The 64,051-nt window shown below is 53.8% G+C and overlaps 1 protein-coding gene across 1 annotated transcript; it reads right to left on the bottom strand.

Annotated features, from left to right (window-relative positions):
- Positions 1–10,745: 10,745 nt before the first annotated feature.
- Positions 10,746–51,590, bottom strand: PRDM15 (PR/SET domain 15; the record flags this gene model as incomplete). The annotated part of the gene is given in 25 exon segments (XM_082839639.1): positions 10,746–11,216; positions 12,030–12,239; positions 14,017–14,097; positions 18,110–18,285; positions 18,658–18,741; positions 20,299–20,430; positions 23,090–23,209; positions 23,464–23,543; positions 24,433–24,596; positions 25,321–25,455; positions 26,050–26,181; positions 28,488–28,585; positions 30,789–30,956; positions 34,996–35,027; positions 35,029–35,053; positions 35,872–35,959; positions 36,274–36,368; positions 36,488–36,669; positions 38,069–38,189; positions 39,666–39,890; positions 41,166–41,267; positions 46,858–47,110; positions 49,329–49,482; positions 50,933–51,026; positions 51,554–51,590. Coding segments are annotated over 25 exon segments (3,459 nt in total).
- Between the last annotated feature and the right edge of the window lie 12,461 nt (positions 51,591–64,051).

The raw sequence follows: 64,051 nt of genomic DNA, 5'->3' as shown, positions 1-64,051 counted from the left end.
AGGAGAGATCCCTGCCTTTCACGCCAAAGCCTTCTATAAGCTCTCCTGGAGATGCCTTTGTATCTATTACATAAAAAACTACCCATTTTTTTTTTAGGAGTCTGGGATTAACATATACATACTACTATCTATCAAATAGATAATCAACAAGGACCTACTGTAGAGCACAGGGAACTCTACTCAATATTCTATAATAACTTATATGGGGAAAGAATCTGGAAAAGAATGGATATATGTATAACTGAATCACTTAGCTGGACACCTGAAACTAACACAACATTGTAAATCAACTATACCCCAATATAAAATAAAAATTAAATTTAAGAAAGGTGTGGCATTTAAAATAAATCACCATTATGAATTTAATGGAGAAAATATTAAATTATATAGCCTTTTGTCTTTCTCTTTTCTGTTGGCTTTGTTCCATATTGGTGTAAAATGTTAAGCAAAAATTTGATATTTTATTAACTCAAATTCATATGATCATTTTTGTATTTTAAGATCGCATAACATAAATCAAATGCTTTTCAACCTCTCCATCATATCTGAAACTTGAAGTGCTGAAGATCATTCTTTCATTCATTCAATAAAGTCTTATTTAATTAAAAAAAAAGCAACTATCCCGTTTTACTTTTCTTCAAGCTGGTAAGAAGATTCGTGCCATAGTTAAGCATATGACACCTCCCAGGTGTACGTTTCCTGGCTTGCTACCAATGTTCCCTGCGGACAACCAACTTCAGTTACTTTCGTCCAGCTGTCTTCTTGAATTTGTCCAGTTGTCACAGCAACCACAGTTCCAGAGATATTTGTCTCAGAGAGGAGACATTTACACAAACCGCAGGGCGCAACAGACGGCTTGCGTAGCTACCGAAAAGGAAATCAGTAGAAACGCGGAAACAATCCGGTTTATCTGAGGCAAGATTTTACCTCTTCAATGTGCAAAACCAAACAAAAGGCTTTGCAAGCCACCGCCGTAATATTGGCATTACTTATTAAAAGGTAATTTAGTAGCAAAGATGTTTAAAGGAATGTCAACTGTCTTGAATAAACATACATTGTTTCCAACAAGCCCCAGCTATTTGCAGGGCGCTGTGGCATGTGTTAAAGCAGTGGTTTAAAATATTTTAACCTACAGCCCCAGTGGGCCCACACTTCCAGGACGGTCTCTACTTCAACGATGATGGGGGGTGGGCTCTGCGGGCCCCCTTCCTCCTCAGCCCGCCCCACCCCCATGCTGGCTTCCTATTCCCTTCGGTGCATTGACAAGGGAAGGTCAGACTGGGTGGTCCCTACTGACTGCCAGGGGCTCTCCCCGGCCACTCAAAGCTGCAGGGAGAAGGAAGCGCCCCCAACACTGCAAGCAACTGCAGATTGCCTTGGTCAGAGGCAGGAATTGAGAGAAAGAAATCGTAGTTGCTATGGAAACCATACATTTTTCTATGCTAAACGATTCGGCATCAAATCATGGGCCAGGTGCCAAAAAAATGAAAACCACCATTAAAAAAAACACCTCATTACCAGGAAATTCAAAATATAAAGAGTCCTTTTTTTTTTTTTTTAAGATGAATTTGTCATTTTCTCTAGGGATTCATCTCGGTCTTTCTTTCCTCAGCGTTGGTAGCCTCTAATTAATCAAATTCAGAAACTTGACTTATTCTTTACCCTTTTCAGAATAGACTAGCACATAGTTATAAAGTGACATATCTTTTCGAATGTAAGTTTAAAAATTTCCGTAAAGTGATCTGTGCCTTATCGGCAAAGTACAAAGCATTCTAACTCACCGGGAATTCTAATCTGTCTCCATAGAATTCTCTTATTGACAAAGTATTTGCTACAATACTGATAAATACATGCTCTAAAACTAAACATAAATGCACCAAAAACTGAAACATAAACTTGTTACTAAAGTATGGTTTAATAAAAGATTCTTTAAAAATATAAATCATATTTTTCCTGAAAATCTACATGAGGTAAAAGTACATACCAGTGAGGTCCACACAGAAAGCAGAGTTGAACACAGATAGAAATAATTAAAACAAAATAAAATTGCAATTACAACATTTTAAATATAAATTGTGATAATGGATCAGCAAATATAAGTATTTCAGAAGACACTTCTACCTACACTCCGATGTACTGTTAAACACTCATTTGCAAAAACACGCTAAATGAATATGAAGAGTAAAAACTTCTTCTAGGTTTTCCCTGATGGCGCAGTGGTTAAGAATCCGTCAGCTAATGCAGGGGACACGGGTTTGATCCCTGGTCCGGGAAGATCCCACATGCCATGGAGAAACTAAGCCCGTGTGCCACAACTACTGAGCCTGAGCTCTAGAGCCCGTGAGCCACAACTACTGAGCCCGTGCTCCGCAACAAGAGCAGCCACCGCAATGAGAAGCCCGCTCACCGCAACGGAGAGTAGCCCCCGCTCGCCGCAGCTAGAGAGAGCCCACGGGCAGCAGCAACGAAGACCCCACGCAGCCAAAAAAAAAAAAAAAAAGAAAGTGTATATGTGTATAACTGAGTCATTTTGCTGTACAACAGTAATTAAGACAAGATTGTAAATAAACTACACTTCAATTAAAAAAGAAAATTGAAACCCTTGAAGGTTCAGGGGGAAGTCCGAGAGGAGAAAACATGAAGAGAAAAGGCTGAAGGACTAGGGCAGGTTAAGAAGTGAGTTGGTGGGTTTAAGAAGTGAAAGGCTATTAGACAAAAGGCTATAACCCCTCTTCTTGATGTTTACCACAAACAGAACAGGGATGAATACCCTCAGTTATCCGACACGAAGATGTTTTTAGACAGAAACAATGACATTATGAAACCTCTTCCACTTGCCCCATTAACAATAAAGTACATCAGGTCTGGGGGAGTTTAGCCACGTTTCTGTTCTTGGTGTGAAGTCGGTTGCCGAATGGCAGCTCAGGGCTGTAAAACCTGCGTTGTTCCCAAGTTGAGGAAAAGACGCTCTTATGGGCTGTGAGTCACCGGAGCCAGGGATGAGCCCGGGATGAGCTGGTTCCCAGTAGGAGCTTTGATGGTAGGAGTGGTCGTAGATTTGCACAGCAAGCTAGAGGCGACGGTGAGCCCTGGAGAGTCAGAAGTCTGACTGCGGCTGGTGACTAGTCGCTTAGACTGTTTAGGCTTTGACTCCCTTGAAGGCAGATGGGGGGTGGGGTGAGGGTAATTACAGCCAGAGCGGGAAAGCTGAGCCACGGCTGACAGACAGTCAGATGGGAGCCAGTAAATTCATAATGTTTTGTTGCATTTGCAATTAAAAAGATGAAAAAAACAGCATGGAGGTTCCTCAAGAAGCTAAAAATAGAGTTGCCGTATGATCCAGCAATCCCACTCCTGGGCATGTATCTGGACAAAACTGTAATTTGAAAAGATGCACGCACCCCAATGTTCCTAGCAGCACTATTCACAATAGGCGAGACAGGGAAACAACCTGACTGTCCACGGACAGATGAATGGCTAAAGAAGACATGGTACATATATGCAACGGAATACGGCTCAGCCATAAAAAGAAACGAAATAATGCCATTTGCTGCAACATGGATGGACGTAGAGATGATCATACTGAGTGAAGTGAGTCAGACAGAAAAAGACAAACACCATACGACATCACTTATGTGTGGAATCTAAAATATGACACAAGTGAACCTATCTACGAAACAGCAACAGATTCACAGACATAGAGAACGGATTTGTGGTTGCCAAGGGGGAGGAGGGGTGGGGGAGGGAAGCATTGGGAGTTTGGGGTCAGCAGATGCCAACTATTCTATATAGAATGGATACACAACAAGGTCCTACTGCAGAGCACAGGGAACTATATCCTGTGAGAAACCATAATGGAAAAGAATATGAAAAAGAATATATATAGGTATAACTGAGTCACTTTGCTGTGCCGCAGAAATTAAACACAACCTTGTAAATCAACTATACTTCAATACAATTTTGTAAAAAATAAAAAGGAAAAAAATAGGCCTCTGTTTAAAAAAAAGTCTCTGTACTATTTGGTGCCACAATTCAGACGCTGGTTATTTTGGGAACATTCTGACGAACCCCTGGGGGATGCTCTTAGAAGCCTCAGAATGCCGGCTTGGTGTGGGCCAGCTACACTGGCGTCTTCTTTTCTTAAGAGGAACTGTTTGGCCCTTCAGGCAAAAACTCACAATGTCTCCAAAAGTACGGACACGGTTCTAAATATAAGCGAAGAAACCCAATTCCACACACATGACGTTACAGATCCATTAAGACAACGTTTTCTAACGCTATTTCACTGGCAGTGAAGTCTACCCTTTGCTTGAGAAACCCCGCGTCACGTCACAATGAGACGACAGCCACCTCAGGGGGCCGTTGGAGGGACTGGCTGAGCTGACGTTGGTGGAGCCCCAAGCAAGCAGGAGTTCGGGCTGTCACTCTTCTTATCTGAAATGGACATGCAGGGTGTTTAAATACGACTCCTTTCAGTTATCTTTTTGCTGATGCTTATGAGATGTATGCAAGCTGAAAATCTAGGGGCACGCACTTCAGCTCCGTTTCTAAAGAACTCGAAAAATCAATGTCCAACCTACCAAACAGATAACCAACCGCGTGAAAAGACCTTTGCTCAGGATCCTGAGATACTAAGAACACGAGGCACGGGTTTTTTTTTTTTTTTTTTTTCACTATAGCATTTATTAGAAATTTCCAGCGGGATGGCAGGGGATGGGAGGGAGGTCCAAGAGGGAGGGGATATATATATACGTAGAGCTGATTCACTTTGTCGTACAGCAGAAACTAACACAACATTGTAGAGCAACCATACTCCAAAAAAACAAAAACTTCCATTGTTCTATTCCATTCATCATGTGTGTCCCATAGACTGTTACAGCGAGGATGCTAGGAAGTGATGGAGGGATGATTGGCATGCATGGGGCCAGTCCAGGGAATATGAAAACCATAGGGTGCATGCTGACATGTACTTCAGGGTCTGCAAAAATGTACTACAATGTTGGACCTGAAACCTATATGGTTGTGTCGAATGAGTGTCTTCTTTACTGCCGCTTCCATTATGTGATCATTTAACATAAAAAAGAGCACTTGTTGTAAAGAAGGAACCATTTTCTGCTAAATGGTCCCCTGCCATTAATCACGAAGCAGGAAGAATCGAAAGGCTTGATTATGTTTTACTATTTGCTAACAAGGGGCAAAAATCATAACTTAATAAACAAAGTTGAAGAAGTAATTAATAATCTTATCAATAAAATCGAGTCATTGGAGATGAGGATTTCCAAGAGCCTCATGAAGACAGAAATTTCAAGTGATAATTCCAGCTGGATACAGCAAAGTTGGGTTTTGGCGGGGAGTGCTTCAAAGCGTTGGTGGCCACCCTTGGGAAAAACACTTGCCTATTAATCTCTGTGGCTCGGGCTTACTGTCGGGGGGTGGGGGGGCTCAGGGGAAATGACGAAATGATGAGAAGAAGCACAGTCTCCGCCCTTCCGGAACTTACTGAACAGCAGGGAGGCACAGATAGGAACAAATTCGTAGAATGAGTAAACAGCCAGCGTAATTGCCGACTGGAGCGCACTGTGCTTGCTTTGCTATCAGAGTGGGAAATGAGGGCTTCCGGGGGATTCCAGGAGGTTTCTCTGAGGAAGTGACGTTTGAGCCGCGATCTGAGGGCCAAGCAGCATTAACCAAGCGGGGGGGTCAGGGCGCTGGGCGTGCGGAGACCCTGGGAGAGAACGGGGAAGAAGGAGGCGGGGCAGCTCCTGCAGGCTCGAGGCCGCAGAAGGGATCGGCGTGTCCAGGGAGCACTTAGGATCCGTTGGAGGACGCTGACCTTGGTGCGTGGGTGACACACAGAATGACAGTTTTACAAGGGCCAACGAGGCCACCGTGTGGAGGACAGGCTCCTGGGGACGAGCGGGGGCCGGGTGGCCCCTTAGGGGCTGTCAGCTGGGAAGGTGGTCATGGGGATGGTGACACCCGGACAGACCCGAAGGCACAGGGGGTGTAAGCGTGGGATGGCTGTGGGCTCCTGCCCGTGTGACTAGGTGGAGGGCAGGGCTGTGGGCCGTGAGTGGGGACAGTCGGGGAGCGCCAGGTTGGGGGCCGGGGGTCATGAACTCCGGGGTCAGACGTGAGAGCTTGATGGTCCTTGGCGACATCCAGGGGATGAGTCCGTGTGCCTTCCCGGAACAGAGGATGGCGACGCACAGACGAAACGGCAGCCGCTCCTGACGGCAGCACCCTCACCCCCAGACCCGGATCATTCTGGACACTCCGGCAGGGCAGCTTTTGGATTTCTAGAGCATTTCCCGCAACACTGCGGCCATGCCTTCTCTTTCCTTTGTGACCTTGCTACCCTGTTTTGTGGCTAAAACTAGGAAGAGAGAATTCCTGGGGTTGAGGGCAAGCTGCAGATGGTCACGCGAGGGGGTGATGCACTGCGCCCAGGAGGAGCTGAAAGGCCCAAGTGGAACAGACAGTGAACAGCGGGCCCCAAGCCCCGGGTCCTGCACCCTCACTCTCCCCGGGAAGTATGCTGGGCCGGGCTCTCTGCAGACACTCAGGGTGGGTCTGTGTCCCATTGAAGGGACGCCTTCCCATGGAGAGGGGGGTCCGTCTCCCTCCTTAAGGAGCAAATGTGGGCAGACAGACCGGTCATCGAGGAAGAGCTGGAGGCTTGGTGCCAAGGCAGTCTGGATGTGGGGCGCCTGCCCTCAAGTGTTGTCTGGATGCCAGCAGCCTGCACCTGGGACTGCAGGACCCCGGGGAGCCACAGGTCCCGGCTCAGGGAGGAGAAGCCTCAGGTCCATGGGTACCAGGGCTTGGGGGGAGGGGTGGTCCCAGCCAGCTCGTTGTGCGGGTCACCCAGGTAATTCTGCTGCCTGCAGCACACGCAGGTCAGATCACTGGCTGTCATTCCAGGACTAGGACCTCCTGATGAGGGGGCACTCAAGCCAGGTGCAAACACCCACAAGGGGAAGCAGCCAGTGACCCAGCGGTCTCCCCCTTTCTACTGGAATTTGCTGCACATACAAGAACATGCTCACAATTGGTTGGACATTGAGGGGGTGAACCCTATTCACTGGCAGAAGAATTAGCTGCTACCAGCTGTTCTCTAAGATACAACTGAAGTACCTAAAACAAGGTTCTCGTAATTCAAATCCTTAGAAGATCGGATGACACTCCAGGTGTTTCATAACTTTAAGATGACTCTTCCTAACAAATCGGAACATATCATTATTTGATCAATAAAATGAGGGATTCTTCCAGACCACGTGCCCTAAGGAACGCCTTGCTTACTAAGTTCTCCCCTCTCTCTGGCTGCTCATCTTTTTTTGTGTCCGTTCTCTCCATCTAAGCTTTACAAAAAAATGCTACAACCACTGCTTTGTTGCTTTTTTTTTTTTTTTTTTTTGCGGTACGCGGGCCTCTCACAGCTGTGGCCTCTCGCGTTGCGGAGCACAGGCTCCGGACGCGCAGGCTCAGCGGCCACGGCTCACGGGCCCAGCCGCTCCGCGGCACGTGGGATCTTCCCGGACCGGGGCACGAACCCGTGTCCCCTGCATCGGCAGTAAGACTCTCAACCACTGCGCCACCAGGGAAGCCCTGCTTTGTTGCTTTTAAACAAACAAACAAACCCTTGTGAAAGCTTCTGATATCTCAGTATCTTGTTTATTTTCAATGTTTGGGTCATTTAAAATAATCCAAACATTTCACAGGGTCTGAACTGCACGGGAATTACAACCGTTCTCAAAATATACCGTGTGTCCACTACTGAGAACGGGCAGTCGGAGCAGAGGGCCAGCGATGGAAAAACACAGCTCATGGCAACTTTTATTTGTCGTTATACAAACTAACGGGACACGAAATACACGTGACCTCTCAGCCTTGATGCATTTCAAAATCCAACGGGAAAGTCACTGACACGGCCCTGAGCTGGGAGCCTCGAGCTCTGGCCACTGTGACTGTGAAGTCCGCGCACCTGCCTCCCGGGCCCCGAATCCCCCAAGGCAGGTCCCTGCCGGTCACAGTGGAGCGGCACCCGGCACAAGGAACACATCCCACTCGGGGCCCCCGTCCCCTCCTTGCCTCAGGGACACGCAATCCCGGGGGCCTGCTCTGCAAGGCTTACACCGTCAGGGGGCACAGAACGACACAACTTCACAAATTCACCGGCCAAAACCAAGCATCTTCTGTTTATTAATTTAGAATAACCCCGAGGGATTCACAGAGCTCAGTGGTCACAACGGCTCCATCCAATTTCCTCCTATGGATACAGCTGTGCACTGGGATCAGTTAAAAAAAAGTAAATCTTTTCCATCAGGAAACAGCGACAGAGCTGCGGAACAGTCTGCAGCTGGTAACTCTTTGGGCTGAGTCGTACTTTTTTTTTATTTTTTGCTTCCCAGTGTCTTATATGCAAATTCATAGCAACCGTTTTAAGACAACACGACCCTATTTTGCCTCCGATGGTGACCCTATTAGACCAAATATTTCTACAGAAAACTCACGAGTCAATCTGATTTTTACTTAGAGTCCTCACTTACTATAACAGGAAGTATGATTAAGCATCTGTGTAGTTAAATAAACGGCGGGAGGTACACTGGGGCCACACAACCTAAATCAGGTTCTTTAAAGACATCTGATGCGTTCTTACTCTAAGCATAAAACAACTTCTCTTAAAAAAATAAAATTGTGATTTAAAAGGCCTTTGTTTCATAGGGCAGAGGAATAAAAGATAAATGCTAGTGGGTGTTCAATCATGTTTGGATTTTGTACTTGGTCATTTCATCCCTTACATTCTGCAAATGCAAAAGGACGGTCAGCGATCTTTAAGAAAATACCTTAGGAACCTCGGCGCTTTTGATGATGCCACGGATACCTGGACCACTTACATTTGGAGAACAGAGACGATACTTAGAAAGTATATCACCCCCAGCCCAAGTTCATTTGATGAAACTATTAGGTATAAAGCAGTTAATTATATACATAAATAACATAAAAAATAATTATCATAAATTAAACGTCAAACAATCCCCCACTACCAATTCAGAGGTGCGAGTCGTCGGGAGTTACCGGTGAGCTGGGTGTGGAGGGCGAATCCTGAAGCCCCTTTCACATGCCGCGTGGGTGATGAACTTAGTTCACGAAAGCATGTATTGCACAAATCAAAGCCTAGCCCCCTCCTCAAAATCGTGCGATTTGGAATGAAGCGAAGTGCTGAGAACGTTGCATTTTGCATAACAGGTCGTCTGTAGCCTCACTAGCAGCGTAAGCTTATTCTGCCTCATTTATCCGCTACCGATGGTCTCCCAAACAATGCAGGATCGGGGACAAATACTGATCAGGACAAAGTAAGGCAAACAAACGTATCATTTCATTCTGGACAGCGTTAAAGCATCAGGAGGGTAGAAATCAAGCCTCTTTGCCCGCCTCTTTGTTTCCCTGGCTGCGCCGTGGGAGGGCTGGCTGCTGGCTGCCACCTTGGTGGTCCAGAGCCTCACCTGCCACTTCTGAAACGGGCGCACACGTGTGAAAGCGCGTCCCCCGGAGGGGCAGAGCTCCCGTCGCTCAGCACATTTATTCACTCATTCATTAGGGGCACTGACGCGTCTACTGCTCAGCTAATAGCCTTTCTGCTTTCATACTACTTGGCAGGAAATAGCACTGTCTTCATATTTCAAAACAACCTATACCTTTCTTGGGGAAAGAGCCAAGTTCATTCAACATTTTTATAGAAAACTGGTCTTGAAACACACCAACCTTTGGACTTAAAGTTTAAACAGAAAAAAGACATGAATTTCTCCCCTGTTCTCTAGTGCGGGGGATTCCGGCTACGCCTCAGCCCTAATAAATACGTTTGGTGGCAGGGAATCCTGAGACACAACCCCGAGGTGCCCCCAGAGGGGCCAGCATGAGGCTCACGGCCCCTGCATCGGGGCAGCCGCGTAGAGCTGGACGTGGACCCACAGTCCCACAGTGCAAACGACTTCTGTGTGTTAGAGGAAAATAGAGAACGACGTGGCCTCCGCAGTCTCGATCACACAAGGCGTGCTCGAGGTAAAGTTTAAAAAAAAAAAAAAAGGGAAGAGGCATACTGAGAATCGATTCACGAATTCTATCACTAAGGCGCCTTGGTGGGCAGCCCCACGCGACCCCTCGCCCGAGAGCAACTCGTGAAGGCCAGAGGAGGGGCGCCCGCCCCCACAGGGCATCCTCCCACATGGTTTCAGCCCAAAGGTGCAGAACGAATTCGACTCAACTCAGATTTCAGAGAGCCAGACTTGAACTCCTATCTGCTCATGAGCAAAAACGCGCAGGAGCCACAGGAGAAAGCCGGCTACATTTTCACACGGTAGCGGAGCCCTAAAGGGAAACATGAAACACGCCACTTGCATCCCTGGTGACATACGGGTCTTACCATGCTGCTCCTCCCTGGGTTTCCTTTTCCCAAACCCTGCGCCCATCCGCCTTCCGGGAGGGACGCCTGGGGGCCTGGCCTTGCCGGGCAGAGCACATGGGGCCTCAGGGGGACCTGCTCGGGGTCACTCGTGAGCTCAGCTGACAGACTGGGATGGCTGTTGGTGAATTTGGAGATGACGCTGCAAAAGCTACGTCAACCTTCCTGATGCTGCAACGTGCGGCGTTTGTTTTTTCGTTTGGTATCCAGCAAACAAATCTCAAATAAAAACAGAACCAGACCGCCTGCCCGTGGTTCTCCCCCCAGGTCCCCGCAGGGTGACTCAGTAGCTGTACATCTGCGGCTGCTGCTCGGCCGGCACCGGGGGCTGGGCGGCCTGCGGGGCGGGGGCCGGGGCCGGCAGCACGTCTGTCTGGGGCACCGCCCGCCAGGTGAGCGGAGGCTGCTCGCCGAGCTGGCTCCCCAGGGGCGTGATGGAGTTGACCAGGGTGGTCAGGTTGATGAAGTGGGCCACCGACTGCGGATTCGAGGCTTCCGGCTGGGGGTGGATCTGGAGGTCGTTCTGGCGGTTGTGCAGCATGGCAGAGCCGCTGACAGTGTCAAAGGTCACGGTCAGGATGGAGTTGTCCAGCTGCAGCTGGCGCTCCGGGGTGGTCAGGTGCCCGACGGCCACTGGCTGGAGGTTGGTAAACTGAGTCCCGGCCGCGGTGGTGATGGGGGTCACGGTGATGTTGGTCAGGCCGACGGAGCTCGACGGGGTGGTCACATTGGGGTCGCCCAGCGTCACCACCACCTGGAAGAGTCACGCACAACACGGGACCGTTAGTTCCTGCAGAATCGAGAACATGAGCAGCTTCCTGTGCTGTACTTTGTCACGGAGGCCATCTCGTGAGGCTGGAATCATCACACCCCTGGCCCAAAGGAAGGAGTTAAAACACCTGCTGCTGAGAGATTAAACCAAGTTCATTTTTCCTGGAAAAAGAATTCTAGTGAAAGAGAGAAACAAGACACAGACACCGTCAACGAGGCCATCAGCTGGAACTGAAAATCAAAGGGTTTCCGTAGCTAGGAAAAAAAACAGAAGAAAGTAATGAGAAAAACAGAGCACATTCTTCACTGTCTCTTAACTTCTGTGAAGTGATGATGGTAAATGGAAATCCCAACTGTAAAGGTCAGAAGGGCAGTGAACCAATGTGCAGTGCCAGAACTAATAAATGAAAAGGCAAGCCATGCTCCTCCCCACAGACAGGGCTGAAACGCAGGAACGTCTGCAACCAGGACGACCAGGGCCAGTCAGGGGAGGGGTGTGGCGTCCGACACACGCCGACCAGGAGCTGGGGGCCTCGAAACCCCAGCGGGGAAGCCTTGGTTAAAAGCAGCAGGCTGGCCAGCCACACGCCCTGGCATGCAGAGTCGGGCCCTGCCTGACTGGCCGGCATGCTCAGGCCATTGAGAACCTCCCCAAACCAGACGCAGTCCCGTTCCCAACCCGGGAGGATGGCGGTGACTTCTGGGTCTAAGCTGGGAAACAGGGCACGTGCTGGCCACGGCCAGAGTCCAGGCCCCCCACGCCCGGGGCCCCCAGCCCTGCACGGGGAGCGGCGACCTGCTGGATGCTCTGCACGGCGGAGCTGGTCTCGTCCCCGACGCCGCCCGAGAACGTGGCCTCCTTCTCTGAGAACTCGCTGAAGGTGGCCTCCTCGGGCCCCGCGGCCCCGGCCTCGTCCTCTGGCTTCTGCTTCCTCTTGTGAGTCCTCCTGGCGGCTTTCACGTGCTTCCCTTCCGCCAGATCCTCCTGCCCCAGGCTCAGCTCAGGCTGCAGGAAGAGAAGGCGCGACAACGGCGGGTCAACGGGCCATGGCCCCGAAGCGGCCAGCGCGGCCCGGCCCTGTTCCTGGACACCAGGTGACCAGGCTTGTCTGCTAACTTGCACTTCTAAGGACGGGGGCAAGTTCCTGTTGGTTTCAGTTGCTTTTCTTTCAGGTGAAGGATTTTAGATACCAGTCATATTTTTAAAAGCCACATTTTGTGCTGAAATAGAAACATCTCTGAAAGCAGATTTTTTGAGCCCCTGTTTCAGCCCTGTTGAGCTCAGCCTGAGACTGAAAAATGCTTTCACATCAGGACTCTCATCCCCTGGCTGAAACAGATTCACTGCAGACACAATCTTGGATCAAAATGAGGCTGACCGCAAGAACTGTACGGTCACCTCTTCTGGGGACAGCAAACAGGGCCCGGCGGTAATGGCGACCCCAGACGGGTGCCCTGCACACGTCTTCTTGAGCTGCTAAGTGTGGCCTGTTTTCCGACCTACAGCTGGGCTGGCCCAGCATCACGGAGGCCGCTGAGTCACGGTGGCCAGCAAGGCTCTCCTCCCTCCTGGTCCTTGGCGCCATCCATGAGACTTGCTCCCACCCAGCGGCAGGCAGACCCTGAGGAGGGGTTGCCTCGGCCAGGGTGGGCGTGGTCCTGGCCCTCCGGGGCTGCTGAGGCGTGGGGCACGGCGGTTCAGTACAACCTGGCCGCTGAGCGCCGCGTCCAAAGCTCCGTTGCAAAACACAGAGGTAGAAACGTGATTTTAAAATAACTGAGAGCATGACACGTTTCCTTTAAAAGAAGAGAAGCTGGGCTTCCCTGGTGGCGCAGTGGTTGAGAGTCCGCCTGCCGATGCAGGGGACGCGGGTTTGTGTCCCAGTCTGGGAGGATCCCACGTGCCGCGGAGCGGCTGGGCCCGTGAGCCGTGGCCGCTGAGCCTGCGCGTCCGGAGCCTGTGCTCCGCAACGGGAGAGGCCACAACAGTGAGAGGCCCGTGTACCACACAAAAAAATAATAAAATAAAATAAGAGAAGCTCTTTATATAAAGGTACTGACTAAAAATTCCTTTTAAAAGTAAGTTCACCTAATACGTTGAAAGTTATTTTGCTTCTAATAATCTAATCGTGCTAATAAGCTTTTCTGGAAACCACCTGTGATGCTTAAGTTTAAGTGTCAGCGTGGCTGGGCTCGGGCGCCCGGCTGGGTGGCTGAACACCAGTCTAGAGGCTGCCGTGAAGGTATCTTTCAGATGTGATTAACACTGACATCGGTGGGTACTGAGTCATGCAGGGCACCCTCTGCTATGCGGGTGGGCCTCGTCCCATCGGGCGAAGGCCTCGAGAAGAAAGCCTGAAGCTCCCAGAGGAAGCGGGAACTCTGTCTCCAGATGGACCTCGGGCACAGCATCAACTCCTCCTGGGTCTCCAGCCTCCGGCCCGTCCTGAAAGCTCTGGACTTGCCAGCTCCACACTCGTGGGCACCAGTCCTTAAAATAAACCTAATTCTCTCTATACACACGTACACACGTGTACACACGCTCTCTATTGACTGTGACTTAAGAAACCATCTATTCTCTAAAAGGAGATATGTCAGGATTCAGAAAACTGAAATTCTAGAAACTTTTACAGAAACTAAAAGGCCCCTGGGGTGACGACCAACCAATAAAACAGAGGCAAACGAGCGTGAAACGTGCGGTTTTTCCCCAAAGGCTACTCAGGACGACACCTGCCGGGGCCCCTCGGGTGAGACGTCCCGGGCCCCGCGTGCGCCGGGCTCACCTGGACGATACCGATGGAGGAGGCGTCGATGGTGGTGGTCTCGGGGAGGTGGTCCAGGTCGTCGATCCTCACGGCCAGGACCTAGGAGTGACCACAGGGCGGTGAGCCCAGGACACCACGCCCGAAGGCCGAGGCTCAGGTCAGGCGGGACCCAGACACGCGCCGACCGGCAGCCACCCTCAAAGGCGCCCACGCCCTCACGGGCCCTGCTCGGGTCTTGAAAACCTGGATTCCACAGTCCCGTCCGGGCTCTCCTTCCCTCCTCCCAGGCCCCCTCTCTTCAAGCTTCTGCTGTGCTCTCACACACGGGGGTGTTACCTCGCCCCTGTCCGTGTGTCACCGCACTGTCCACCGCTCGAGGGTGGAGACTATTCCTTCCCTTTTAGTTTAGTGGAAACACTAACGTTCACAGTGCATAGTGCATTCTCACTCAGTCTTGTTCTTTCAAACCCAGAGCGGAGCGGGATAAGATACAGGAAACCTGTTCTACAAGGAACCATCGAGAATGAGACATTTACACTGTACACACGTGACTTTTCTACCTGAAAAGTAGAGAAGTCCGGGTAGTTTCATTGGTCATTTCTGACGAAGTGCACCTGTGAGCCGCACCGGCCGGTCCCCAGCACGCAGACCCTTACGCCACGACACGCCCAGGGTCCACCTCGGTCTTCCCTGAACCTCACCCACACACCTGCTGACGCCGGCCGTACCGTGACTGCGATCACTTAAGTGAACAAATCACAGGTGGGGCGACGGACCCTGAGCGCAGAGAGAACGGAATCCCTGGGAGGGAGGTGTGGAAACTGGGAGTTGCTGAAGAAGGGAAGCGCTGTGCAAAGACTACACGAGAGCAGGGAGACCAGGAAAGTGTCTGCACGGGCTCTTCAGCCCAATGGCTCTGCAAGCATCTCTACATTCTTTGTCAAAAAAAATTAAGAACAAAATTATAGGCTATGCATAGCGGGTGTGGCTCATTTAAGCAGAATGACGGGGAGCTGCATTTCTGGACTTAGGTTCCAACACCAGGGCTGGGCGTTCTCTGAAAGGACGGGCAGCAAGGAGGTCGTGGTCATGTGTGTTGCAACGTAAATGCTGACGTGGTGCTGAGGACCCAAGTGTGACTGTGATGCCGCAAAGCTTAGTCACAGCGGCCAGATTCCACCGTCCTCTCCCACCCTCACCATCAGCGCCTCCACCGCTGTCACCACCGTCACTGTCACCCCCACCTCCATCACTGTCACCACCACCATCACCTCCACCACCATCACCGTCACCCCCACCTCCATCACTGTCACCACCACCATCACCTCCATCACTGTCACCGTCACCCCACCTCCATCACTGTCACCACCACCATCAGCTCCACCACCGTCACCGTCACCCCCACCTCCATCACTGTCACCACCACCATCACCTCCACCACCGTCACCGTCACCCCCACCTCCATCACTGTCACCACCACCATCACCTCCACCACCGTCACCGTCACCCCCACCTCCATCACTGTCACCACCACCATCACCTCCACCACCGTCACCGTCACCCCCACCTCCATCACTGTCACCACCACCATCACCTCCACCACCGTCACTGTCACCACCACCTCCATCATCAACGACGACATCATCAGCGTCCTAGTCACACGGTCTGGAAGCTCATGCCACGAAGAACAACCACGGAAGCATCTGCTGGCTTCGCTCTTATTCGGAAAGAAGACCACGCATGCCAAGTACTGTGTGTGTTTGAATTTTTTTGAATGTAACGTTCACTCAAAGCAGAGGGAAAGACCATACCTTGAAGTGATAAAATCGCATCAATTCTGAAAGGTCTCCAATGTGTGAAAGCAGTTTACGCTTAACACCTTAGCCGGCCTCCACGGGACCCCCGCCCCCGAGTCTGTGCCCAGCACTGCATGGCCCCCTGCCCCGCACCCCTGCACAGCCGGGCCCCAGGGTGGCACCCACACGGCAGCAGAGCCCTCCCTCGGCCTCACTCCATCTCTTCCTCTCTGTCTGACTTGTCTGCGTCCTACCCACCCCCCGTCTCCCACCCTAGACGGTCGGTCCAGGAGGACGGGGCGCACCCTGTCCGGCCGGTCACCAGCGCTCATCCCTGCAGGCACTTAACTGCATCTGTTTGAGCAACACAGAAGGAAATGACAGAGAAACATCAGAGGATCAACGGGGGAAGAGGCTGAAGGCTTCAGAGACAAAAGGGACTGAGAACAGAGCCCCGACAGGGGAGCCCTCCGTGAGCTGGAGTCCCCTCCGGAGCGCTGTGCCGCCGACATGGTGGGCGTGAGGAGGAGGTGGCCGCACAGAGGGGCTGGCTAGGAAGTGACCGTCAACCAGACGGAAGCGTCTGCCGAGCTGCTCCGCGCCCGCAAGGCCTCCTGCACCCAGCAACTTGCATCACACAACCCGTCTGCAAAAACTGCTGTGCGCGCTGTTAGCATGTGTAGCTACAAACACCCACACGTCACCAAGAAATCACTCCCACACGTCACAAGCCCCCGGGGGAGCCTGCAGCGCTGGCCCTGGGCCCCGAGACCTGCAGGGCGCTGTCTGCCGACACTGGGCAGCAGGTGGATGCTGACACTTCGGGCTGCTGCTCTCCCAACTTTGTTTTTCTAGGTGGAAACGCTAGCTGGCCACTAGGTGGAAAAGGCCAGGAGTGAGGACAGCGAAGCTGGTGGAGCCCCAGCTCCTCGGGGTCCCCAGAGCTCAGGGTCAAGGTGACGCAGAAAAAGACGCACTTGCCATCCAAACGAGGCAGAGGGTGCTTGTACAATTGCGAAAGTAACCCACGTTCACTAAATTACTTAAAACGGAGAACAAGCGAAGAAATAACCAAAACTTCAACGCCAGGAGAAGACCACCGTGTAATGTTTTCGTCCTTTCTCGTTTCGCCCGCCCCATTTATATTACATACGTGAGTATCCCATGAACACACACAACGTGAAGGACATAGTGTATACACACGCGGTACACGCACGGTGTGCACGGCTTTCTTACAGCAAACACTCCCGCTTTCACTCAGGGTTCTCTGCAAACACGTTACATTCAGGCACGTCACTAAACTACCACTAACTTAATCACATTCCTCTTGCAGGACGTGGAGGGGTCCAAGTAGTCATTTATATAAAACACTGGAGGGATGGTCACGCTACCCCCAGGAGGACACGCCACGGCCGGGCGCCCGGCTCACGCCCGCCGCACAGGCATTTTGAATCTAAGAACCTCCTCTAATTCAACGGAGGAAGGACAGCACCTCTACTGTTAAAGGCTTTCTCCTGTGTCTTAACCACAGGTGTTCGCTTTCATGAATCTCCGTGGACACACGGGGTTCTTTGTGTTCTACTCATGGAATGCATATTACCTTTAACGTTAACAGTTTCTATCTGTTAACGGTAGTAATATCTTACCACATTTTTTCCGTTTTCCCTTTGACCTACAGAAGTTCTAAATGTTATGCCGCTTAGTCAAATCGTTTGTTCGAGACTCCTCTCACCGCTTTTGCGCTTAGAAAGTTTCCACCCTTCAGTGATATAGCTATTTTCCCGTACTTTCTTCTAGCTTTGTTTTTCAGTTTACTTTTTTTTCAAAAGCATTAAATTCTTCAGTACGCTGGACCTGCCTTTAGAACCAGCCCACGGGTGAGCCAGGGTCTATCTGCCTCAATACAGCTTCTCCCCGTTGGTCCCCAGGGCCACCTTCTAATCAGCCCCTAACACCACACGGAGGCTCCCGTCCTGAATCTTTTTTAGTTGCCCAAAGGGAGGAAAGGGGGAGGGGTCAGGGTCGTACTCCCGTCTCGCTGTAATTCCAGCGAGAATGTAATTTATAACCTCAGCAAAAAACACGTTCCAGGCTCTTCTGTTCACTCACTCGTTCAGCGCCGTCGGCGCGCAGGCGGAGGGGAGTTGCCAGGCCCGGGCCCCGCCTGGAGGAACCACGGGCCTGCGCGGGGGCAGGGATGGTGAGCCAGCGCGGCGGGGTCTCTGGGCAGGAGCCGCCACCGGGCAGAGGGCAGAGGGGCCGGGCCTGCGCGGGGAGGGCGGGGGCGGCAGGCAGGGTCGCCCGCCCAGGCTCACCTCGGGGTGCTTGCGCCGCATGTGTCTGCTCATGGAAGCCCTGGTGGACACCTTGGTCCCGCACAGCTGGCAGCTCTGGGCCTCTACCTTGTCGTGGGTGAGCTGCACGTGCTTCTGCAGCATGTACTCGGTGACGTACTTCTTGTCGCACACGGAGCACGTCCACTGCTTGCCCACTTCCCACACGCACGGGGCAGAAGAGAAAGCACGGGTGGTGAGCGGGGTCAGCCTCTGCACGTGCGGCCAGGGTCGCCGGCCGGGTCACCCACCCGGTGGTCAGGCCGCGGGACAGGCAGCGCGGCCTCCTCCCCTCCTGGAGCCCAGTAGCTACTCCAATATCCGAAAATTCAAGTTTTGGACAATGTCCGAAAATTATGATGGGCTGACATGTTGGGGGCAAAAGGCCATCGTTAAGGCAGAACAGCACCAAAACATCTGAAAAGGCCTACCAACAGCATCACAGCCATGCCATCCCCACCGCGCACGCTCCGATGGCCTCAGCGGAGCCCGCGGCGGGCGGGCGGCTGGTCCCCAGGTGCCCTGCTTACCCGTGTGGATGAGCTTGTGCGTCTCCATCGTGTTTCTCTCGCTGAAAGTTTTTCCGCACAGTTCGCACATGAAATCTTTAATCCCTGCAGAAAAAGGCACACTTAATTTCACGTTTCACGAGTGTTTTAACTACACACAGAAGCTGTCTCGTCCTTGACACATTTCTGCATTTGCAGAAGCTGCACGGGAGGTAAATTACCAGGAGAGAGCAGACAGTAAGTGTTCATTCCCACACGTGACCGGCACACTGTGGCTTGAAAGCTACCCTATGGCTGGCACCCAGGCGAGCTCCTTCCGCAGAAGGGGTGACAAGGACAGTTTCAGCCCGAGGCCCTCAGACTGCCACAGTCTCAGCAGAATCCGATTCAATGAGCTTACTCTGCACAGCTCGCGACCAGGGAAGGCAGGGCCACGTTTATGACACGTTTAAGGCTTCCGCCCGCTTCACTCCTGTCCTGAGTGTTCAGATCAGTCACTCGGTCTGGGGTGACCACCTTGCCTGCCTGCAACCCGGCAAGGAAGCATCCAGGCATCGCACTGTTTCCCTCCCCAAACTGACAAGAAAGTGGTCCTTAGAACGCCTTTTAAATAAAGGTTCCCCCCAAATGGAAAACTAGGTAAGTGATTTTCAGGGTCCACTCATCTTGGACTTATCTTGGCCCTGTATTCGGCGAACCCCTCATATGCTCACTGTGGCTTTTGGAGGCCAGAGGCCACTACAGCCCAGCAGGTGCAGTGTTGTGAGACCCGAGAGGTGGTGCGGGACCCAGTCCCAGGGGAGAACGCTTCCCAGAAAAGGGGAAGTGAAACGGATGAGCTTCCCCGGGAAGAGAAGGGCAGCACACTTTTGTGAAAGCCCAGTGCCCTGGGGGCTGGCACTCCAGGGGGACCCAAAGCAGACCTGCGTGGTGGCCTGGACAGCCCTGGAGGCAGTGAGAGAGGTGGGCGCACAGGTGAGCTGGGCCAGGCAGTGGCAGGACTCAGGTGCGTTTTAGGGAGAACACGGAACCAACCAGAGGCTCCTACCAGAAACTTGAGACACAACTCCATCACCCAGGGATAACCGTCTCTCACTCCGCTGTCGATCTTAATCCTCTTATACACACACGTTCATCCACACACAAATGTTTTATAAGACAATGAACTCATTTGTTGTAGAGGCTGGTTTCTCTCCCACTGGACCACGAACGTCTGCGTAACTTAACATACGATTGCATCACTTGCAGGGGTGCACTGTCCCTCATGGTGAACACACCATAATTTAGCCACTGCCCTACTGATGGACACACCAGGCGACAGGATGACCGGCGTGTACACACGCCCCGGGCCCTCGTCTGATGGTTTCTCCCTCACACGCTCCTGCAGGGCGATGGCTGAGTGGATGGGAAGGCGTTGAGGACAGCTAGCCGGGCGGTAACCCGAGCTCCGTGAGAGCGCACAAGGATGGAGGGCGCTTGCAGGGACCGGGAGCTTCTGAGAAACCGGCCACCTAAGCAACCCACCTCCGAGAGCTCGGTCAGGAAGCCCGGGGCGTGCTGGGAGCTAAAGGCCGCGAGGGGCAGCGGCGGCGCTTCCCCGAGCTGCGCCTGCACCGCTGGCCTGGTCCCTCCGCGAGGGCGCCGCGGCCGAGGCTGACTCACCCGTGTGCCGCTTGTAGTGCTTGAGCATGTTGACCTTCTGCGCGAACTTGCGGTGGCACTCCCTGCACTCGTACTCCTTGATGCCCTTGTGCAGTTTCATGTGGTGGCGCAGCGCGTGCTTGGTCTTCATGCCTGCGGACGGAGCGCGGCGGCTCTTCAAGGGCCCCAGCCCTGCCACGGACCCCAGCGGCGCACGCGCCCCGCCCCCTCGCCCCGGCACACACAGGTCGGGGTGAGAGCAAAGAGGGACAGGGCGCGGGGGCTTGTCTCCGAGAGGGCCCCCTCCACCCGCGGTGAGGCGGGCCGTGTGTCCTCGGAGGCCACTTCCAGACAGCCCGTCTCGGCGGGCGCCCGCCCAGCCTGCACGGTCAGCGCTCCCAACAACAGAAGCTGCGGGTAGCCGTGCCAGTCTAACCACTGTGACCCAACTGACTCAGCTGGTAGGCGGCTCCAAGCCTCCTGAAGTCCAATGTTGATCTTGGTGATGTAAGTGTTAATTAAGATTAGATACTTAAAGGTCCAAACACAGACTTTCCATCTACCTTCAGGTTAACGTAACAAAGTCAACGCTGGCGGAAAGGAGCGAAATATGCTAAAACCTCCCTAACTCAGGCGCTGAAGAAGGAAAGACCCTGGTTTAGGGTTTGAATCACTGGTGGAGGGTCTTAGGCCAGGAGACCCACCAGGTGAGCAGTGCTGGACAGGAAGGGGGGCTGCAGGGTCTGTGGGCAAAGGGCGCCTGGGGGGCGGCCTTAGCATCTCATGGTGCGTGAAGTGTTTTGAACAAATCTTCCTGTGTACCCTCGGCTACTAGTGCTATACGTGGAAACCCACCAGGCATGGCACAGGGGTCTCTGCTGCCAGGTGATGGGACTCTCATTACTCCTACAGCCTCCCATTTGAATAGGACCCGGTCAGGCCCAGAATTTGGGGGGAAAATGTAAAATATTGATAATAATAAGGGCATTTCCTGCAATGTCACTTGGAATGATAAAAGACTGCACAGCAAAAACCCCTGAAGATATAAATGAAAGGGTCTGGTTGTAGGAATCCACAGGATGGAATCCTATCAAGGTTTTGAGAGGAAAATTAGGACAATATTTGCCTGATATGAAAAGGTCACCACGATATGGAAGTAAATAATATATATGGAAGTAAATAAAATATATGGAAGTAAACAAAAAGTAAGGGATGGAAAGAACAGGTAAGCACAAGCATCTGCTTGTATGTGCCAGTGATCATAATATGAAAGTAAAATGACCACTGATAGTTTAGGATTATGGAAAATAAATACGGTAACCCAAGTCTTAACACCTGCATTGTATTTAAAGTATTCAGAAGTCATGAAAGAAATCATGAAACTAAACATTAAATATACTTCAGATATAAAAATGTATATAACACAAGATGTGCCAGTGACCTCAGCGCCCACCCTGGGCGCCCCTCCCTGACCTGCCAGGGCTCACTGAACAGCACTCAGGTCTCAGGTGTGGTTGCCCTCGCCCAGCTGGGTGGACGGCCCACCACACCTGTCTACCTACAACCCTTCCCACCTCTAACTGGCTCTAGCTCTGTGGGAAAGGGGCTGGACTTGCTGCAGCAAAGACGGGGGCTGCAGCTGGAGCTCCAGCCAGCAGGGCCAGTGCTGACATGCGTGGAAACTTCTAGAAATGTCGGTGCACAACAATCAAATGCTGCTTTTGAAGGGTATAACTGAGGTCCGAGGTGGGAATAACTTTACTTTGCATAGCCATTTGTGTCAAAAAAAAATTTTTTTTGGTTAGGTGCCTGGGTTACTTTTTCAATAAAACAATCTACACGCTGCACACAGTTACTCTGGAGAACAGACAAGAAACTGTCACCTGTGCAGAGAGGGACTGGGGGCCAGGGCTGGGGGACTGTGCACTTTCTGCTTTTCTCTGCAGTTCTTTTAGCCTTCTGCGTGTAATCTTATTTTTTGAGTCTAACAGGGGTTTATCCAGTGAGTGGAATTACGGGGCATTTGTGTTTTCTTCGTACCTTCCTAAAAATCACATAAAGGAAGAAAGTAAAAACTTGATGGAATATTAAATTTTTTAAAAGACCCTCACAGCAAGGCAGATGAACTTGACCAGTCCCATATCTGAAGGAGGGCGGCACTGCCGCTACCCACCACACAGAACACTGGCGGCCACTGGAAAGCACCAAAGATCTGCTGCCCCAAGTCTTCCTGACAGTTCTGGTTTGTTTTCAAACAGAAATGAGTTAAAATTTTACCATGGACTGCGATTACCTTTTTTCCCCTCATTCTACTTACTGATGTGAGAGATTTTATTAATGACTTATTATCATTTCACTCATTTCACCTGACTCAAATAACGGTCACAGTCATCACTGTAACAGTACTCACTGTGCACAGCTGGTCCTAGTCAGTGGTTCCAGGCGGCAGTGAGGATTTTGCACCTACACTCAGGCCACATGAGGCCCCTCAGATTATTCTGTACTTCACAGAATTCTGTGTTGCACTGTTTCCCTACTTTTAAAACGATTTGCCTGTGCTTTGATTTCACCCCATCTCCCTGCCTTTGGACGGCTCTATTTTTCTCGCTGATCCCCTTCGGGTCTTAGCTTTCTTGAGTAAATGACTCGGGTCTGGGCAAGCCCCCCCACCCCCCCGCCGTGTGGCCTGGCCGCCCCTCCTGCCTGACGGCCAGGTCCCCCCCACCTCCGTGCGCCCGCTCTCGCCTTTGCCCCTCCCTCCCCCTCCCCCCACACTGAGCACACAGCCCGGGTCCCCCCCACCTGCCCTCACCTTTCCCACACTCTGCGCACAGGTACTCTCGGATGTTGTCATGCACGCGCATGTGCTCCTTCAGCATGTCCTTCCTGGCAAAGGACTTCCCACACTGCTCGCAGGCGTGGCTTTTCACACCTACAGACAAACAGGTCAGACTTTCACAGCAGGAGATCCGCACCCACGGTCACCGCGTGACAGCAGTGACGGGAGAAGTGCGGCCCCACGCCTGCAGTTGGAGCAGTGCCCGCTGAGCCCTCCTTCCCCGGTCTCCGCGGGGACCCAGAGGGGGGAGCGGTGGCAAAGACGGACAGAGAAGCGCAGGCAGGGAGGCAAGATGACCGCTGGGCAGGAAGCAGCCCGGGCCCCTGCGTCCTCCCAGGCACGGCTACCTGTGTGGATAAGTTTGTGCCGCTCCAAGTTTCCGATGCTGTTGAAGATACGCCCGCAGATCTCACATGGGTGGATGTACCTGAAACCAGGCACAGGCTCAGGACGCCCCGCACAGCCTCCCGGGGCCGTCAGCGGCCGAGTGCACCTGCCTGAGCGCCTCTATCGGCAGGTGGGGCATAACAGGTGCTGGGCGGGGGACAAGGGACCCAGACACTTCAGCCTCCATCTGGGCTGAATCGTCCCCCTCAAAATTCACACGTTGGTGTCCCGATTCCCAGCACGGCAGAATGCGACGGTGCTTGGAGATGGGGGTCGTCACAGAGGTGGCTAAGTTAAAATTGAGGTCCTCACGACAGGCCCGAATCCAGTATGACTGGTGCCCTTATAAACAGGGACACAGAGACACGCACTGAGGGAAGGCCACGAGGACACAGGGAGAAGATGGCATCCACACGCCAAGGAGAGAGCCTGGGCCAGATGCTCCCTCACGGTCACAAGAGGAAGCAGATCTGCTGCATCTAGAAGGTCCGGCCTTCAGCACTGAGACAATACATTGCTGCTGTTCGAGCGGCCCAGTCGGCAGCCCGAGCAGACTACTCGGCTCTAAGCAGGGCTGTTGCCTGACTTGCTTGGACACACAGCGCTGATTACGGGCTGTAGCCAGAAGTGGGACTGACATTCACGAAACCTAATTACTGCAGGGCAAAGGGGCTCTGGTCGTATGCAGGCAGGGCCTGCGACGTGGCCCACTGTGCCAGGGGTCTGGGAAGGCGTGCAACCTGGGAGGGGCCTGAGCACCCACGAAGAAGCGAGGCCAGTGCCTCCGCCAGGCCCGCCCAGGCCCCCGAAGGAGGGAGAACTTGCTCTGCGCTCCAGGCGGCTGATTAGGGCACCTGCCTCTTTGCAAGGAAGCCAGCCCTCCCTCCGCACCACCCTAGACCAGGGAGCCCCTGCCCGGGGGGCCTCACTTCTGCACGTTGGGGTCAGGCAGGTTCTCGCGGTGGATGACCATGTGGGCGTGGTAGGTGGCCTTCAGGGCGAAGCGCCGATGGCAGGTGCTGCAGCCGTAGCCCTTCTCCTTGTGCACCTCCATGATGTGCTTCAGGTACTCCTTCCCGCGGCCGAAGGTGAGCTGTGGACACGCACACTGCTCTCGTGCGCACGCAGCCCGGATCCCCGCGGCCAACGCTGCGCTGCCGCCACCCAGGCGCCCTGGACGCCGGAGAGAGCCCGCTTCCCAGCAGGAGAGGGGGGACTCCCGAAAGCAGGGCCAGCGGTGGGCAAAACCACGAAGCGGGGGGGGCACAGGCAGCAGACTCCGGTCCTCCTGGACCTGCCGGCAGGTCCCGCGCCCCCCCACCCCCAGCCAGCTTCCAGAACGCCCCTCCTCTCCGCCCACCTGACCCCATCTCTCCCCCAAGCCTGAAGGCCCTGACAGGTGCACGGTCAGGTGCTGTGCCGAGCCCACGGGCGCGAACGCCCAGGGAGAACGCAGGGACCTGCTCGGCCGTGGGGAACCACAGCTCCCAGAGCAGTGAAGCCGTACAGCAAAACTGCTGAAAACTCACCGCACCCCCAGCCTCTAAGCAAGGGTCCCTGCCGTGTGGGGGGCAGGCGGAGGACAGAGGAGCCCTGGCCTGCGCCCACCTTCGCGGACACGGATCCCCACCGGTCAGGCACACAGGCACGTGTGGACCACACTGATTCTGAGACAGTGGTCCCGATGGCGGTGAGACCCGTATCCAACATCCCTGAGATGCGACGAGACCTGGGGTGCCTTCCGGGACATCTGTGAGGTGCCCCCCCAGTGCCAGAGCCCTGCAGCCCCAGGGCCGGAAGGCTGCAGGTCCAGTTACCTGACACCTTTTGCAGCTGTACTTGTGAGGCTCCGAGTCTGCGCTCTCGTCGGAAGTACCATCGTTTTCTTCCGAGGAGATCCCGATCTTGCCGATGAACTCCTCCCTCTGCTGGTCATCCATCAGCGCGATGTCCTGGCAAACAGTCACCGCGTCCAATTTCTGACACGCTTGGCGCGAGCTTTAACCGGGGATTTGTAGGCCGGATGCAGAAACCGTGCCCTCGGGTCACCTGGGACACCCCACCCCCTGACGGTGGGGCCATCAGGCTTTGCTCACGTCCAGGCGACTGTGAACGCCAGGGCTGGAGCTGCTGGGAACAGTCACCGAGCTGGGACGCGTCTGGAGGGCGTGCTCTGCGTCCTCACGTGGGCCTCGTCACCACCGACCCCTCCCTCCTTTTCCCTGGATCGGCACTTCTTCCCCCGCCCAACCCTGCAGCCATGACCCTGAATCCTCACTCCTCTCCCCACCACACCCACAAGCTCCCGTCTCACGTTCCTCAAAGGCAGGGAGGGAAGCAAATGCTCCCCGTCCCCTCGACCCTCATTCTTCTCCCGGGAGGTGCCTAGCATGGAGGGGTTTTAACACGAGCCCTGCAGGTGGGCTTCAGGAGACACGGCAAGAAGACTCCAGAGAGCTCACCGGAAGAGCGGCAAGGCGGCCACGCTGACCACGAGGGCCAGCCCCGCCCCCCCGTGCAGCCCGGGAAGGGGGACGCTAGCCCACCTTGAAGTGGACGTGGATGTGATCCCGGAGCACGTCCACGCGGAAGAACCTGCGCCCGCAGATCTCACAGGTGTACTTCTTGTCGCCGTGCGTCAGCAGGTGTTTGTTCATGTTGCTCCTGCAGGAGAACACCTGTGGGGAGGAGAGCCGGCTCGGAGAAGCCTGGGACCGTGCGCGCCCGGCCCACGGGGAGGCCGTAACCGGGCACAAAAACGCAGCTTCCCCCCAGGGTTTGAGCTGCAGCAACTCCTCAGTGTTGGAATCACAAATAAGCACGTGGTGCTAGAATCCTGACCGCTTGACCGTTTAAATTGGTGCTTACGTTATAGTACAGAATTAACCGTTGCTAGTCTTCACCATAAACGGTATTCTGCTCAATTTCATTCAGCTCACTTAAATATTTCACTAGGATGGGGCCTACCAAGAAGGCTATCACAGAAACAGCTGCAGTTTTCCGAAAGCGGATGTCAAGAGTTATGTCCTCAGTGGGTGTTCCGTATTTCATGCACAATTCACACCGCCTCCCCCAGTTTCTCAGCGCTTCCTGTCTAAAGTGATGAGTGTGGAGACTCGGTCATTCACCTAGTACTCATCCACTGGGTGTCCCCTCTGCTGCCCACAGGCCAGGTGCAGCTGTGCGTCCACCAGCAGAGCTCTGGACAAAAACCAGCAGCAGAGATGGCCCCCAGGGCCCGCGCTGATCTGAGAGAACGGCCTTCGCCCCAGTGGCCGAGTGACCTGGAGAGCAGGCCTCCTTAGAGCTCACCCCGACCACGCATGGTCTCAGGAAGAGAACACGCCATGAACGAAAGGGACACGGTTCACGGGGAACAGAGGCTAATGCCTTCACGGACACTGCTTTTCAAGATCTGCAGGTGACTTGCGGCCAACAGCCCTGAGACCACAGCCCAGGGAGGCTGGGCGGGAAAAGGAGTCAGCAGGGCAGGAAGATGGGCCTCCAGGGAGGGATGGAGGTTGCAGGTGTCCCACGGCACCTGTGTTCTCCAGGCAGACGGGGCTGGAGACGGGATACTTGGAAGCAATGAAGAATTCAGTTCTAGAGACATTCAGGCTCTGGTCATCTGCTCTCTTGCTGTGGAGGAAGGAGCTCAGCCTTGTCTCCCATCGGCCACGATTTTCCACTAGTGCCACCCCGGCACGAACACTCCATCTCCAGCACCCTGAGCCATGTGCCACTGAGAGACCTTTCGCCTCCTGCCTGGCCCCTCTGTGAGTGTTCAGTGAACATTTCACAGAATAAAAGGTGTCTGAACGTCAGTCACACGGCTGGCTGGTTTCATGTACACCATCTCCCAGGGACATAGAAGGGACATGGTGCCACCACTCCTCAGAGCCGGTGGTCAGTGGGCAGAATGAGCGGGACACGTGAACACGGGGCAGCCTCCACCCACCCCTGCCCGGGAGCAGCCCGGCCTGGCCACCCGGGCTCAGGCGTGTGTTCCGTTACCCCAGCTCCACTCCCCCATCCAGCCCCCAAACCCACACTAAGTCAGAGCCCCAGCGTGGAGCCCACAGGCCACGCTACCCTGCGGACCTGTTGCTTTGTGGTTTGAAAAAATTCAGGAAATTTCCCATAAAAACACGGGTTTCCGTGTTCTCTTGAAAAGGTCAAAAGACCTGGCAATGCTGCCACGTGCCAGCTGGCTGGGCCGAGTCACAGCTGGCCATCCACCGGGCCTTCACTTCCGGTGGCTGCTGTCACTCCAGGACCACGTGGCTCACGTGGGCTGCGCGTGGCTGAGAACCTGGGAGAGCCGAGTCACGGGAGGTGAGCCTAAGGGAACGAGCAACCGCCCCTCCAGCCGAAACCAGGCGTCTGTGCGCCAAGACCACCTCCATCTCACGTGGTGAGCTGACGTGGCCTGGACGGCAGCGCCCGGACAGGGTTCCCTGTGCAGGGCTGACGCGGCCCGGGGCTGCTCGGATGGGGAGTGTACTCTGGACATTTAGGGCCTGCTGGGGAGTCAACGCCCTCTGACGGCCAGCCCGACGCCCCGGGCAGATCTGCTCGCTCGGGGCACCGGCATCCGTGGACTGGGCACAGAGCACACGGCTGTGGCTCCATCAGTCTCTCACCGGGAAATGCTGCAGGGGGGACCAGTGCTGACCAGGAAAATAAACCCGGACATCCGTCTCCGCCAGAGGCATGTGGCTCGGGGTGCTGGAGGTGGAGTGTTCGTGCCGGGGTGGCACTAGTGGAAAATCGTGGCCGAAGGGAGACAAGGCTGAGCTCCTTCCTCCACAGCAAGAGAGCAGATGACCAGAGCACCAAGTGAGGGGATGCCGCGGCTCGGGACACCAAGTACCCACTCGATCTTAACCTTCCCCCGCCCCCGCCACACGCAGTGCGTAGGGCTCTGAGCCTTCCCATAAGAAAAGGCGAGCTGTGTCCGGGCCCCGGCCCCAGCCTGCGTTACCTTGCCGCACACCGGGCACCCCGAAGGCTCCTTCCTGTAGCGCACCAGGTTCTCGGCACCGCCGGCCTCCGCGTCTTCCCTCTTCACTCGCCGCACTCCTGAAACGCCCCGCCCCCCGGCCGAGAGCGTCAGTACACAGGAGACCTTCCCGCATCAGCCAGGGTCACCTCCAGCTGATGGAGGACAGGGCTGCCCACGGGTGGGACAAAGGAGCGAGCGGGGTCACTCGTCCATGACGCACCGGCGCTCCGACATGCGACCCGGGAGGGAGGGCAGGCGGCCCGCACCACCGACTCCGGAACCCGGGCCGCACCTGAAACTTGGAAATCCAAGGGCAGCAAGTGTCTTGAGCTTTCCACGCAGAGGAGTCAGAATGAGCTACTGGTAAGGGAGGTATCTGTGCTCAATCTGAAGCTCAAGGGAAAGGTGGGGTTCTCAGAGGCATCTGTACGTAGGAGGGCATTTTTATTAAAAAGATACTAATATTCATCCTTCAAATTAAATCAGCCCAATAAGGATCAAGGCAAAAAGTCAGAAAATAATAAATTTCTATGGTTTTAAGGCAAAAGTGATCATAATTGGGATCGAAACAGACTTAGAAGTTCTCAGGAAACAGGGAATCTCTGAATAAAAGAAAGAGAGTTCCTTCTCACGGTCTCTCTCTACACCACTGACCCGTCCTTCTGGGACATTCCTGCACAGCTGGGCTCAAGAACGGCCAGCTCGCTGGCCTGGAGACAAGTACGTGACTCCCCAAAAAGCCCCCAGCGGCGTAAAGCACACAGGTCTGTACTGGGCGTGGATTACGCTTCAGGATAGAGGGAAAAACCATGGAACGGCCACACAGCATTCGCTCATTCCCGAGGAAAATGATCTGAGTGCGTCAGCTGTAAAATGCTGTAAGATACAGTTGTAAAATGCAGCCCACGTATCTGTCGATCAGGAAACACCTGACTTCCGGCAGTAATGGCGGCACTTACGGGCCCGCCTGGGGCTTTATCACAGCGTCCAGTTCAACCAGCCCAGCAGGTCGGCACGGCCCGCCTGGGGCTTTATCACAGGGTCCAGTTCAACCAGCCCAGCAGGTCGGCACAATGGCCATACCCACAACACAGGTGAGGACACTGAGCCCCAGCAGCATGACCAAGGCCACCCGGTCACTAGGTGGACACCAGGCGCTAAGTGCAGCACCGGATCACAGATGGAAGGGGGTGGAGCTTATGAACCCACGTGAAGAAGGGCCAGGTAAAAAGGCAGAGTGCAAAGGTGGCGCAGGACGTGACCTGACTCCAGGCTTGTTTTAAAAGCCATGAAGACACGTGTGCGTGCACAGCTGCAGGCAATGGTCAGACTTCGCGTGCAACTTCGCTTTCGGGCCTTCCCCCCCGACAAGCGTGTGCTTCGTTTACAATTCTTTGTAAAACGGTTTTTTTTTCAAACTTTTATAACAAGGTGCTCTGGTCAGTGAGTGCTTCTTACAGAGGCTGGTCAGCAAGAGGGCAGTGGGTTTTAGGGTAAAAAACTAAAATGTCAAGATCACTAAAACTAAAATGCTATTTTGAAAGAGGGTCTGTCTGAGCAGAGGGTCTTTGAGAAAGCCTCCCAGGTAGGGTAGGTGCTCAGGACACACCTGTGGCCCAAGGTCCCGGTCTCTCTCTTCTCTCGGGGCCCCTGCCTTCCCCTGCACAGCTCAGGGTCTGCCCTGTGGGGTCGCCCGCAACCCCACCTCATCCCTCACTGTGCTGCCTCCCACCTTCCCCCCCATCAGCGACCCCACTGAAGTCCATCTTTCTCCTGCGCTGGCCTCTCGTAAACCCACCACACGACAGGCAGCCCCCAGGCACCCCAAGCCCACCGCAAATGGCGAGGGTCATCGGGGGTCCCTGGGGAAACAGAGGGACAAGGGCAGAACCACTCACAGCCCCAAACAGCCTCCGCCTGAAACGTTCCGTCCCACGCACACGGCTGAGAGTGCACCACACCCCATGTGACATTTCATACACTGCTTTCCTCCTACTTTCGTATGGAAAGCATTTTCTCACAATATTAAGCTCTCTGAAAACAAAAGGATTTTGGTGACTGATAAAATTCAGTCCTACAAAGAGTCTGGTTTTCCTAACTTTCCCCGCTGCGGAGCGTTTGGGGCGTTTCCAACCGTTCCCACTCGCACGTGATGCTCTAATCCCCCATCAGGACCTCTGGATGCCTGAGCCAATTCCCGTCAGGTGGTGCCCTGCCAACAGGCACCCACAGAGACGGGGCCAGCGTGAGCCCCGCCCCCTCCCCGGCAGGCGCATTCACCTTCCAGGTGCCTCCTCTGGTGGTCCAGCATGACGTCCTTGCGGTAGAACATTTTGTTGCAGACTTCACAGGCAAACTTCTTGTCCCCGTGCTTCTTCTTGTGCTTGGAAAGGTTGCTGTTGGTGGAGAAGAATCTGAAACACATCTCACATTGGAACGTCTTATCATCTGTCGAGGAAGCAGGGAAACACACAGCAACTTTTAGGTACATGACACCGACTACAGGCTCAACATCACGGCCGTGGGACCGGCAACAGGCACAGGAGGAGGGCGGGGCCAGGAAACAGCACCACCTGAGCCGACGAAGCCCCCCGGCCAAGCCAGGCCTGAGCAGCGTGCAGAGCAAACAGGTAGCTCACCTCCTTCCTCCCTGGCGCCACAAGTCTCCCACAGCATCTGGGGACTCGTGGCAAGGAAAGCGGCTGGACCACAGCTGTCCTTGGCCCTCACCCCCTCAGCCAACCTGACCGCGGCGCCGGCCCCTGCTTCCCGCAGCGTCACATGAGCGGCCTCCTGCCCCGCCCCACCGCTCCTCCGAAGTCCGCCCATCACCTGCCCCTCCCCTCCCACGTGCCCTCCACAGGCTCCTCCCCCATCGCACAAAGACATCCCCAATGTCTCCCACCTGTAAACAAAACCGTCGGGTCCCTAGGTCCCCTTTGGGAGACGTGCACCCACCCCCAGCAAACACCCCCTCCCCACATTGAAGCCTTCAGAGATACCCACAACCCGGTGTCCCTCCCCAAAGGTGGCCAGACTGCCCCACCAGGGCCTCGGACAGGCCCCACCCTGCTCTCTCCCTCCAGGTGCCCAAGGCAGACCCTGGGGTGTCCTGTCCCCTCCCCCCAGGCCCGGGGGGTCTGCCCCCCATGAGCACAAGCACAGGGGCCATCAGGGCATCTGCCCCGCCCTGGCACCTCTCCAGCTGTCTGCCTTGGCCCCAGCCACCCGGCCTCCGCCCCTGGATTAGGGGGTCTCGGGGCCTTGGTTAGCGCTCTCCACTCAGACTTGTCCTCTGCCCTCAACCCCGCCACGCCCACCCTGCTCCTGCCAGGACACGTTAACTGCCCACGGGTCCGTCACCTACGCCAGCCCCGAAAGTCAGCCCTCACTGCCCACGGCCGTCCTGCAGCACCGGGAACACCGTCCCGTGTCACCTGAGCGGGTGGGCATGACAGCGTGCGTCCCCCTCCAGAGCGAGGGCTTGAGGTCACACCGTGTCGCCCTCATTTCTGGGCCTTTGGCTAAAGCCCACGTGCCATTTCCCACAGTCAGCAAGTGTTTGCTGAATGCGCCAATCCCGGAGGCCGGAGCCAAGTTTCGTTTTCTACAGTGACTGATCGCGGTCCTCACTCTGCTGCACAGCGGACTCCCATGTCCGGGAATCGCAGCCTGGGCGCTGCTGACACTCTGGCCGGATCGCTGCGGGAGGCTGTCCTGTGCCCTGTACGTTGGGCAGCATCCCCCAGGCAGCTGTTCCAACCAAACCGGCTCCAGACTCTGCCCAGCGTCCCCGGGGACTCAGGCCTCAGCAGTTTAACTTCTGCCAGGTGGACCCCGATATGCAGCCTCAGGTGGAGGCCGCGGGGTATCCACACTCCCCTGTACACGCGTTTGTGTGTGTGCGGTACCTGTGCTTTTCATGCAAACATTTCCATGCTGATTTTAGTGGTTACATAATTTTCCACCCAGTTCATACATCGTAATTTACTCCATCTTTTTTTTTTTTTTTTTTTGGTACGCGGGCCTCTCACTGTTGTGACCTCTCCCGTTGCGGAGCACAGGCTCCAGACGCGCAGGCTCAGCGGCCACGGCTCACGGGCCCAGGCGCTCCGCGGCATGTGGGATCTTCCCAGACCGGGGCACGAACCCGCGTCCCCTGCATCGGCAGGCGGACTCTCAACCACTGCGCCACCAGGGGAGCCCTACTTCATCATTTCTGATATTGTAGGTAATGTAATGATGCTCTTCCTACTAGATGTCCTCGGCACGGATCCTTAGGAATGAGACCACCAGAGACGAGGGCGTTTGCCATCCTGCTCTGCTCATCAGAGATGAAGGGCCGCGCCTTACAGGGCCGTTCCAGGGGATCACTGGAGACCCCGCCCACTCTGGGCCTGCTAAACCACACAGGTAAGCCTCCCTCCTGGGCAGGTGGCCCACACGCCCAGGAACCCGACAGCCGTGGAAGGTGCAGCGCGGCCCTTGGACTTCCGCTTCTTCTCTCTAACGGGTCGAGTCCCTCCCAGCGTAGGGAGAGGACCCACCTCTAACCATCCCCAACAGCTCCGGTGTGGCCTTCGCCGGGTGACAGCAGAGCTGGAGCAGCTGTCTGGGCCAGGCTGTCACCACGGTGGCTTTTCCTGCCATGGCGTCCACATGTCACCAGTTCAGGAATCCAGGCAGGTGCTCCACGACAACTTTCTCGCCCCTCCCCCCGCCCCTCCCCCCCATAATCCCTGCTGCCCTCGAGGCCTACACTCACGTTTTAACAAAATGCAGTAACTGAGAACAAACACCTGTTATGTGGTGGGTGGTCAGGCCTCTCAGCATGGCTGTGCCCCGCTCTCTGTCTGCCCCCTGCCCAGCCAGTGCCCGCCTCACCTCTACACGCTCCCCTGTACTGCTGCCCCCTGCCCCAGCTGGTGACTGTCTAATCCTCAGGCCTGAAGGCTCTGCCTTTCTGCTACTTTATTAAAGGGAGACACCTGCCCTGCTGGTGGTCCTTGACCTGAGGGGATGGGAGGGGTGTGCCCCAGCCGCTGGTTTCCCTGGTAACTGATGAGCCAACCTGATGTCAGCTGCCCCTATAAGCGGCAGCCTCCTTCTCCCCTGAGGGGGGAAGTTCTCTGCCTGCCCTCTGCACGTGGTGGCGGGGTGCGGCTTCAGGACCTTTGTTTCGGACGTGTAAGGTTCCCCCGTCCAATAAACCATTGATGTCTCTGTCGCTGTCTCTGGGCTCTTTCTTTGGTCTCGAGGTTGGGCAGCTCCAACGCTTGCAGGCCTGGGGGTGCAGCCCAACACGTGGGCTCCGGTGAAGGAGGGGGCACAGGGTCACCCGGAGGCGGGACAGGGGATTTCCGGGGAGACCCTGTCTTGCCTGAGGGCCTGGACATGAGCCTCTGCTCTCCTCCAGCTCCCTCAGGAAGGTCGAGGGCAGACGAGGGCCACCTCACACCCAGGACAGGCCCTGCTGAGTGAAAGCTTGAGAAAAAGCCCAGCAGACCCATCATTTCAAACCTCACACAAATCCCTGACTTCATGGTCTACGGAAGACACATTCTCCTAACATGAACACTATTACAAGAAAGTACAACAGCCTGCAAATAATATATTACACAAATGACCTCAGCTCCCAGGTTTATCCTTTGTCTTCCATCCAAAACTTCTGACCTTTGAAATTGTGGAGAAACTGCATTTCAATTCATTGCTGCTCTGTTAACTTCTATATAACGAAGACAGACAAACGTCTGGTTTAACAGAACTTTTTGCTGACATGTAGCAACTGCTGCTTTGACGTAGTACCTTCTGTTTCATTTGTGTCCAGAGAAATAAAGATAAAAAGAAGAGAACTTCTCTGCCTCAGCCTCCAGCGGGCCTCAGCAAACACCCGGGCCGGGACAGGGGCATCACCCTCCGCTCTGATGCCCACCCACTGAGCTCGTGCAGAACCGAGCGTGGCCTCGTGGAGCGCCATCCTGCCCGGCGATAAGCACAGCTCGAGGGTCCTCTGACTGATATGGCATCAAAAGACTGGTGGATTTCCCCCGGGTTTTGGGAACACCTGGGCTGCGGAATGCAGGTGGTGTAGCACCTGGAAGTGCACCCGGAAGCTTCCAAGGCCACTTCATGCCGTGACTGCCGCTCGGGGCAGCTGGAGCTCAGGTGAGACGAGACTCAGCTGCCACTCAGAAGAGCCCCGCCCTGGGAGCGAGGCTCTGTGGACGGAGGAAACCAGCCGCAGTTTCCAACAGGAACCCTCAAAGCGGAACAAGCAAATGAATCAAATGAAGGGACGCCGCAGAGGCTGCGGGAGCGGGTGCCGGCCACCGGCAGGGAGGGCAGTGGCGGCTTGGTGACGGCGCAAGGGTGCCCTGAGATGCGGGCCGGCCCCGGCACCCTAACGAGAACCAGCACAGAGACACAGAGCGACCGGTGACACACACAGAGGGCTCGACAGGAAGGGGGTTCGGAATCAAAGGTTAACCTGGCAGGTCTCTAAGCCGACTGCCACTGGTATCCACCCCCCAGGTGTGCGACGGTGCCTAGAAGAGGGGGCCGAAAAGACAACAGCGACCCTCCGCCAACCCCATCCTCCCTGGGTGGGAACGCAGCCGCCCGCCTTCCCCCACGGGGCACAGGGCACAGAGCCGCGGGGACAGGACACGGGCCTCCCCTGCAGGCTGGGCTCCTGCACAGCCGTCCCCTGGCCGTCCACGGGGATTTACACATCGCGTACACTAGCCAGCTGCGCGCTTGGCCAGACACGGGGCCTGAGACCCTCGGCCAGGCCCAGAGACCCGTCCCGGCCGCCGGCTGGCCCAAGCACGCCGGCCTCAGCTGCACGCAAGCAGACGGGGGTCCGTGTCACGAGTGGGGACCGGGGACAGCGGCAGGCTCAGCGGAGGCCGGTGTGTGCGAGGGAGCGGCAAGGCCCTCACCTGGACCCAGGCGGGGTCCTTGGAGGGAGGGGAGCGGATGGCTGAGGAAGCTCCTGCCGAGAGCGAGGCGGAAGCCCAGCCCTCCAGCCGCGACCCCACCTCTTCAAGGACTGCTCACCGGGTCCCAGAGCAACCCTACCACTCACCATCCTCGGCGACGACGAAACCCCCCTGCTTCACCACGGGCTCAACTGTGGGCCATGTGTGGCTGCTTCGGAGGAATAACAGGATGTGAAATAAATCCCCTTTTAAAGGGAAAGTTTCGGTCTCTTGAGAGTAAGTAACAGCTGCTTGAAGCACCCCGAACGGAGGGGAACGTTACAGGTGAGGACACCTGTTAAATCCACCTTCACCCTCTGCCGGAACACCTGGTCCCCGCCCCGCCAGGTACCCGCGCCTCAGTGCCGGGCGGGGCCCCTCACCTGTCCGGCAGTTGTGAAACTCCAGCGCGCTCTGGATGCGGAAGGTCTTCTCGCAGGTGCCGCACCGGTACCTGTACTCGCTGTCGACCTGGGGGGGGGGGGGCGGGAAGCAGGGGCAGCTGGGACGCGCCCCCTCAGGGAGCGGGCCCTTCCCCCGCTACCCTCCTGCCCAGCGTGGAGCGTGAACCGTCTGGCCGTGCCCCTGCCCTGAAAGGGAGCCCCGCGCCCGGGTGAGCTCGCTGCCCACGCGGGCCTCTCGCTCGGCCCGAGCCCTGGTGGCGCGCAGCCAGGCCCAGACCCACCTGGGCCGCTCCGGCTCCCGCTGCCCCCACCCCGTGACTCCTTCATCAGCGCCAACGTCTGCTCTCCTCCGTCACTGGACAGCAGCGGCCCTTCACCCACCTCGTTCCTGCTGTGCTTGTAGGAGACGTGCTGCTTCAGGCTCTCCTTGCGGCTGAACAGCTTGGTGCACTCCTCGCATTTAAACAGCTTGTCGCCTAAGGGACGAGCAGCGACAAGCCGCGCGCCACTGCTCCAGGCGCCCTGAGACCACACGCCCGCCTGGGGCGCGCCGCCCGGCTCCCAGCCGCCCGGCGCCGACGTCGCGGGGACTCACCGTGGGAGCGCACGTGCCTGCTGAGGTTGCTGCTGTTCTGGAAGACCTTGCTGCAGATGCTGCACTGGTAGACCCGCCGGTGCTCCCCCAGCTGCCGCACCAGCTTCCGCCGGATGCCGTGGCGGCTCGAGAGAATCAGGCTCCTCTTGAGGGTGATGCTGCCGCTCTGATGGTGCGGGAATCTGCTGGGTTAGACACACCAGCCGGTGAGACCGGTGGGAGACAGGGTGGTCGGAGAAAAAAGTTCAAGGTCACAGTCACCTTGGAGAGAGGCCCTGGCAAATCCTCCTAGCCGGACACGAGAGCGGGGGGCCGTGCTCAGGCGCACCCCTGCAGCTTTGGGGCACCTGGAAGGGACAGACACGCTGAACGCGCAGTGCCACCCGTTAGCTTTTCCCGTACCGGCCACTCAGCTCCCTGGGCGTTAACTCCGGCCACCGGGAAGCCTGGAGCTCAGTTGGTGTGCCGACCGGAGTAACCATAACTGTTCTCTTTTTTTTCACTTGCCTCTACCCTGTTTCAGATTTTCCCCGAACCTGATTTTTCAAACTTCTTCTCCCTATGAAATGTGTTTCTGACGGTAAGTTACCGAAACCCTCTGGGCAATAAGATGGAGTATAAATAAGTAGGTCAGGTTCACCATTTCTGACATTGCTCTGCTCTGTTTTCAGTTTTTCCACAGCTTCCCGAACCCTAAAGGACCAGGCGCGTTTTGGCCCCGTGGGAAAAGGGCTGGAAAAAAATACTGCCACCAGCTTATTCAACTCCAGGGCAAAAAACTGCCTAAGAATAATAACTAAAATACAAACATTTTCCTCGTTCATAAAACGTGGAAACACACAGAGCAAGGTGTTAAATTTACAGAAATTTAAATACAAACTGTCCTATCGTAGCAGCATTTGTTCACAGCAGCCAAGGCAGAAGCAACACAAGTGTCCTTGATGGAAGAATGAATAGACAAAATGGGGTCCATCCCACATGATGGAATATTATTCTGCCTTAAAATGGAAGGACATTCCGACACCTGCTACAACACAGATGAGCCTCGAGGGCGTCACGTTAAGTGAAATAAGCCAATCACAAAAAGACAAACACCGTGTGAGAACACTTATATGAGGCCCCTGGAGACACAGGTACCTCCTCTGAGCTCTTCACAGAGACAGAAGGCAGAACGGTGGGTGCCAGGGGCTGGGGAGGGGCTGATAGGGAGTCAGTGTTTTTCGTAAGTATGGAGTTTCAGTTTGGGGAAGATGAAAAAGTTCCAGAGATGGGCGGAAGGCTGCACTGCAAGGTGAATGTATTTAAAACCACCGAATCGTACACTTAAAAACGATTAAGATGGTAAATTGTGTACTATGTGTACTTTACTACAGTAAAAAATAGTTTTTAAAATTTTAAGCTATTTCACAGTGGATGTGCTATTAACCCCCTGGGCTCCAGAGTTCCTGCTGCTTCCCAAGCACATACGTTTCCTACAAGAAATAAACCATCCCCTCTCATCCGGCCTTCCCTCTGGAATGGATTAGCCGCCACGGCGCCTTTGCCTGTGAAGCCGGGCCCACGCGCTGCTCTGGGACATACTTTGGCACTGAGCTCGCGTCGCTGGGGGTGGCGGCCAGCTTCCCCAGAACCAGCTCCATGATCCGTTCGTCCGGCGACGCAGCCACAGGCTCGACCTCGCTCATTATCTCTGCCACTTGTTCTGTGTGGAGGGGACAGGACAAGCCGTGTCATCACCAGGGCCGGGGATGGAACGCACCCGAACCAAGATGACAGGCCCGAGGGGCCAGAGCCAGGCCAACGCTGCAGACACAGATCACAAGATTGACACGGGAAAAAAAAACACAAAAAAACTAGCGATAGTTTAGAATCCACACATTTACCTGCAGATTTAGAAAAGCAAAATATTATTCTTAACTCAAAACTGGAGTTATAATCTGTGGTTAAGTCATGACACTATCTCGATCCCTTTCGTACCACCTAAAACCGAAACACTTTGACATACAGTGGGACCTTATAACCTAGCTAATTCTGTCCTGACAGAGATTTGGAAATATTAATTTTTGTAATCACACGAGCCATCTTGAGTATGTTCAAAAGCAGATCATCATTTTGTACAAGAGTCAAATATCAAATAACCACAGTGATAGGGACCCAGGCCTGAACCTCTGGACAAGTGAAATATGGGAAGGTTACAGGGAAAGATTTGGCCACTTCATACTATGACGCTTCCTAACGCAACTCAGAATTAGTGAAATAATCATTTAGTAGGCTTTTCACCTCCTTCTCCTCTACTTGATTATAGAGAAGTAGGGAAACTGTCCAGGGGAAGTTTAAACCACTTCTCCTGAGAACATTATGTGAGGGCTGCTCCTCTGAATTCTCTTTAATTCCAAGAAAGGATAAAAATTTCTTCTCACTCTCGCAAAAGAAATCCTGGGCTACGGCAGACGGAGAAAAGAGAAACTGCCCAGTGATCAGTAAGGAAGGTAGTGAGGGGACTCGCTAGTGTCTGAGCATCATGTCTGGTCCTTACGTGAGAGACCCGCCAGGAATCCTCTGGCACCAGGCACTTCTGGCAGAGGCCACATGAGGGCTGAGGGGACATGGCGTTTTGGGAATCCCACACGCGAGAATGAGGGCCCAAGGTCCCTCCAAGCTCAACTGAGGCTACTGTACAGTCGGAGAACGGCTTTAGCCACGGCCTGGAAGCCAGCTGCACGACCGTCCACAGGGGACACGGGAGCAGACAGTGGGACATCCACATGGTGGACCAACACGGCTCGGCAGCAAAGGAGAAGAGGCAGCGGGGGCCCGACTGTGGACGAGCCTCCCCTACACGCCGTGCGGGAGATGCCGGGCACAGAGACGGTGCCCAGGACGGGAACGCCAGTCCACGCGGAGACAAGCCGGGAAGCGGCTGGGGGGAACGGACATGCTCTCTGTCCTGATATCCGGCTACACAGGTGGACGCGCTTGTCAAAGGTCACGGCCGGCACAGCCTGCCAACCGCACTGCGAGTCGCCGTGCGCGAAGAGCTGCTTCAGCGAAAGAGAAGGGCCCTGTGCCGAGTTTTGCTACCCGGCATGGAGGCAACATGGCCTCAGGTCCCTCCGCATTCCCTTCACTGCTACCCCAGGACCGGGACCAGCCTCACCTGCGGGCCCCTCCCCCTCGCCTGCGGGCTCCTCGCCTTCCACGATAACTAGAGGCTGCTCTGGCTTGGATGCTTTGGGTTTTCTCCCCCTTCGAGGCTTTTTCTTCTGCTCTTTGGCGGCACTGACACTCTTGGGAACTGCGGGAGGCTCCCCCCGGGGCACGTCTGCTTCCTTCTCTGCCGCCGAATCCTGCTGGCCGGCTGGGGGGACGCTCCTGGATTGTTCCAAATGGCCCAACAGGTGCTCTGCAGGACAGGGGAGCAAAGGCATAAGGCAGGGCGTCCACTCCCAACCTCCATTTTGTTTGTTTTCAATTTTATTTGCTAACAGGGTGTCCTCTGCAGAGGCAAATAAACGTTATTTCTTCTGCTTTGAAAGTGACAGCATTTCCACTGCACCAAACACAACCGCCATTTTAAAGTCAGTCGGGCGACAGAAGCCGGGCAGTTTTGTAAAATCATGTACAGTTTTGTAAAAACTAAAAGCCTGGGTGCGCGTGTGTGAGCAAAGAGAAACTGTGGAAGAACACAGCAAAAAGGTAACGTGGGTCTCTCTACGGTGACCTTACAGGCAACTTTTATATTCTTCTCAAAGCTCATTTAAGCTTTCTAATTTTTCTACGATGAATATATAATACAGTTATTTTAAAACGTAGCCTTTGAAGAGGAATAGTGATAAACATTCAATTCATAATGAACAAAATTGTCTTTCAAAACACTGCATGAAGGCCAAAAACCTTTATTTTCAACGGAAGAAACCTCAAAGACCTCCCAGGGAAAGATAACTGGGCCACACACAGGAAACAGACAGAGATGGCCATGCTCCCTGAATGAAGGTGAGCTGGGCTCAGGCTGGCTGGAGGGCGGGGCACCAGCAAGAGGACGGAGGAGTGACCCACGAGACAGATGGGGACCAGCGCCCTCCAGTGACCACTGGCGCCCGCCTGCACATTCGGCCAAGGAGCCATTCTTCCCATCGACAACCTCGACTGGCTCACACAGGCCTCGGTGTGAAGTGGCGGCTGTCTCCCCACTTGTTCCATGCTCAGGGCCACTGTGCAGTGCGAGTGCCCTCGAGGGGCCGGGGAAGGAGAGGGGTGAGGGATGAGGGAAGGAAAGTTTTAAAGCAAACAACGTTACGTGCTGCGTGTCACGGGAAGCGTTTGGAAGTTTGGCCACGTAGCAGAACAAGCTAAGGATGAGGCCACCCGGCTGCGAATGCTTGGGAAGGCTACAGAAATAGAGACTGCCCCCACACCAAACTAATGCTCTGCTGAGCTTCAGAGAAAGGAAACAAGACCCCTCGCTGCCAGACACGCAGAGAACTTCAAGACAAAGCACAGATCCCGGGAGGAGGCCTGGAAGACACAGGCTGGGAGCTGCGCTGCTCCCGCAAAGCCAGGGAACTCCCGTGTGCTCTGCCACCATCCCAGAGGGATGGCGTGGAAGTGACAGAGCACGTCAGGGGGAGCGCAGCGCGGGACTCGCCGGCGTCTGGCTGGGCAGGCACCTGCCCCTTACCATTCAGCAGCTGCAGCTCAAGGAAGGCGGCCGAACACACCTTGCACACCCACCGGCTGGGTTCCGCCTCCACTGGCGTGCTGCTCTCTGGGGTGCCTGCAGCTTCAAAAGACAAGAGGGGGAGGTGGTCCAGCAGCTGCTCTCTCTGTGCAGCCCAGCCCAGTGCAGGGCACACCTGCCCTCGCAGGAGGTGACAATGACAGCGGTAACAACTGTCACCGCTTGGGAGCAGGTCCAATGCTCCAGGCGCCATTTGGACTCGCTCGTGCCCGTGAATGTCCCCATTTCACAGATGAGGAAGCCGGGCACAGAGCACTGGAACCAGGGCCTGACGCAGGGCTGTCACCAGTCACGGAAACGTGGCCTCCTCCCAGAAGCCAGTCTGGTGGGACCAGACACCATCCCCCCCATACAACTTCAAGAAAAGAAATAATGCATGCTACGGCCCACATCGAATTCCCCAACCTCTCACTGGCTCATGTGACAAGAAAGGGCGGAACCCCAAACAGCCAGGCCACGCGCCCTGGTGTGGCCACGGCTCCTGCCCAGCGCTGGCCAGCAGAGCTTTCTGCAATGACAGAAATGTTCTGTAACTGCCGGCCAGGGGGGCAGCCACGTGCGCCGAGTGCCCCTGGGGAGCTGGACTTTCACTTTTATTGAATTTAGGTTGAAACAGCCGCCTGGGGCAGGTGCTTACTGCGGAGGCAGTGCCCCTAGCCCTCCCGGCACCCCCGTGGGAGTCTGGGGGCGGGGGGAGATGACCAGGGTCCATGGAACACAGAGAGAGACCCTGGTTGCTCAGGGTCCTTTTCAAAAAAAACTACCGATGCTCTCGTGAGATCTCAAAGTTGGGGATGTAATGGAGAAGAACCTTTGTATTCTGTTACAAGTTAATCACTAAAGGGATGTTGCCTATAAGCTTAAATTATACCTAATGGCCCCTCACTGGGAACCCTGCCTCCCAGGTAAAGGCAGTAAAGCTAAAACACCTTTGCTTGGCTCACAGGAAACATCCTGACCAGGCTCACCTGTGAATGGCTGCAGGAAGGAGGAAATTAACATCCCCTGACCGGAACCAGGAGATGCCTGATTTTATTCCCTCCCCTTTTAGCATGAAAGCAGCCTGAATTCTAACTCGGCTGGTTCTTTGGGACATGAGTCCACCATCTCCTCGGTCTGCTGGCTTTCCAATAAAGTCGCTATTTCTTGCCCCAGCTGGGCTCTCGATTTACGGGCTGCTTGTGCGGTGAGCAGCGCGAGCTGACTTGGTAACGGGGACATTCTAAGTGAATGTATGTTCGTGACGTCCTGGCCCAGGAAGCTGATTCGCTAAACCCCACGTGGCAGCCTGTCAGGGCTGGACGGGGGCCACCAGCCCTCACCACCACCTCCACTCCCGTCTCTGTGCAGCTTGTGTTGACACGCACGACCCATCGCAACCCTCCGGGGCCACTCGCAAAGCAAAACCGTCCAGAAGAGCGACCGCACACGCGTTCAGAACCAGGAAAAAGCACACCTCTGTCTGTGTCAAAAAACAGCAACAAGGGCTTCCCTGGTGGCACAGTGGTTGGGAGTCCGCCTGCCGATGCAGGGGACGCGGGTTCGTGCCCCGGTCCGGGAAGATCCCACATGCTGTGGAGCGGCTGGGCCCGTGAGCCATGGCCACTGAGCCTGTGCGTCCAGAGCCTGTGCTCCGCAACGGGAGAGGCCACAGCAGTGAGAGGCCCGCGTACCGCAAAAAAAAAAAAAAAAAAAAAAAAAAAAGACTTAAGAAAAATTTAGCCAGCAGTCAGAAGGCAATTCTTCATCCCAACCACTCACACGCCCAACAAAAGAGGTGTCTACGCAAAATGAAACAGGAGCTGGCAGTGGAGAGACAGGGAGAAGGCCCACAGCAGGACGGTCGGCAGAACGTGTGATGAAGTTCAGTCACGTGGTACGTCAGCATGTACAGCAAGACCTCAACCACGCAGAAGTGCACAGCTTTTTAAACGACGGAAAAGAAACGGCATTACTACAGGGACAGAGGGTAGATGCTGGCCGCCAGGGGACGGAGTACAGAGCTGTACGAGGGAACCGTCTGGGGTGCTGAGAACGTCCTACATCTTGATTGTGGTGGAGCTCACACAACTGTAGACGTTTGTCCAAACTCTGAACTGTCCACCTAAAATCGCTATTTTATTGTTTGTTAACTACACACCCACAGTGCTGTTAGAAAATGCTAATCAAAAATGCTAAGAGTCGTTAAGATGGTGATGTTATATGTGATTTAAGAGTTCCCCAAATGTTATGAAATGTACTTATATTTCATTTTTTTCATTAGAAAGATGATTTTGAAACTCTGATGCTGGCAGCCGACCCTGAACCCCATGCACCCACCCGCTGAGACCACTGGGCTTCTGGGCCTCCTCCTGCATCCGCCAACGGGCCTGGGTGTGTGTAAAGAAGCAAAACCAGCCTTGATGTGAGCTCAAGGAGAACACGTGATAGAAAAGTAAATCCACTACCAGAAAAAAAAAACAGGTTAATTTTTGAAAGGAGTGTGCCAGGTAGAAGGAAACCCACTTCCCTCTGTATCTAAAAGTCTCCTCTGCCAGTCTACAAACTGGCCGATCTCTATGGCAAACATCTATGACAAGGATGTCTGAAGCAAATTCATAAAGAGAGAGAACTAATGAGTCTTAGCAGTTCCGATGCTCACCTAGAAAGTTTATGAATAACGTAGAGGCAGACTGCTCCTTGCCCACGGGCCCCCTCAGGACCCTTCTGGAACAAACTGGTGGTTCCTAAGGCCCCCTCACCTTGCTCTGAACCCCCCGCATCGGGCTAAGGGTGCAGCGCTGGCCACAAAGGCCCCGTGTGATCTCACGGGTGCGTCCAGACCAGAGGCGGGATGGGGAACGGCCTCATCTCAGGAGGGGCAGAGGGGAAGCCACCTCCCTACCTGTCAGACCTGGATAATCAGAATCCTGCAGAAAGCCAGCTTTCCATGGGTTTCCAGGCCTCTTCTCACAGGTCTCATCTGCTCCCGTTACTGAGAAGTGGGCACTCAGTGACCCAGTACTCCCAACGCACGGCTTCCGATGGCTGAGGTGTTCAAAACACACACCTGAGACCGCCCTGGGCCCTGGGCACGCGGATGGGTGGGGCTGGAGCAGCGTTCCAGAAGCCTCTCTGTGCCAGGAGGGGACGTCAGGGGAGGGGAGAGGGGCTTGGGGAAGGGGCTGGGCAGGAGGCCAGGGTGGTAGGAGACAACACGGGGGTCCTAGGGCGGCTGCCACGTCCCTAGGTGCAGCAATGGTACTGGCGCCAGCGGCACTGCCGGGGCCAAGCGGGCACTCAGCAGGGGGCTCTCCCAGGAAGAAAAGAAACAAGGAACCCAACTAAGCAGCTAGTTAACAGTAGTCAGGAACTTTCATCACATCGCCAAGAAATATGTGCTTGACATTTGTCCCGAAACAGAAAGTGAAAAAGATCATAAAAGCTATTTCTAAACTTTTCGAGTACCTAAGTTGCTTATTTATTTCCCCAATTCAGAAGCTAGTTTAGGGTGGCCACGCTGCTTGCCTGGTTATGAACAGCGCCCTACATTCTCAGAAGCCCAGAGGAGGGGCCCCAGCTACCCTAGTGTCCTGCTTGAGAACGGTTAGAACGGAATCCGGAGGCAGGTATTGGACAACACGGTCCTGGGCTCATTTCATGAAGATCTATGCTCTCCAACGCAGCCCCAGATTCAAGAGCCCTCCGGAGGCAAAAAGCCAACAACAACTGGAACTCTGATAAGGGGAGGTGACCTCTGTGTTGACTTTGACGTTGAGAGCCATGACGGGCATGCATGCTACCTCCAGCACACAACTGACAAGGTCAGACTCTACAAGCCAAACCCTGACGTGCAGTCTGGGCTGGTCCCGGGACACGCACGGGGTAAGGAATCCACGACACGAGAAAGCCAGGTCAGGAAGATCCTGGTGACCCTGGACAGCACCCAGGGAGGTGGCCTCACCTCGGTGCTTGAAAATGACTCCTGACCCCGTGGAGTGCCACTGCAGGTGCCTCCCAGGGGCAGGGGCAGGGGCAGGGGCAGGGGCAGGGCCAGGTACCCGGTTTTAGCAAATCCTAGGGGCTACAGCAGTCTGGTGAAAAACGCAGGGTCTCTCCAAATTCTTCCTGCCCCCTTTACTATCAAAATAAAGGGCCATCAAGCCCAGTCTCCCTGCAAATATCCCTGCGAAGATGCAAACCCTCTCCTGCCACCAGACCCCGCGTGCAACCATCTGTCACCCCCGGAGCACCCCCCAGAGGCTCCACGGGCCACCACCACCCAGCCAGCCTGCAGGGACTGAAGAGGGGTACTGGAAATTCACGCCCGCCTGGAACCTTTGGGTAGGGTCTCTGCAGAGGTAACCAAGATAAGATGGGTCAGACTGGTTGAGGGTGGTCCTAAACCCAGTGACTGGTGTCCTCATAAGGAGAGAACCCAGAGACACAGGGAGAGACCCAGGCAGGGATGGGGAGCTGCAGCTCCACTCCAGGACCGCCGAGGGCTGTCGGCAACGCCAGAGCTGGGAAATCCACATCTTGGACTCCACGCTTCCAGACTGTGAGACAACACGTTTCCTTTGTTTTAGCCCCGGTTTGTGGTGCTTCGTCTGGGATGCCTCACAGATACCTCCCTCCCTCTATCACGCTGCCACGGGAGCCCACCGGAAGCAGCTCCCAAACCTCCGCCACGATGCCCACGTGGGACAGACCAGAACCTCCCAAGCCTGTACGGAGCTGTCTGTACCCCACGGTGCTCATAATAAGAGGGATCATCTCCTTGTCAGAACCCTGTTGTTCGGGGGTCGGAAGGAAAGTCAGTGTCAGCTTCTCCCTGCCACAGGAAGTAATCTTCGTGGCAGCAACAAGCATGTCTGCCCCGGGCAGGACCAGCTGGAGCCGTATGAAAGCCCTGCTCTCCCAGGTTGTAGTGCCACGTGTGAGCCACTTCACGTGGTCCCTCAAGGCCAGGTGGTGAGGATGAACACCCCGAGGACCCAGAGCGTGGGTAGAAAAGGCCCCCTTCATGAGGTGATCCCCCGACCCCAGGTCAGCAGGACACGCATTCTGATTTGCTTTTCCAAAAGGATGTGGGTGAATCACACGTGACTCCACTAGGCCTTTCTTTGACGACACATGCTACACAGGCACACACATGCGTATACACACGCGCATGCACACCCCGACCTCCGGGAAGAGGCTGCTGGAAGGTGGCTAGCACCAGCACTGGAGCCAGAATCCGGGTTCAAACCCTGATTCCGTCACTCTTTGCACTGTGATTCAGGGAAGCTTCCTTAACCTCTCTGTGCTCCGTTCCCTCTGCCCAAACCCAGGGGCCACAACCTGACCCCCAGGGACCAGGTGGGTGAGTGACGCGTGTGAAGCCGCAGAGCTGGGGGCAGAGCTGCCCGCCAGCAAGCGCCTGGCTTGGGGCAAGCTCTTCTAACGGTTTCTCGGCCCAGATGTTCAACCAGCAGACCTACAGACCCACCACGTGGTGTCAGGACCGAGCCCTCGGTGCTCCCCACGCCCGCGGGCCTGCCCGGCCCGACTCTTCTCACTAACACCGGGCTGCTGCGTGCGGCCAAGGGGCCGTGGGTCCCCGCGGGCTGGCAGGACGGCAGGCGCGCTGGGGACAGGGGCCCCCACGTACCATGGAGCCCAGGGCAGGCCTGCCTCAGCATGGGCTTGTCCATCCTCTTGGCGTAGAAGGCCGCGTACCACACGCGCAGCTCGGTGCCCGGGGGGATGTCACGCGAGGTGGTGAAGTACACGTCGCTGCCGTGCTGGAAGGCCGTCAGGTTCTGGTGCCCGGGCTCCGCTGCCGGCCGCACCAGCATCATCCAGTTGCAGTCATCCTCATTGGAGGTGTCGAAGCACACGGGGTGCCCGTCCTTCTGGAACACCTGGGGGTGAGCGCGGCCCGCCGAGGGGCCGGGGCGGGGGCTGGTTATCCACCGGTGTGCGTGTCAGCGTGTGTGTGTGTGTGAGAGAAGGGGGGCTGCTGAGTGACCAGTCTGGACGGCACCACATCAGAGGCCAAACCGTGCTCCATACGGACCTGTTTGGGCATTTACAGTGGTGGGAGGGCAGAGGTAGACCCCCGAACAGGTCAGGCTGATCACAAGCAGAAGGGAAGCAGGAGACACAGCAAAAGGTCAGGTGTCACCGGGAGACCCTAGTTCTCCGTATGGCTCAGGTGGGAACTGGGACGCCTAATTCCACCTGTGGTCCAGGTGGGCACCCGGACGCGTGCATTCTGCTGCATGGGGAAACCTGAGTTCTGCTCCTAGGCCAGGAGTTATCAGGAGACCTGAGCTCTACGCATGGCCCGGCTGGGAACTAGGACACCTGAGGTCTACTTGTGGTCCAGGTGTAGAACCTGGACACTCAAGTTCTAATCAGTTTTCAAGTGGGCATGAAGGTGCTTCTTGAGTTCTACTCCCGGCCCAGGTGTGTCATCGGGACACCTCAATTCTAGGCCTGGCCCAGGTGGGAATCAGGACACCTGAGCTCTACTCCAGTTCCAGACGTCATCGGGACACCTGAACTCTATACCTGGCCCAGGTGTCATCGGGACAGCTGAGTTCTACTCATGGCCCATCTGGGCATCAGGACACCCAAGTTCTTCTCCTGGCTCTGTTGCAAAGTTCCTCAATCTCTGTAAGGTGCGCCCTCCTCTGCAAAGCAGCACCACTGCTTTATGGATTAAATGCAGGCAGGGACCAGGGGGAGAAGCTTGAATATTTTGAAGTTCAAAGTAACCACATGGAATAGAGGGTTCCTGTCCGCCATTTTCTGATGCAATCATTGCTTCCTCGTTGTAGGAAGAAATCTCCCCCCACTCCTGGGCTTTTCCTGTAGGGGCTCCCCACTGCTAAGAGCCAGAGGCCCCCTTTGAGGATGGAGCCCTCAGAAGCAAGAGGAGGGGGCAGAGGGGTCCACCAGGTGCCTAACGACCCTGAGGCGGTGTGGGAACTGCTCCCTTGCCCTCCCTCCACGGGCATAAAGCTGCCCCCAGCACCCAGATAACCAACGCTGAGCCTGTGCTGGAAACAACTCAATACGAGACACAGACCTTCAGAATCTGAGTCGCTGAAAGAAACCAAAACAGGCACAGAGGACTTTTTCAAAGGGGCCTCGCCGACCTCGGGCCCATAGCGATTACTTGCATCAGCCCCAGGCCTCTTTACCGCACTCCCTCACGTAAAATAACGTCTCTTTCCTTCCTTTCTTTGTAAACAAATCAAGTGCCTTTCCTTCCGCTCTGCTGTGCTGAAATCTGTCTTGTAAACTCAGTTATCCAAGGACTGGCAGAACTCCGCGGTCACCTAGATCACCTCTGTCCTGAAACACGTGGGTCTCTGCTAAGGGTCTCCAGGAGAGCGCACCTCTCGGGGTAACCATTGCCCAACCAGCACCTGTTCCTCTGTTTATGTCACAGGTGTTTTTGAAGGCTGGCTGAGGCTGGGCGCGTACTGGGTGCGGGGACAGAGCTGTGGCTGACACCCACGTCCCTCGCCTCACGGCACCTCCGTGGGTCTCACTTTAAGTGATCCAAGCCCTCCCACCGATTTCCTTCCGTTTTGTTTTTCTCAGTGTCATATAAAAGCTGTCATTTTCCAGCCTGAAGTGCTTTTCAGAGCTGCCAAATTTTGCACTGGCCTCTCATCAAGGCCTCGACAAGACACCTTCCTTTCGAAAGAGCCTCGCAACGTATCCTACGCTCTGCACCGGTGTGAAAATGCTAAAGCACCCCTGCAAAAACACTAGCGCACTCCTGCAAAAACACTAGCGCACTCCTGCAAAAACACTAGCGCACCCCTGCAAAAATCCAAAGAAAGCCCCCCCCAAAGCCTGCGCTGGGGGTCTACTCTTGCAGATGTTTTAAATAGACTCTCTTTAACGTCTTGCAAAATACTAACTTACCTCTGATGCTCTTGTGATATGAAAACAAACTAAAAAAAAATCTGAACATTGTCTTGGAAATTCAGCAGAACTACAATACCTAGAGCTGTTTCTAAGACATTTATGAATCACTGGAGCTCAGCGGGCATTGCCCCATCTGCACGAGGAAGGTCACAAAGCAGTGGTTCTGCCTCCCCCACTGGCCCCAGCTTTTACCTTCAATGGAAACGCAGACTCCTTCTCCCATTTGGCGACTCTCCTCGACTCAAATGGGCCAAACTGCGTGCGCTTGACGAGCTGGGTCACAGCAAACACCCCCTCAGCTCCATCTTCCAGGCGTCTGATCTCCAGGTTGGAGGGAAGGGACGATCTAGAAACAGAACAAAGCAAGAGACTCTCGGCCCCGGGCATCCACTGACCGAGGTGCCATCCACACCAGGGGACAAGAGCGTTAGGGTGACGGAAAAGGTCGCTCTCACTGGCCCCCAGAGTGGGCGATAGAGGGGCGTTGACTCAAGGATGCGTTTAAAATCCCCGCCCAGGAGACAGAGCCGATGGGTGTGTGTGCGCGCACACATGCACACACACACACACATCCTAAGTGTGGGCTTCAATCGGCCACCAGAGAGAGGAGGACCACAGAGAGACCACAAAGAGGGGCCGCGTGTAGAGTACCACGGGGGAGACAAGAAGTGCGACCGCATTCCAAAGACCAGCAAAGCGCTTCCAGCCAGGCCGCACTGGGCCGCTTTCATCGAGGATGTGGCCTTTCTAAGTAAACTCAGAATATCAAGGATGGGGCACGCGTGCCAGCGGGAAGGCATGTGGGCTGGGGCTCTGCGTGAAGGCCAGGGCCAGCCTGGCCCACGTCGGGAGTGGGGCGGACCCCCAGGGCGCCTGGAGCACACACCCCTCCCAGGAGCGAGCAGGGGGGCTGAGACGAGGAACCTATCATAGAGGGACCGATGGCTCCCACGGGAACTTTGTGGGCGACAGGCAACCACTGAAGGTTTTTGGAAGAGAGCTCATCAGATCTGTACTTCAGGCGAAATTAGTAATCTCTGCTTTGTGCAGGGAAGCAACAGTAAGACAAGGAAATAAAGAGGCTGGGAAAACCAGTTGGGCGGCTTCTAGGAACTGCATTGATTAGATGACAATTTTAGTGCCACTACATGCCGGGCCCTAAATCAGGTGTAACGATCACAGCAACTTTTCAAGGGGTAGTTATTCTCTCCACTTCACAGATGAGGCAACTGAGGTGCAGACAGGAGCACGTCTCGTCCGGGTTCAAACAGCTACTACGTGGTAGGTGGGGCTGTGCCCCTCCCCCCCAGGGAAACGTGCACTGGCAGAGCTACGGAGCCCCCTCACCAGATCTAGGTGCTCGTCCAGAAGCTGCCACACCTTTGCCTGGCTGCCCGCATCCCCGCCCCTTGCCCACAGTGGGCGCCTGTTAGACGGCAGGCCTGGGCTCGGACCACAGGGGAGACAGAACAAGCTCGGCCATGGCCGCTCAACGCATAAACCGACCCAGCCCATCAGCTGAACCAGGAACTAGATAAAAGACATTGACCCTGAAGTGTCTGCAACCAGCCTCCGCTCATCCTGGCGGCAGGAGACTCAGCTCACGGTGGGACAGAGATTTCGGACGGCCTCAAACGTGAGGACAGCCCTTCTCACCGAAGTCTCTCCCACTTCTTCTTTTGCTGTTCCCCCCCTTTGCGTAGACACCCAGGCCACCAGGCTCTTGCAGCAGGTGACATGCCGAAAACCCTGTTTGACAGGCAGGACGATAAAAGCAGCTCAAGACGGTCACTTACCTTGCCCTGCTTAACACAAAGGAGTCTTTGACCATGACCACTGGGCCCAGCTCGGGACATTCAGAGTCGTGGTACTGGCTGCAGTCTTCACACCCTGCAAACAAACATCCCAGCGTCAGAGGGGGCGCTGAGTGGGGAGGGAGACGCCCACAGAGCATCGCGCGGCCTGGGGGTAAGCGACAGTGCTCCCCACGAACGCAAAAAGAGCGCAACGCAGGACATGCGCCCCCAGGAGGAAACCCTGCTCCACGACGTGCTGCAAAGTAGGCCAAGCCACCTTTATGGGGACGGAGGACAGGGGTGTCCCCAGGGAACGAGCGTAAATGAAAATTCACCAACTTAACCTGTTTATCATAAATCTAACATGTTGTGAGCCTCTTTCTAAAACCCGGGGTTACTCATCTGAGTCAACTGCCACCCCTGCCGAGGGCCCTTTGCCGGGAGTTCTCAGAAAGACGATCCTTTTAAAGCGGTACCCGGCAGCACATTGCTCGTGTAATAAATCGCGGTTCTTAAAACAAGTAAGACCACGTCTAAAGGAGAGAGTTCTTCTCTCCTATAGAAACCAAGCGTGGACGTGGCTTTGCCTTCCATGGTGAGGACGGGCCACGGGCCACTTACAGATGAACATGATCTCCTCGTTCCCATCTTCCGCCATCACCACCACCTGTTAGGACAGAGCGCCGCGTTAGTGATGAACTTTGGCCAAAGGCATTTTTAGAATTGAAGTACAGTTGATTCACAGTGTTGTGTTAATTTCTGCTGTACTGCACTTACATTCTTTTACATTCACTTACATTCTTTTTCAGATTCTTTTCCATTGGCGTTTTTAAAGACAGTCCCTGCTAATGGCCCCCTCGAGCCTGTGTAGGGACTGACTTGCTTTGTGCTTTTTAAGAAATTTTTTATTTTATTTTATTGGTCCTGCCACGTGGCTTGCGGGATCTTAGTTCCCCGACCAGAGATGGAACCCGGGCCCCTGGCGGTGGAAGCGTGGAGTCCTAACCACTGGACCGCCAGGGAAGTCCCTGGCTTTGTGCTTTAAAGGCAACAGGCAGCAGGGTCCCCTTTATCATGGGTTCGGGTGGGGGCCTTGAAATGTTTTCTAACCGAGAAGGATGCTTTTTCATAAGCCACTGATGTGAATGGCTCTGAATTAGGACGTCTTCGTGAACTCAGGCTTTCATCTTTCATATCAGCCATCCATTTCCAGTTGTAAAATAAATACACCACTATTTTAAAAAGCCCGTTTTCTCACTGCCACTTCTATTTTTTCCTCCCTCATGGGACTATGACTTCCTCCGGGGCAATCACATCACACGTGACCTCCATTTTCTTCCACCTGCTAACCTGTGCGTGACACCAAATTTCTCTCGGGGGGACTAAGCACCGCCTAACATCATGGAGGAGAGCCCGCCTGCTCTCCACAAAACCTTTATCACAACGGGTCACTTCTATCTCCCATTCAACCTTGAGGTTCACCTCCATAGCGGGCAGCTGTGCTCAGGCCCCCTGCATATTCGTGGGCGATCTGGACATGTTCAGATGGGGCCTCAGATTCCTGATCTATAAAATGGAAATGAAAATGCCCACCTCATGTAGTTTTGGGGGGAGCATAAAGTGAGACACACCCCGTATGTGCCACTCAATAATCGTTCCTCTTCCCTCCCACCCCTCCATCCCCAATTAAGCTAACTCAACACATCCTTCCTGCATCCCACTCCTAGCCAAGCCCGAGTGTATCACTAGGTACCTTTCTGGGGAAGTACACAGGCCGGCGCTCCATGAATGCCGATTCCACACGCCCTCTGCCCCATTTCCACCCCGGGAGCTTGCGAAGAATGAATAGCAGACAAATGCAAAGTCCCAATGAAAACTGATTTGCTGAACACATGATTAGTTGAAAGGTCCACCACAGAAGAGTGAATTAGTTATAAGGAAACAAGGCAGAGAGATGGTGTTTCCAATTTGCCCCTAAAATGCCAAGGATCGACAACCAGGGCATATTTTTTCCCCAAACACAGCACAGTTTTTTCTGTTCCTGGGGACACCCCTTTACATTACAAGATGCCTCATGTGGCCTCAGCACGTTTAACTTGGTGTTTCCTGGTTGATGGGCTCCACAGGTGGGGTCAGGGGCCAGTCTGGAACAGGGGCAACGGCTGGTCACGGAGCAAAAGGAGAAGAGGGACAAAGAGGCAGAGGAAACACGTGAAAACCCGCTTTCATGAGCTGCTGAGATGCCCCCAGGAGCTTGAGAGCCGTCCGCCCATCAGCAGGAACTCACTCTACCCACCAACACCAGCTCACGGTCAAGGAAGTTCTACAAGAACAGTGGGCTCTTAAGGGAGCCCTCAAACTGCTTACAAAGCTGGCAGCATCGGAGGGTGCGGACAAAGGGAACCGTTCTGGCCTTCCCCGTGGCCCAGTGTGGGCGCCTCCCCTGTGCCTGCCTCTGGTCTGACCTCTCAAGGCTTCCATGTCTTGGCTACTGTAAATAGTGCTGCTGTGGACACTGGGGTGCATGTATCTTTTCAAATTAGAGTTTTCTCCGGATATATGTCCAGGGGCGGGATTGCTGGGTCATATGGTAGCTCTATTTTTAGTTCTTTAAGGAACTTCCATACTTAGTGGCTGTAAGTGGCCATTTACATTCCCACCATCAGTGCAAGAGGGTTCCCTTTTCTCCACACCCTCTCCAGCATCTGTTATTTGTAGACTTTTTAATCATGGCCATTCTGACTGGTGTGAGGTGGTACCTCATTGTAGTTTTGATTTGCATTTCTCTAATAATTAGCGATGTTGAGCATCCTTTCATGTGCCTGTTGGCCATCTGTATGTCTTCTTTGGAGAAATGTCTATTTAAGTCTTCTGCTCATTTTTGGATTGGTTTGTTTGTTTTTTTGTTACTGACTTGTATGAACTGTTTGTGTATTTTGGAAATCAAGTCACATCGTTTGCAAATATTTTCTCCCACTTCATAGGTTGTCTTTTCATTGTGTTTATGGTTTCCTTTGCTGTGCAAAAGCTTATGAGTTTGATTGGTCCCATCTGTTTATTTTTGCTTTTATTTCTACTGCCTTGGGAGACTAAGAAAACACTGCTATGGTTTCTGTCAGAGAATGTTTTGCCTATGTTCTCTTCTAGGAGTTTTATGGTGTCATGTCTTATATTTAAGTCTTTAAGCCATTCTGAGTTTATTTTTGTGAATGGTGTGAGGGTATGTTCTAACTTCACTGATTTACATGTAGCTGCCCAACTTTCCCAACATCACCAGCAGAAGACACTGTCTTTTCTCCATTGTATACTCTTGCCTCTTTTGTTGAGATTAATTGACTATAGGTGTATGGGTTTATTTCTGGGCTCTCTATTCTGTTCCACTGATCCATATGTCTGTTTTTGTGCCAATACCATGATGTTTTGATTACTGTAGCTTTGTAGTATTATCTGAAGTCTGAGAGTTATGCCCCCAGCTTTGTTCTTTTTCCTCCGGATTGCTTTGGTAATTCTGCATCTTTTATGGTTCCATATAAATTTTAGGATTATTTGTTCTAGTTCTGTGAAAAATGTCACAGATAATTTGGTAGGGACAATTAATCTGTAGATTGCTTTGGGTAGTATGGCCATTTTAACAATATTAATTCTTCTAATCCAAGAGCATGGGATATCTTTCCATTTCTTTAAATAATCTTTAATTTCCTTTATCAATGTTTTATAGTTCTCAGCATATAAGTCTTCCACCTCCCTGATCAGGTTTATTCCTACGTATTTTTTTGGGGGGGAGGGAATGCGATTTTAAAAGAAATTGTTCATTTTTTACTTTCCCTTTCTAATATTTCACTGTTAGTGTGAAGAAATGCAACAGATTTCTGTTTGTTAATCTTGTATCCTGCTACTTTGATGAATTCGTTTATCAGTTCTGGTAGTTTTTGTGTGGCACCTTTAGGGTCTTCTATATAGTATCATGTCATTTGCATATAATGACAACTTTACCTCTTCCCTTCCAGTATGGATACCTTTTATTTCTTTTTCTTGTCTGAGTGCTATGGCTAGGACTTCCAATACTATGTTGAACAGAAGTGGTGAGAGTGGGCACCCTTGTCTTGTTGCAGATTTTAGCAGGAAGTCTTTCAGCTTCTCACTGTTGGGTATTATGTTGGTTGTGGGTTTGTCATAAATAACTTTCATAAAGGAGCCTCCTGAAGTCTGTGTTGTGCTGGCAAAATCCCTCTGGTGTGCAGAATGCTCCTTTGCAGAAGGGAAGTCCAGTCTCCAGACTTCTGCAGCATGCAAGAAATCTCAGACCAAGGGATTGTAAATAGTACTGTTGTAGGGAAAACGACAGAAAAATATTCAAAGTGTGATATTCAGCCATTTTAACCACCGATCCTGGGGAAACTTACTTATATCAGTGGTTCTCAGTGTGGTCCCTGGACCATCAAACAGTAGCACCAGCAGCACCTGGGAATTTCTCAGAAATGTGAATTCTTGGGCCCCTCCCCAGACCTGCTGGGCTGGGGCCCTGCACTCTGTGTATTTGCAAACCTCCAGGTTATCCTGATGTGGCTCAAGTCTGAGAACTGCTGCTTAACCTTCAATCTCTTTAACACTTACATGATTACTACTGCAAAAAGCACTGGGGGACCACAGCAATCATGTCAGGAAACGAGATTTGTCACGAGGGTCAGTTAGGCTTAGACCAGGAGTATCTGTGTGTAACTTGGTGGGAAATGGGGAGCAAGGGGAGATCTGGGGCAGATGCTCTCTGTGACACCGGAGGTTTACTCGGCAGCCCCCATGATTACAACTGTTAAAAACAATTCTGAAAAAGAAGACTAAAGTGAGAGAAATCAGTTTACCTGGTTCAAGCTTAATTATGAAGGACAGTAATAAGGACTTTGGTATTGGTAGAGGGATAGACACACAGATCAATGGAAATGGAGAACAGACTCACAGAAATATGCTCGACTGATTTTGGACAAAGGGGAAAAGCAGCTCAGTGGAGGAAGGATGGTCTTTTCAACAAACGGTACTGGGGCAACTGGACATGCAGAGGCAGAAAAAAAAAAAAAGAACTGTGACCTCACACAAGGATTAATTCATAATGGATGAGAGACTTAAAACATAAAACAGTAAATTTTTTTTAGAAAAACAGGAGAAAATCTTTGAGATCTAGAACTAGCCAGTTTTTAGACTTGTCACCAAAATCATAGTTTACTAAAGGAAAATTGATAAATGGGACTTTACCAAAATGTAACATTTTTGCTCTACAGAAGATGTTGTTAAGAGGATGAACAGACAATGTAAAGACCAGGAGACATTTCTGCAAACCACGTAACCATATGCAGAATATGCAAAGAACTCTCAAAACCCAATAGTAAAAACGCAAACAAGCCAATCAGAAAATGGACAAAAGACATGAATAGACATTTCATCAACAAAAACACTGGAATGGCAAATAAGCACATGAAAAGATGGCCAATGTCATTAGCTGCCATGGAAACGCAAGTAGAAACCGCAAGGACACCACTCCACACCTTTCAGAACGGCGGGATGCCGGTGGGGATGAGGGGACTGGGGCATCTGTGTTCGCTGGTGGGAGTAGAAATCCATTTGACGGTTTCTGATAAAACCAACATGGCCTATGACCCAGCAATGGCACTGCTGGGTGGTTATCCCAGAGAAATGGAAACTTACATCCACAAAAAACCTGTACATGACTACTGAGGGTAGCTTTATTCCTAAGAGCCTAAACTGGAAACAACCCAGAGTCCCTCACTGGGTGACTGGTTAAACAATCTAATCTGTGGTTCATCCACAGCCTGGAATACTAATCAGCAACTAAAGACACGAAACTACTGACACACACACAACCGATCTTGAATCCCCAGAGTGCTGCTGGGTGAAAAACGCCAGTCCTCAGAGGTTACGTGCCGTATGACCCCATTCACATAACATTCTTGAAATGACAAAATTATTGAGGAGGGAACTAGAGCACTGGTTGGTGGGGGTAAAGGAGGGAGAGGGGTGGGAGGAAAGAGGGGAGGCTATAAGGGGGCACCGGGGGGCTCCTTGCGGGGCTGGAACATTCTGTATCTGGACTGCGTCAAGGTGACCATCCCTGCTGCCACCCGGTACTGGAGTTGTGCAAGACGGTACCACTGGGGGAAACTGGATGAAGCATACACGGATCTCTCTGTGTTCTTTCTTATAACCACCAGGGAACCTACAGCAATCTCATCAAAATCAGTGAAATCCAATCACTGGAGTTCAAAAGCAACTTCCAGCACAATGCATGGGAATGGTCCGGATCCTGGTGGAATAAAGCACATATGACTTTTATCGGACCACTGGATATCTGAACACCGACTGGATATCTGACCAGATTTTGACCATGTTAAGGAACCAGTGTTAAATGTTTTAGGTGGGTAACAGTATTGTGGTTATTTTTAGAGTCCTTCTCCTGTGGAGACACAGACTGAAATATTTACAAACGCAATGATGTGACCAGGGTTTGCCTCGAGGTCCTACCGGTGGGGAGTCCTGGACGGGGTGGAGGGGGCAATCAGACCTGGGCGACGGCAGCTGAGCTGGTGATGGACTCGTGCGGTCGGCCGTTGCCTGCGGGTCCACTGTTTTGTGTGTTCATACTAAAGCTATTTGTAAATGGTGCCGACACACTCTTCCCAGGTCCTCCTCTTCCGCTGACTCTGCGTCCTGCCCCCAAAGCTGGCCTTGGACGCATGCCAAGTCCACTAAACAGCTTTTTCTTCACCTCACTTGACCTCTGGGTCACACTGGATGTGGCTGACTGCTCTCCTCTCCTCCACAGCCACTCCTCTCCCAGCCAACCGCACCGAGCTGCTCTCTTGCGGTGCTCCGGCCCCTGGGGTATCCTCCTCTGCCACCCGGTCGCTGTCTTAGCTCCCATGGGCTCAGCACTGGCCCCTTCTCATCCCTCTTCGCGCTGGACCCTCTTCCCAGGCAGTCACACCTGCTTCTGTGGCTGCTGCTAATACCACATGGACACTGGTGACCCTACTCGGGGTCCCGCACGTACACCCAGCTTCCCGGCTGCACCTCCGCCTGGAAGCCGGCGGCAGCTCAACGCGCCAAAAACGAACTCCGGGCCACTCCCAGCTTCCCTGCCTAGTGCTCCGAGGGCCACGGGAGGCCGAGTCTGGCTCTCAGGCAGGTGGTCAGGGACCTCCTACGGCTGCGAACATTCATCACCCAGAACTTGGATGCAGGCAGACACCCTGCCGCCACCCTCAGCTCAGACGGCCCAGAAACCTCATTGGACTGTTGTCAGTTTCACACGAATTTTCTATAAAAACACAGTGCAGTTCTACAGATCGCCTGCCGCTGGGAGTGTTCCCCAGCCTGCCGCTGGTCAAACACCACCTGGAGAGGAAAGAGAGGGTAAGACGAGCCTCCCCCACGTCCCAGCACAGACCAGCTCGATCCAGATTCCCCGGGAAACAGGTCCTGGAAGGGGAACCATACGCCAAACGTGGGACAGAACACTTTCACAACGATCGCTCAGATTCCAAGTCCTCAAAGTACCTCCTGTAGGTGGTCGGACAGTGTTCCTCCTTCCAAGACAGGCTTGTCTCACTCAGCATCACGTCCTCAAGGTTCATCTATGTTGGACTGTGTGTCAGAATGGCCCTCCTATTAAAGGCTGAATAATACCCCATCGTTATTCACCTGTCGATAGACACTTGGGTCATTTCCACGTTTTAACTACTGTGAATGAAGCCGCTATGAACAAGGGGCAAATACCTCTTCGGGTCTCTGCCTTCGACTCTTTTGGGTCTATACGCAGAAGTGGACTCACTGGATCATACAGTAATTCTACATTTAATTTTTGAGGAACCACCACACTGCTTTTCATGGCAGCTGCACCATCTTCCATTCCCTCCACACCTTCGCCAACGCTTGTTATTTTCTGGGTTTTTTGACAGGAGCTGTCCTGGTGCATGCAAGGTGAAAAGGAATTTTTTTTTTTCGCCTTGCCGCGTGGCACGTGGGATCTTAGTTCCCCAACCAGGGATTCAACCCTGCAGTGCCCCCTGCAGTGGAAGCAAGGAGTCTTAACCACTGGACCACCAGGGAAGTCCCGATAAGGATTATTTTTAAGTGTGATCTGCAGAAGCTGGGGTTTAGAAAAAACAATCAGTTTTGAAACACTGGAAAGTGAAAACTTCACAATTTTAAAAGACACGTAGCTTAAAATAACTCAAAGAAAAAGGCGCTTTCAAGAAGGTTGTTGATGTAAGTATGAAACGAAGGTTATCGCTTGTTTGTTAATCTGGCTGGGCCTTTCCAGGCTGTCCCTGGCCTGCCTATGTGATGAAAGGGGACAGATAAAGGACAGAGGGGATGGAGGCTGAGGGCCTGCGAGTTTGCTATTGGCCCAGATGACTTAGCAGTCCCTCCTTGTCAGTGACCAAAGCAGTGGTCTCAACAGAAATATAAGGTAAGCCACACATGGAATACTTCCTAGATCTTTAGTTTTGAAATAATTACAGGAAGTTTCAAAAATAGCACAGGAAGGTCCCCTGAACCCTTCACTCAGTTTTCTCCAAGGGTTATATCTTACATAACTATGTATATCACATACATAGTTTGAGAGCGTAACTACAGCACACTCTCAAAACCAGGATATTGACCTTGGCACTGTGCGTGTGCACGTAATTCAATGTCTTCTCATCACAGGTGAAGGCTCATGGGACGACCTCCACAATCCAGATTCAGGAATGTTCTATCACTGAAAAGACTGCACTCATGTGCCCCTCTATAGTCACACGCTGTCCCCTGACCATCCCTAACCCCTAGCAACCACTAATCTGTTCTCCAACTCTACAAATGTTATCATTTCAAGAGTGTCATTTAAATGGGACCACACGGTATGTGGCCTTGTGAGACTGGCTCTTTTTCTTCCCTCAGCATAACGTCCCTGGGCTGTCACATGTCTCAGTAGTTCAGCCCTTTTACTGCCTCTCGCTCCATGATGTGAGTTTAACCACTCACTTACTGAAGGAGCCTTGGTTTTGTCCCCGCTTTTGGCTATTACAAATAAAACTGCTATGAACAATTGTGCACGGGTATGTTTGGACATAAGTTGACATTTCTCTGGGATAAACGCCCAAGAGTGTAATGACTGGGTCCTACGTGAGGTGGATGTTTAGTTTTTAAAGAAACTGCCCCACCGCCAACGTCTGAAAGATCCAGTTTCTTGGCGTCCCTGGCAGCATTTGGTGTCGCCGTGTTTTATTTTAGCCATCCTCACACGTGTGCAGTGGTACCTCACTGTGGCTTTAGTTTGCATTTCCCTCATGGTTAATGACGCTGCACATCTTTTCCTGTGCTTATTTGCCACTTGTAAATCCTCTTCAGTAAATGTCTCTTCGCGTCTTTTGCTCATTTTCTAGTTGGCCCCTTCCTGTCCCACTGCCCTTCAGGTCTGACACTGGCTGCGTGGGCCTTCCTTCCACTGTCACCTGGGATTCGTTTGTCCTCTTGGGTGTGGAGCTCTTGTTCCCTGAGCCCTCGTTGCTTCCGTTTTCTTGGTTTATTCCTTTGATCTGGGGAGCACATTTTCCAGTAGTTTCCTTAGAATGGTGCCTGGGCAGTAAATCTCTTGAGAGGACCTGCCTGTCTGCGAATGTCTTTGCTCCAATCTCACGGGCCAGCTGCTTTGCCCGGTACACGGTGGTTTTCCTGAGGAAGGTTGAAAGTGGGACTCCATCGTCCTCAGCTTCCAATGCTCCAGCTCAGGAGTCTGATGACTTTCCAGGAGGCAAACCCTCTGTATGTGCCTCCCTCCCCCCAGATCTCTTAGACTGTTTTAGCTCCAGGGCCCTGAAGGCTCACGGTCTGCCTTGGTGCCGAGCTCGGGCTGTGGCCCTTTCAACCCGGCTCTCCTGTCCTGCAGTCCTCAGATTTTCTTGTGTTATTTCTTTTATAATTTCTTCTGGTTCCTCTTTCTGAACCTCTTAGTTTCACCCAAGATGGCATCTGTTTTTCTGACTTTCACATCTGGTTCTCCAGGAGGGATTTCTGAGCAAAGGGGGCAAGAGAGGTTTGCATTCTGCTGTCTCAGAAATGGAAACTGAGCTCATTGGCCTTCTGAGGCTGATGAGAGCTCTAACGGGCAACCATCTTTTGCTTAACAAAAAAAAAAAAGAAAAGAGGGGAATGTGAGGCCTGATTCTTACTTAATAGGCCTTGAGAGACAGACAAGATATTTTAAAACTAGGCACCCTGGGTCCTTTGGTGGTGAAAAGATCCTCACACGTTCTCAGCATAAGGGCGAGAGCACAGTGGAAAGAGAAACCACAGAGAACAAAGTCCAGAGAAGTCAGATGTGCGGGACAAAGGGGCCCAGAGGGATGGGGCGGAGGGGGCGGGTGGCATGGAAGCAATGGATCAATGAACAGAATTGAAGCGGCTTGGTCAGAACAGACTTTGTAAACCTCTTGACTAATATGACCAAATTGCACTTATGTTTTTGGTCACAATAAAAGGCAAACTTACTATAACTAATTAGCATATATATTTTTAAGCTTACAAAAGGCCAAAGGCCTTGAGTTACGAAGCACTGGGAACATTCCTTCCCCAAGACAGACTCTCTGTCCAGCAGGTAGGGTCCCTTCCCCCCGACAGCGAGCAGGGAGTGACAGTTCCGGCACATCATCCCCTGCAGGCCCTACACACGAATCACGACCTAGGGACACTCGAATGAGAACACCTGCCTCTGGCCTCATCACGGTGGAAGGCCATTTATCGAGGGTTTTCTGATGGTACCTGCGATATTTCAGCGTGTAAGCTGGAGAAGCAGATGGTGCTGAACATTGAAAACAAGTCAAACGGAGCCCTAACGTCCAGCAGCTCTCAGGTAGAGAAAGCCGTCATGTCTGGGAAGCCCATGCTTCAATTTTCTGTAAGTTTGCAGAAACATGACCCCACAGGCTCTGGGAGCCTCCAGGGGAGCATCCAGAGTTGGGCTTCCTCAGATGCTATTAGGATGAGAGGCTTCAACTGGGCCCCCACTGTGACCCTGAGCTGTCCCCTGCCCCGTGACAGAGAAAGGTTCCTCACCACCCCAAACCATCCATGACCAGCCTCCCAGCTTCCACGACCCCTTCCTCTTGTTTCCTCCTCCAGAAGCTCCCTCCACCTGCCAAACTCCTACCTAACCTTTAAAACCTAATCCAAATGGCCCCTCCTCTCCAAAGCCCTCTTGGCCACACCTGTCACTCACCACACAGGCACACTGCAGCCACGTCTCCCCAGGAGGCCCTGCCCCACCTGCACCTCCCTTATCACACACCTGTCTCTGCTGCAGAGTTACGCCCCTGGATTATTCACACCAGCCTTCAACAGAGCTCACTCGTGAAAACAAAGAAGTTTTACCTGTGGCTCTAATGCCGCACTTCTGTCTCCTTTCATTGCAAAAGTCCTGGGAAGGACTCTGGCGGCTTCTCTCTTGAATGGGAAGAACTGCCCTCCTGGCTCCACCAAAGCCCTCCACTGTGGACTGCCTCCCCTTCATCCCCTAGGCAGCATTCACCCCCTCCCCCTGGAAACCCTTTCCTGCGAGGTCTCCTGGTCTTTCCATCCCAACCGCTGCTCCTCCCAAGGCCCCTCTGTGCTCCCATCTCAAGCCGCCACGGTGGGGCAGCCCAGGCTGGCCCTTGGGTCCTTTCTCCATCCGGATCCGGCATTTACCCGCCATCACCTCCCATGCCCGAGTCCACCCAGGCCCCTGAGCCCACCTGACACATGGTTCCATGACCGACCTCTTTGCCGACAGTCCCACAAAAGTGTTTTACAAAATGCTATTTCCTGCCCTTCAGCTGACAGTGTAAGCTGCTCAGCCTTACTTTAAACAGCTGCAAGGGACGTAATCTCCAGCATATTATGAATATTAACTTCTTAAAATAAAACTGCTATGTGGCTCTTCTAAACACATCTATTGGAATCGAAACACCACAGCGTGATACCCACTGCCATCCGGTCACAAGGCACGTGGACAAGCTCTTCATCTGTCAGGAGGCTCACGGCACTTCTGTCTTTACCATCGTCTGTTTCCATCACCACAGATGTTAAACCCAATGTGTTATGTTTGTGCTTGAAATGACTATTGATCACTGTTTACGCATACAGATCAAATTAGTCTTGATTTCCTATGACCGTGAGTTTGTGCTAATTTCTCCTGGACTACGCTATCGTTCCAATAACTGGGACACCACTGATCAAAATGGAAATACTGCCCACACTGGTAAACAGTCACCTAGCACAGAAGCTGGGTTTAATGAGATAAATAGGACTTTTCCGCCACTCCAGTCACGTATCATGGAATTCGATTCAACTCTGTTCCTACCCTTCGTTTTTACAGATGTGGGTGCAGGAAACCCTGCTCCCACAGACAAGTTGTTGGGACGGAAGAACTTCGTTATAGTCGCCACTTAGCAACGACCACCTGCCGAGGTCTCCCACGCACCGTGAGAGCCACATACTTGTGAGCTGACCACGGCCCACACCAAGACTGGGGCTGGGGGGTCGCCATTTTCTGGACAGTGGGAGGGACCCTTCCTTAGTAAGGGAGCACTTAAGGAAGGTGATGACCAGGACCATGGGCCCTGGGCAAGGGTTTCTCCCACCCGAGGGGAAGTTTGAAGATGCTGCTGGTCTACCAGGTCCTGATTCCCTGACCACCCCTCAACCTGCACACCTGTCACCTGCACCTCAGTGAATGGCCCCTCCTGTCACCCCCTGCACATTCCCCACCCAAACCAGCAGCAAGGCCTGCCTCGCTCTAGAAACACGCTTTGTCCTGTCACCTCATTTCCCCTCTGCCCCCACCCTGTTTCTAGGGGAACCTTGTTGGGCAGCCACAGGGTCCTCTCTAAAAAGACACAGATCCTTTGGACCCCTGCCCCAAACCCCAGTGGTGTCCGCTTGGCTCTCAGGGTAAACTCTGAGTAGAGTACAGCCTGTGCCACCCTCCTGTGCTACCCCACCTCAGCCACGCAGAGCTTGCTGCCACCCCAGGGCCTTTGCACTTGCCACGTCTGCCTGTGACAGACACCCTCACCCCAGATCTCCACT

Source organism: Leucopleurus acutus (genome assembly GCF_964270905.1).
Source record: "Leucopleurus acutus genome assembly, chromosome: 5".
In the NCBI taxonomy this organism is placed as follows: Eukaryota; Metazoa; Chordata; class Mammalia; order Artiodactyla; family Delphinidae; genus Leucopleurus; species Leucopleurus acutus.
The sequence above is the reverse complement of the archived record's forward strand: the minus strand, read 5'-3'. Positions and strand labels throughout refer to the sequence as shown.